Below are 72,089 nucleotides of genomic sequence, written 5' to 3'. Positions count from 1 at the left end.
TTTGATACTGTTGACCATAAAATTTTATTACAGAGATTAGAGCATGCCATAGGTATTAAAGGCACTGCGCTGTGGTGGTTTGAATCATATTTATCTAATAGATTACAATTTGTTCATGTAAATGGGGAATCTTCTTCACAGACTAAGGTTAATTATGGAGTTCCACAAGGTTCTGTGCTAGGACCGATTTTATTCACTTTATACATGTTTCCCTTAGGCAGTATTATTAGACGGCATTGCTTAAATTTTCATTGTTACGCAGATGATACCCAGCTTTATCTATCCATGAAGCCAGAGGACACACGCCAATTAGCTAAACTGCAGGATTATCTTACAGACATAAAGACATGGATGACCTCTAATTTCCTGCTTTTAAACTCAGATAAAACTGAAGTTATTGTACTTGGCCCCACAAATCTTAGAAACATGGTGTCTAACCAGGTCCTTATTCTGGATGGCATTACCCTGACCTCTAGTAATACTGTGAGAAATCTTGGAGTCATTTTTGATCAGGATATGTCATTCAAAGCGCATATTAAACAAATATGTAGGACTGCTTTTTTGCATTTACGCAATATCTCTAAAATTAGAAAGGTCTTGTCTCAGAGTGATGCTGAAAAACTAATTCATGCATTTATTTCCTCTACGCTGGACTATTGTAATTCATTATTATCAGGTTGTCCTAAAAGTTCCCTGAAAAGCCTTCAGTTAATTCAAAATGCTGCAGCTAGAGTACTGACAGGGACTAGAAGGAGAGAGCATATCTCACCCATATTGGCCTCTCTTCATTGGCTTCCTGTTAATTCTAGAATAGAATTTAAAATTCTTCTTCTTACTTATAAGGTTTTGAATAATCAGGTCCCATCTTATCTTAGGGACCTCATAGTACCATATCACCCCAATAGAGTGCTTCGCTCTCAGACTGCAGGCTTACTTGTAGTTCCTAGGGTTTGTAAGAGTAGAATGGGAGGCAGAGCCTTCAGCTTTCAGGCTCCTCTCCTGTGGAACCAGCTCCCAATTCAGATCAGGGAGACAGACACCCTCTCTACTTTTAAGATTAGGCTTAAAACTTTCCTTTTTGCTAAAGCTTATAGTTAGGGCTGGATCAGGTGACCCTGAACCATCCCTTAGTTATGCTGCTATAGACTTAGACTGCTGGGGGTTCCCATGATGCACTGAGTGTTTCTTTCTCTTTTTGCTCTGTATGCACCACTCTGCATTTAATCATTAGTGATTGATCTCTGCTCCCCTCCACAGCATGTCTTTTTCCTGGTTCTCTCCCTCAGCCCCAACCAGTCCCAGCAGAAGACTGCCCCTCCCTGAGCCTGGTTCTGCTGGAGGTTTCTTCCTGTTAAAAGGGAGTTTTTCCTTCCCACTGTTGCCAAGTGCTTGCTCACAGGGGGTCGTTTTGACCGTTGGGGTTTTTCCGTAATTATTGTTTGGCCTTGCCTTACAATATAAAGCGCCTTGGGGCAACTGTTTGTTGTAGAATTGATTTTAAAATTTTGTTTGTTTTTAAAGCTATTCATGGCCTTGCACCTCCCTACTTGTCTGAAATTTTAACTTTGTTCACTTACAGTAGGACATTAAGGGCCTCTGGCCAGCTTTACTTAGATGTTCCAAGGTCAACATATAAACACTGGGGTGATCATGCTTTCGCGGTAGCTGGCCCCAGACTGTGGAACAAGCTACCTCTTGAGTTACGTACTATTCCTGACCTAGCACCTTTTAAATCTAAGTTAAAGACTTATTTATTTAAACTGGCTTTTAACACTTAGTGGGGAGGTGACATGTTCTGTTTTTTTATGTGCTGTTTTAAAATTTTATTCCATATGTGTTTTATTTTTGTGAATTTGTGTTTTTAATGTTAAGCACTTTGGACACCAGTCGGTGCTGTAAAGTGCTTTATAAATAAATGCTGATTGATTGATAGACTGATTGAGAATTAATACTACTACTACTAGTAAAGCGCTCAATAGCCTGTCACTCCCTGTATGTCAAAGTATGTGTGCCCCAGGTTTGGCTCAATTCTGCAGTACAAAATAGTGTCTCCCCTTAAGAACTACTACTACTACTACTACTAGTAAAGTGCTCCATAGCCTGTCACTCCCTGTATATCAAATAGGGTGGGCCATAAAAATGGTCAAAAAATTTTTTTCAAAAAACCTCAAGTCTCACCCTCTAAATTTGTTGTACCTAACATAAAAACACATCATGTACAATTTCATAAAACTAATAATTTTTACTGGTAGCACACAGCCCTTAAAGATTTTGCTCGCAATAACTTTGTCATATAGTATGGTCATTTCCAGATATTTCCAAATTATTTCTGTCAGTTTAATATTGATATATCAGGTCAGAAATTATGGCAATACATTGGAAAATCAAATCTTTTCATATCCCATAAAATAGTTAACACTAAAACATGAATTGTGAGATGCAGTTCTTCTCGTACATGTATCATGCTCCTACAATACCTACATACTGGGGTAGCAAAGATTTTGTAACAATCAAACATTGCATTTTCATTTTATTGATGAAATACTGTTTCATTATTGATAAATTTTAATAAGTCTATGCTTTATATATTTCCACATATATTTTGATGTAGCTCCAAACAATAATATTCTTTATGCCTTGCAGTACTTAATATTCAAAAATGTATGAATCAGCACAAGAACCAATTATACAGCTGTGTAACATAAGAGAACATCCTTTACATGATAATGATATTTAAGTTGCTTGCATCATGACCAAGATTTGCTCCCGTTTCAGTCAGAATATAGGTGGCACTTCTGTCTGTTGTTTTGGTCCGATCCAATGCTGCTGCAAGTCCTGGTGTTACAACAGCTTTAATTTTACTGGCTTTTTGTGGCACTGGCATAACAAATTCTTCATCTGGACTTTCTGTGTTCTCTTCACTCTGGCTGGAGACAGTCAGGTAGTGAGACATTAGATGGTCCAGGCTCCTCCAGTTTCTCTTTGTATTTTGCTTCTGCAGCTTTCCTTTTTTCTGCTCTTTGTTCTTTGGCAGTTTGTATTTTATCTATGCCTGTCATGCATCCCCTTCTACCTTTCTCTCGCTGAGCAAGTAGGAACTGTCTGTCATCTTCAAACTTTATCATTGTTAGGACATCCTGATGTGCCATGTCAAACAAGTCCTCCAAAGATTCACAAAACACTGTTTCATCTTTCTTCTGCTTGTCTGTATTGCGATTCTTGGTCTTTTTCAATGTTTTCCATTTTCAGAACACCTTTTCTAACTTTGTGATCAGATGCTGCTTTGCCCTCAGTGGGATTCTAGCTCTCTCCCAAAAAGGAATTGCCATGTCTATAGAGGTCACAGCAGCATCATGGACAGTTTTCTTCAAATCAGTGTGTTTGAAGAAAAATACCTTGAGTATTTGCCCATTTGAGGGCAATTTGTTTCCCTTTATTTCAGTTGGTGGAACCAATAAGGTATACAAATGTTCTACTTCTAGTAGGTTGACATGTTGTACTGAAGTTTCCAGTTAATGGTTAAGCATGTTAAGTCAGCAAGTGTCTCTTTTTACATTTATCTCATGTTAGATTCACCATCACCAAAGATCTGAAAGAAAAGAAGCTGTGAATTGAAGCAAAATTTTCAGCTTGTAGCCTAAAATAACATTTTTGAAAGTATGTTGTTTGTGAGAAATATTTAAACCCAGGTATAGTTTTAAACTGAATATAAAATTATACTTTAGTTACACTCAGGTGGTTAACTTCTATCCTCTTTATAAGTGATGTGATTAGATACTGGATAATGGATAACCTATTGCATGGGCACTCGGGCAGCGATAATTGATATATTGACAACCTTCAGCTATGATGTGCTACCTCTAAATATTAATGTATGACAACAATATTTGGCAGGCTTTCTTTTTTCCCAAAGCATCATAAAATGAAGGGGTGAGAGTAATGAATTTCCAACTTTTATTTTTTTGAACCACCCTAATGTCAAAGTATGTGTGTACCAGGATACATGAACATTCCCAAGATGCTGATTATGTCTTGGACTTTATTTACATGAATTATGAAGAAATACAAACAGTATGGTACTCTACGACAAATCTGTGTGGAGGTGACAGTTCTCAAAAACTGAGTGACTGTATAAAAAGGAAATTAGTGAGGAAAGCCACCAAGACCCACACACAACCCCGAAAAAGTTATAGGCTTCTGTGGCTGTGACTGAAGAAATTATGCGTAGTGCAAGTTTTGTATTTTGCATCACCACTCATGACTTCATAGTGGAGTTGCACAAGAAGAATTTTCTTTTAACAAAACAGAACAAATCTATGCTTGAATCTCTGATGTGCATTCTGGCAAATTGTAATTGAACTTTAAAGTTTTCTTTTTTTATATATATAAAAACCTTCTCTATACCACTTTATCATGAAGCTGTATAACTGGTGATGCAAAACTCAAAACTTGCACTATGCACAATTTCTTCAATCACAGCCACAGAAGTCTATAATTTCTTCAGGGTTGTCTGGATGTCTTGGGAATGTTCATGTATCCATCCCCTGACTTGTTCAAAGAAAACTGGATGTAAATGTGATGGTTTACATGTGCTATACTAAAGGGGGCACTTACTTATTCACACCATCATTTTGGATTTTAGATTAATATTTATTTTAATTCATGATGTAGACATTACTTTTCACTGAGTTTAAAAGACAGAATTTTAGAAAATTGAATATACAAAGCCTGAAGTTTTTTATTTTTTGATGTCCTAAAAAAATTTCTAACACGTAAAAGCTCAAGGGGGCAAGCACGTTTTCATACCACTGCATTTAGAGGTTTTATATCAAATGTTCATAAAATGCTTAATATTTGGCCTCTTTCCATGGTGGAGAAAAAAAAAAAACTGCTGCAATGGAGATACAACCCCTGGCAAAAAATTATGGAATCACCGGCCTCAGAGGATGTTCATTCGTTTAATTTTGTAGGAAAAAAAGCAGATCACAGACATGACACAAAACTAAAGTCATTTCAAATGGCAACTTTCTGGCTTTAAGAAACACTATAAGAAATCAGGAAAAAAAATTGTGGCAGTCACTAACGGTTACTTTTTTAGACCAACCAGAGGGAAAAAAAATATGGAATCACTCAATTCTGAGGAAAAAATTATGGAATCATGAAAAACAAAAGAATGCTCCAACACATCACTAGTATTTTGTTGCACCACCTCTGGCTTTTATAACAGCTTGCAGTCTCTGAGGCATGGACTTAATGAGTGACAAACAGTACTCTTCATCAACCTGGCTCCAACTTTCTCTGATTGCTGTTGCCAGATCAGCTTTGCAGGTTGGAGCCTTGTCATGGACCATTTTCTTCAACTTCCACCAAAGATTTTCAATTGGATTAAGATCTGGACTATTTGCAGGTCATGACATTGACCCTATGTGTCTTTTTGCAATGAACGTTTTCACAGTTTTTGCTCTATGGCAAGATGCATTATCATCTTGAAAAATGATTTCATCATCCCCAAACATCCTTTCAATTGATGGGATAAGAAAAGTGTCCAAAATATCAATGTAAACTTGTGCATTTATTGATGATGTAATGACAGCCATCTCCCCAGTGCCTTTACCTGACATGCAGCCCCATATCATCAATGACTGTAGAAATTTACATGTTCTCTTCAGGCAGTCATCTTTATAAATCTCATTGGAACGGCACCAAACAAAAGTTCCAGCATCATCACCTTGCCCAATGCAGATTCGAGATTCATCACTGAATGTGACTTTCATCCAGTCATCCACAGTCCACGATTGCTTTTCCTTAGCCCATTGTAACCTTGTTTTTTTCTGTTTAGGTGTTAATGATGGCTTTCGTTTAGCTTTTCTGTATGTAAATCCCATTTCCTTTAGGTGGTTTCTTACAGTTCGGTCACAGACATTGACTCCAGTTTCATCCCATTCGTTCCTCATTTGTTTTGTTGTGCATTTTTGATTTTGAGACATATTGCTTTAAGTTTTCTGTCTTAACGCTTTGATGTCTTCCTTGGTCTACCAGTATGTTTGCCTTTAACAACCTTCCCATGTTGTTTGTATTTGGTCCAGAGTTTAGACACAGCTGACTGTGAACAACCAACATCTTTTTCAACATTGCGTGATGATTTACCCTCTTTAAGAGTTTGATAATCCTCTCCTTTGTTTCAATTGACATCTCTCGTGTTGGAGCCATGATTCATGTCAGTCCACTTGGTGCAACAGCTCTCCAAGGTGTGATCACTCCTTTTTAGATGCAGACTAATGAGCAGATCTGATTTGATGCAGGTGTTAGTTTTGGGGATGAAAATTTACAGGGTGATTCCATAATTTATTCCTCAGAATTGAGTGAGTCCATATTTTTTTCCTCTGCTTGGTCTAAAAAAGTAACCGTTACTGATTGCCACAATTTTTTTTTCCTGATTTCTTATAGTGTTTCTTAAAGCCAGAAAGTTGCCATTTGAAATGACTTTAGTTTTGTGTCATGTCTGTGATCTGCTTTTTTTCTACAAAATTAAACAACTGAATGAACATCCTCCGAGGCCGGTAATTCCATAATTTTTGCCAGGGGTTGTAATCTTGTCTACGCGTCTTTGAGATCATTCAGATCAGTAAATGTGTGCTGCATTGTCTGTGCTGAGTCAAGCACACGCATTTCTTGGTGGATGGGACTCCGAACCTCAGGGGAGGAAAAGAAAGAAAAAAAGAATTTTCTGTATTAAAACTCAGCAGGAGAAAGCTGCTTTGGGCGACGTTGGGGGGGGGGATTTCAGGAGGGTTTTATTAAGTTATGCGTCAAATGCCCGCTGCTATTTTGCCGTAAGTTATCGACAAAAGTACTATAGGTGGTTTTGATGGAAGTGGTTCGAGTGGAACAACCGTTGGTGTTTCTACCATGTAAGTTTTCTGGCTGCTGCAGACTGGGTCGGTTGATGTCGACTTGAACTAACTAAACTTTCTCTTATTTCCACGTCCTTATAATATTGTGAATCCACTTGTTTCTAAGCATTGCATTCTTAGGAAAAACAGAAGCTTACATGTTTAAGCCTGAGACTGTTTTTGAAGTATCCAGGGACACAACAGGTAATCTTTGACATTCTGAGCCTTTTGTTTACTTTCTGACCGTGTCCATGCGTCCACAGCAGGTATACATTTCCCACAATCCCCTGCGTGACCAAAACCCAATATGGTGGGTATGCCAGCCCCCTATTGGTTTGATGTCATTTAGTCAAATCGCTGAAGTGTGTATCGGGAATGTGTTTTGAATTTCAAACAAAGGTCCAACATTAACCTAACTTCTGGGATCTCTGCGTCTTGGCAGCAGGTAAATGGGCAAAGAAGCAAAGAACCATATGCTTCACTCCAGCTGAATAGCGTGCACGCTCTAACTGATGCCAACCACCCATTCAACTTGATGAATTGACGAAAAAGCCACCATCAACAAGCCGGCAGTACGAGACGCACTGAGCAGACTTGCGTCTTTGTCTCCCAACAACTCTTAAATGGCCAACCATCGGCTCGGTGTATACACACGTAGAGCACTATGTCTAACCTCACCTCCCCTCCCCATGCACGGAAGAACCACTTGGCATGGGACAACATGGAAAGAAGTGCCCAATGCAGGTTCAGAGGTTGGGGCCGTCACACCACGAGGTCCACCCAACCACCAAAACTGTGCAACAGGAGAAATGACTGGAAATAATCAGCAGCAACACCCAACCGGGCACAAAACAAGCGCCTCCACCGCTAAACACACACAGCAGAAACTGACCAGACAACCACCAACACAAACCGCCCGACCTCCCGAGTCTGCTGAATGTCATCACTTATCACCATAAAGTCTGCCCTGCAGTCTGCCTACAGGAGGCTGGTCTGACTGCATCACAAACCATCTGCGGCACTCTGGTTGGTAACGAGGCCATTGTAGCTCAGGCCACCACGTTATTCACAGAACAGCAACATGTTTAACACAAACTCAAAAGATTTTGATTAAAAAAAGAAAAAGAAACAGGTGATATTCTTCAGGCAATATTAGCCAAAACAAGAACAGGATGTGAGAGGGAAATGAAACAGAATTTAATCAAACGAGTGTGATCAAAAATGCCATTATCTAAAATAAAAACTACTTTTGAGCAAACTACTGAGTGGCGTAAGCATTGCACTTTAGAGCGTTATGAACTTGCTCAAAACTGTGCAAGTTTCACAAATCAAATTTGCACGCTTCTGGAAGTCCTGCGCTGCCAAAGAATCCTGATTTGACCAAAGTCATTGTCCAGGTCCTATTTTGGAATTGCTCAGATTTGTAAAATGCAAAAACACACACACACACACACACACACACACACACACACACACACACACACACACACACACACACACACACACACACACACACACACACACACACACACACACACACACACACACACACAATTTAAAAAAAAGTCCTTTGGACAAAGAAAGAGCAATAATTTTAATAAATATGGGAATTTAGTAGGTCATTTGTATGTGTTCACCTCAAACTGGGGTAAAACATAACATGACCAGTCAGTCACCCAAGGAATGTCTGTACAAACTTTCCCAAAAAATTCAGTCAATAATTTTTGAAAAAAATCAGCAGACATGGATTTTTTTTACCCTTTAGTGTATGTGTGTGTGTGTGTGGGGGGGGGGGGGGGGGGGGGGGGGCATTGTGGCCTTGAGAATGATTGAAGCTCAAAGAAAATCTTTGTGTAGGTTGACAGTGATTTCAGGAATTTACATGCAGTTTTTCAATAAGTGGGCAAAATGTGATTTGGCCCGATTAGAGGCGTGGGTTTGTATCCCACTTCTGACACCATGTCATGAAGTACCCACACTCAATTTGGTTACTGGTTTTATTAACCTTCTCAAATACCCTCAAACTCCATAACAACACCCTCAGGTATTAGCCTAGACAACTGTACCCAACCCTATTCCTGGAGGGCCACTGCCATACAAGTTTTCCATGTCTACCTACACAAGTGACAACTGATTTTTTTTAAAGTGGTGTCTTCCAGCTCTTGATTGGCTGAGCACACCTGATAGAGTTAATTACCTGTGAGTGCAACAGGGAGAGTCAGAAAACATGCAGGGAAGGGGCCCTCCAGGAAGAAGGTTGTGCACAGCAAGTATAGAAGTTCTTCTAACATGAACAACACTTCCCGAAAGCCTTTTGTGCCATATAACCCTAATCATTGTAAAAGCAACCCCTGGTTGCTAATTTGAGAACTGATACAAATACTTCACAGGGGGTTAATTCGATTCAAGGACAACAACATTTTTCTTGCCTGTAGGCAGCCTCTCAAAGAATCTTTATACAAAATGAGAGAAAAAATTATTGAACAGATTTTCTGCAATAATTTGCCATTCTTGAGGGCCCTCAATCAAAAAGTACAAAATACCATCTACAGACAGTCTACCCCCACCCCCCAAGAATTGTATACACCAAATGAGAAAAAAAAAAAAAATAATAATTATGAACAGGTTTTTAGAAAATCATCAAATGGCGCACTGCTCAGCACTGCACCTGATGGCATTAATCCCATGGTCCTTGGTCCAAAGGATATATACAACCCCTGGCAAAAAATTATGGAATCACCGGCCTCAGAGGATGTTCATTCAGTTGTTTAATTTTGTAGAAAAAAAAGCAGATCACAGACATGACACAAAACTAAAGTCATTTCAAATGGCAACTTTCTGGCTTTAAGAAACACTATAAGAAATCAAGAAAAAAAGATTGTGGCAGTCAGTAACAGTTACTTTTTTAGACCAAGCAGAGGAAAAAAATATGGAATCACTCAATTCTGAGGAAAAAATTATGGAATCACCCTGTAAATTTTCATCCCCCAAATTAACACCTGCATCAAATCAGATCTGCTCATTGACATTGACCCTATGCCATGACATTGACCCTATGTGTCTTTTTGCAAGGAATGTTTTTGCAGTTTTTGCTCTATGGCAAGATGCATTGTCATCTTGAAAAATGATTTCATCATCCCCAAACATCCTTTCAATTGTCCAAAATATCAATATAAACTTGTGCATTTATTGATGATGTAATGACAGCCATCTCCCCAGTGCCTTTACCTGACATGCAGCCCCATATCATCAATGACTGTGGAAATTTACATGTTCTCTTCAGGCAGTCATATTTATAAATCTCATTGGAAAGGCACCAAACAAAAGTTCCAGCATCATCACCTTGCCCAATGCAGATTCGAGATTCATCACTGAATATGACTTTCATCTAGTCATCCACAGTCCACAATTGCTTTTCCTTAGCCCATTGTAACCTTGTTTTTTTCTGTTTAGGTGTTAATGATGCCTTTCGTTTAGCTTTTCTGTATGTAAATCCCATTTCCTTTAGGCGGTTTCTTACAGTTCGGTCACAGACGTTGACTCCAGTTTCCTCCCATTCGTTCCTCATTTGTTTTGTTGTACATTTTTCGATTTTTGAGACATATTGCTTTAAGTTTTCTGTCTTGACGCATTGATGTCTTCCTTGGTCTACCAGTATGTTTGCCTTTAACAACCTTCCCATGTTGTTTGTATTTGGTCCAGAGTTTAGACACAGCTGACTGTGAACAACCAACATCTTTTGCAACATTGCGTGATGATTTACTCTCTTTTAAGAGTTTGATAATCCTCTCCTTTGTTTCAATTGACATCTCTCGTGTTGGAGCCATGATTCATGTCAGTCCACTTGGTGCAACAGCTCTCCAAGGTGTGTTCACTCTTTTTTTAGACGCAGACTAACAAGCAGATCTGATATGATGCAGGTGTTAGTTTTGGGGATGAAAATTTACAGGGTGATTCCATAATTTTTTCCTCAGAATTGAGTGAGTCCATATTTTTTTTCCTCTGCTTGGTCTAAAAAAGTAACCGTTACTGACTGCCACAATCTTTTTTTCTTGATTTCTTAAGTGTTTCTTAAAGTCAGAAAGTTGCCATTTGAAATGACTTTAGTTTTGTGTCATGTCTGTGATCTGCTTTTTTTCTACAAAATTAAACAACTGAATGAACATCCTCCGAGGCCGGTGATTCCATAATTTTTGCCAGGGGTTGTATATATATATATATATATATATATAGTACAAATAATGAATGTTTGTGAGTGCAATGGTGAGACTATTTCATGAGGTGAAAGATGAAATGTTCCATTCAACGAGGCTCGGAGTTTCCAAACAATCAATGCATTTTTTAAAATAGCAGTCAAACTGAATTCAAAATTGTTCTCAGTCAAATTGGAAAAACAGTCAGATAGTTCAAAAACAATCTTGAAGATGTAGTCCGTAGGTGATGCCTTGCATTGGCTTCTTTGTGTGCAGACTGCCGTCTGCTTTTCTAAGTACAGCAAGAAATCGTGACAGAAATTTGTCGAGGTCTTCATCCAACAGCATTTTTACTTTAGCTAGAAATGTGCCAACGAATACTGCAAACGCCTCTAGACGGGTTACAGTGTAGTTAATTCGTTTTTGTGTTAGAAGAATTAGCACCGTCAATAAGCTTGCTCAAATCATCGTCTGTCACCAAAACAAACTCTGCCATGTTTGCTTTTAAGCTAAGCGCTGTCCCAACTGGTGTGAGCGTGCAGTGGTCGGGGCAGAACCTTGGGACTCCGGCGAGGGTGGTCGCATCTCCTCCTCTCTCCTCTATCTCTGCTCCAACCTTCAAAGTCCCTACTTCACCAAGCTGTGAATTCTTCAAACTATATTGGATTAACCATGGAATTGATCAGCTGGTCTCTGAATGCGATTGACACCAATTTTTCTACAAGAAGATCAGGGCCGGGGGACCCTGCGTGCCCAGATGAAACTTACCCTGCGGGCTATGTTCTTGACACATGGGAGACGTGGCGGGTCGCATGCTTTCCGCCTTTCTCTGTGGAGGACGTTGAGGATTTATTCATATTTGTTTTCATAGCAGGAGGGCTGGTACTTATTGGCTTATGTACTGCCCTGACCTACCGGAAGATTGGCAAGACGGCTGCCGCCAAAACCACGACCCCTCGCTTGTCCGTCATGATTAATGAGTTGGGCAAGGCGATGCATTCTCAGGCTGCGTTAACCTTTGAACTCAGACGCAAATTGGATAACATCTCGGAGCAAATGTGTGCCTTGCAGGAGAAGGTGAAGATTTCAGAGGCCGGGGAATTTTTCATAACTGGGATCTGGTTTGTTCATGCGAAGCTGGAAAAGTGTTTTTCACTGCTCAACCACAAACACAAAAGGCTTATCAGCCTCTCAAGGATAAAATGCCCATTGTTTATCCTCCAGAAGAATCTCTATGGCCTTGGGAAGATTGGCTGCCTCCTTATCTCTCTTACTCCAATACACAAGGACAGACAGACTCACATATGGACAAAGACTGAAGCATGCTCCACTTTCCCTCTTACCTCCCCTCCTGCCTTCCATCACACACCCCATCCTGGTCACCGCTTAAACCACCCCTTCTCCCCTCCGGGGGCTGCGCGGTTTAGCTGCGGCAGGTCCCCGTTCCCCCCAAGCTAGCGGCGGCGCGACTCCTGTTGCAGTGGCTACCACACACTCACATCACCTCAATTTGGAAAACGGACTGTTTCAAGTTTAGTGCACATAAACAATGTCAAATGTATATGTGTTGTCTTAATTCTGATGTGTGCCATTATTACAGTAAACAATAATTGTGGATTAATTGCTGTATCTTGTCTGTGGAAATGTGAGTGTGGATGTAATCTCGTTGTTGCACTTGTAATGACAATAAATCTCATCCATCCATGCAATGGGGCAAAATGCATGGAACCAAATTTGCACAGTAAATGGAACACAATGGCAAATGGGACGAATGATTAATATCACGTGACATACAAATAGGGATGTCCCGACCACTGATCTGTACAAATGGTAAATGGACTGCATTTATATGGTGCTTTTCCATCTACATCAGACGCTCAAAGCGCTTTACAATTATGCCTCACATTCACCCTGATGTCAGGGTGCTGCCATACAAGGCGCTCACTACAAACCGGGAGCAATAGGGGATTAAAGACCTTGCCCAAGGGCCCTTAGTGATTTTCCAGTCAGGCTGGGATTTCAACCACAGATCAATGCAGAAACCACGTGTCTGAAGAAAAATCCTTGGAAATGTTTTTTGTTGTTGTTGTTTGTTACCTCAAAATTTCTGATTACTGTTTAAAAAAGTTTAGAACACTTGTAATTAAAATAGCTAAATCAATAAATGGTTCTTTAGAAACCTTTCATCTATAAATTAAACCCACCTGTTATTTCAGATTAGATAATTTCTTGTTTAACAAACGGAACCTTGGACATTTATTTTTAGACAAATAAAATAACGTGGAAATTTGTACATTTTTTAAGACTGGTAGATTATTACTTGATTGTTCAAGCCACCTCAAGGAGAAGTGCACTGTTTAAGTGATAAATAATAAAATAAGGTGATTAAAATGAAATTATATATTTAGCATTTGTTCATTGTTCATTCAGCTTTTTAAAGTATTGGATCGGGACTCGGTATCGGCAGATACTCAAAATCAGATGACTCGGAATCGGATCAGAGCCAAAAAAACCTGATCGGGACATCCCTACATACACTCAACAAAATATAAACGCAACACTTTTGGTGTTGCTCCCATTTCGTATGAGATGAACTCAAAGATCTAAAACTTTTTCCACATACACAATATCACCATTTCCCTCAAATATTGTTCACAAACCAGTCTAAATCTGTGATAGTGAGCACTTCTCCTTTGCTGAGATAATCCATCCCACCTCACAGGTGTGCCATATCAAGATTCTGATTAGACATCATGATTAGTGCACAGGTGTGCCTTAGACTGCCCACAATAAAAGGCCACTCTGAAAGGTGCAGTTTTATCACACAGCACAATGCCACAGATGTCGCAAGATTTGAGGGAGCGTGCAATTGGCATGATGACAGCAGGAATGTCAACCAGAGCTGTTGCTCGTGTATTGAATGTTCATTTCTCTACCATAAGTCGTCTCCAAAGGCATTTCAGAGAATTTGGCAGTACATCCAACCAGCCTCACAACCACAGACCACGTGTAACCACACCAGCCCAGGACCTCCACATCCAGCATGTTCACCTCCAAGATCGTCTGAGACCAGCCACTCGGACAGCTGCTGAAACAATTGGTTTGCATAACCAAAGAATTTCTGCACAAACTGTCAGAAACCATCTCAGGGAAGCTCATCTGCATGCTCATTGTCCTCATCGGGGTCTCGACCTGACTCCAGTTACGACTTGAGTGGGCAAATGCTCACATTCACTGGCATTTGGCACGTTGGAGAGGTGTTCTCTTCACAGATGAATCCCGGTTCACACTGTCCAGGGCAGATGGCAGACAGCGTGTGTGGCGTCGTGTGGGTGAGCGGTTTTCTGATGTCAATGTTGTGGATCGAGTGGCCCATGGTGGCGGTGGGGTTATGGTATGGGCAGGCGTCTGTTATGGACGAAGAACACAGGTGCATTTTATTGATGGCATTTTGAATGCATGGAGATACCGTGACGAGATTCTGAGGCCCATTGTTGTGCCATACATCCAAGAACATCACCTCATGTTGCAGCAGGATAACACACGGCCCCATGTTTCAAGGATCTGTACACAATTCTTGGAAGCTGAAAATGTCCCAGTTCTTGCATGGCCGGCATACTCACCGGACATGTCACCCATTGAGCATGTTTGGGATGCTCTGGACCGGCGTATACGACAGCGTGTACCAGTTCCTGCCAATATCCAGAAACTTCGCACAGCCATTGAAGAGGAGTGGACCAACATTCCACAGGCCACAATTGACAACCTGATCAACTCTATGCGAAGGAGATGTGTTGCACTGCATGAGGCAAATGGTGGTCACACCAGATACTGACTGGTATCCCCCCCCCAATAAAACAAAACTGCACCTCTCAGAGTGGCCTTTTATTGTGGACAGTCTAAGGCACACCTGTGCACTAATCATGGTGTCTAATCAGCATCTTGATATGGCACACCTGTGAGGTGGGATGGATTATCTCAGCAAAGGAGAAGTGCTCACTATCACAGATTTAGACTGGTTTGTGAACAATATTTGAGGGAAATGGTGATATTGTGTATGTGGAAAAAGTTTTAGATCTTTGAGTTCATCTCATACAAAATGGGAGCAAAACCAAAAGTGTTGCCTTTATATTTTTGTTGAGTGTACAAACCACCAATCAAATGACAAGGCTCTATTCAGCCATATATATATATATATATATGTGTGTGTGTGTGTGTACACACACGCACACAAACAGTGACTGTTTTACCAAACATAGAAGTGGCATTTAATAAGTCATTTGTATGTATTCATGTCAAAATTGGGGTAAAACTACTTTTGTGCAAAAGACAGAAAAAAAACCCATACTGGGGACACCATCACATCACCAAGGTCAGTTTGGTGACCCCTGACCTATAGCGTGCAGAATTGTGTCTGTGGCTTCATATGCGCATCTCAGGCGTGCGTGTTGATGTGTCCTCTGGAATCTACCCCTCTTACAGATCTTATTCCTCCTCCCCCCCCTTGTCAAACTACATTTCCCGTCAGCCTGGAGAAAAGGGCAGAGGTCTCCTGAAATGATGCGGCTCACTTACAGGAGCATAAACAAGGACAAAACGCCACACTCCGTTCTTTACCTTCAGAGGTTACACGCTCTCTTTCTGTCTTCAGCCACAGCTCAGAAAATACGTTAAAACACACAAACACTCAGGTTAAACCTCGTGTTTCTTTGACGCTCTTCTGCGGAAGCGAATTCTTCCTCCTCGGTGCAGTCAGGCGTTTCAGCTGACGACAAGCTGGACAACAGCGACACCTACCGGTGGCAGCGAACCAGGCATTCCCTCATCGGAGCGGTTGCAGAGAATACATGAGATAAATAACCGGTGATATTGAGTGCATCCATCATCCACTGACGCTAAATTCACACAAGAAAATTGACACAAGCTCATAAACATCAATCACAGGTCTGTGTGCTCAGCAACGCACATTCGAGTGGAACGCACAGTGGATGAATCAGACGCAACCGAGCAGAAGAAAGTGTGACAGGGACACTACAATATTTTCTCTTTTCAGCAGCACTCCTCTGTGACTCCTATTTCTCCCCATTTACTCCAATTTCCCACAGCTCGCCCTCAGTTGTTTATAAGTCCAGTTAAGCGATTCCCCTTCGCTAATTGGTTAATAGCGGTAGAAAGGAGTTGGGTGGAAAAGAAACCCTCAGGAGCCGCCGAGGCCTGTTTCAAGCCCACTGGACTGGAAGAGAGGAAGGATGAAAGTCTGTCCACCAAAGCATCAAGTCCACCACCCCAAAGGACTGGACAAGATCCAAGTTGAACACCTCCAGGGACTGAAAATGACACAAAACTGCCAATTTTAAATATCAAACCAGGCAAATATTGCCTCCTGTGCCTCACCCAGTTAGTGACAAGCTGTCGATAAAATGTCAAAGCAGGAATTTGGGGTCATTTTATGAACTCCAGCCTCACTAATTAATGATATACAAAGATAAGTCACTTCATCTGGGTAATATATATATATATATATATATATATATATATATATATATATATATATACGAGGTCTATTAGAAAAGAAACCAACCTTTTTATTTTTTCAAAAACTATATGGATTTGAATCACGTGTGATTGCATCAGACAAGCTTGAACCCTCGTGCGCATGCGTGAGTTTTTTCATGCCTGTCGGTTGCGTCATTCGCCTGTGGGCAGGCTTTGAGTGAGCACTGGTCCACCCCCCTCGTCGGAATTCCTTTGTCTGACTGCTTCCTGAGAGACTGGCGTTTTGCTTGATCAAAGTTTTTTCTGAAACTTTAAGGCACATCCAAGTGGACACCATTCGAGAAATTCAGAGGGTTTTCGGTGAAAATTTTAATGGCTTATGAGAGATTATGGAGTGTTACTGTCGCTTTAAGGACTGCCCACGGAGCCGGACGGCACGCCGCGCCCCGAGCCACCGTCGTCAGCCTGTTTCGAGCTGAAAACTTCCAAATTTAAGCCTCTGTTGACCCAAGACGTCATGAGATAACAGAGAAGTTTCAGAAGAGGTCGGGATCAGCAGTTTATCCGGACATTCCACTGTTAAAGGAGATTTTGTAATGAAAGATGTGCGGACGGATTCACGCGTCTGCACCCAGCTGCTCATGGCGCGGCGCCACAGCAAAACACCTCCGTTGGAAGCATTACAGGACAAGTTTGAACATGCCCAGCTGTTAAACAATTTCTCGGATACTCACTCGACTGAAAGCCATCGAAAACCGCCTGAATCTTACGAATGGTTATCAACACGGAGGTGTTTTTCTGTGGCGCCGCGCGATGAGCGGCTGGATCCCGACGCGCGAATCCGTCCGCACGTCTTTCATTACAAAATCTCCTTTAACAGTGGAATGTCTGGATAAACTGCTGATCCCGACCGCTTCTGAAACTTCTCTGTTATCTCACGACGTCCTAGGTCAACAGAGGCTTAAATTTGGAAGTTTTCAGCTCGAAACAGGCTGAGGACGGCGGCTCGGGGCGCGGCGCACCGTCCGGCTCCTTGGGCAGTCCTTAAAGCGACAGTAACACTCCATAATCTCTCATCAGCCGTTAAAATTTTCACCGAAAACCGTCTGAATTTCTTGAATGGCGTCCACTTGGATGTGCCTTACAGTTTCAGCAAAAACTTTGATCAAGCAAAGCGTCAGTCTCTCAGGAGGAGACAGACAAAGGAATTCCAACGAGGGGGAGGACCAGTGCTCACTCAAAGCCTGCCCACAGGCGAATGACGCAACCGACAGGTGTGAAAAAACTCATGCATGCGCATGAGGGTTCAAACTTGTCTGACGTAATCGCACATGATTCAAATCCATATAGTTTTTTAAAAAATAAAAAGGTGGGTTTCTTTTCTAATAGACCTCATATATATATATATATATATATATATATATATATATATATATATATATATATATATATATATATATATATATATATATATATATATATATATGCTGCAGCCATACTTTTGACACAAAGCAGAAAGTACAACCACATTACACCCATTTTGGCGTCTCTTCACTGGCTTCCTGTCCCAGTGAGATCAAATTTTAAGGCTCTGCTACTAACCTATAAAATTGTTCACGGACTGGCACCTCCCTACCTAGCTGACCTAATTAAACCTTATGTACCGGCCCAGGCTTTACGTTCTCAGGGTGCAGGACTACTTTGTGTCCCTAAGGTGAATAAGAAGTCTGCGGGTCACAGAGTTTTCTCTTATCGTGCTCCTGTTCTGTGGAATGATCTCCCTGCTTCAATAAAACAGTCAGATTCTGTGGAGATTTTCAAGTCCAGACTTAAGATGCACTTATTTTCCCTTTCATATGGCTAGCATACTGGTACAGTTTTGTTTTACGCTTTTTATTCTTTTAATTCATTTATTAGTAATTGGAGCGGGCTGCGGCCTCAGCTTTATCTAAATTCTGGGTCTTTTAGTGAAGTTTAGGGCTAGTGGCTGGCGATCACCTTAGTATTTCTGTTTTTCTTGTTGTTTAATGCTGGCAAATTATACAGTATTTTTTGTCTTTCTGATGCCTGATTCTGTTTTTTCTCTCTGTTTAAGGTGCAGCTCCATCCAGAAAAGGGAGTTGTGTTTGTGTAGCATTTCTTGTATATTCGTCCATGAATTGTTCTGTAATTTATGTTTGTAGCATGGCCCAAGCAGAGGGTCACCCCTTTGAGTCTGGTCTGCTTGAGGTTTCTTCCTCAGAGGGAGTTTTTCCTTACCACTGTTGCGCTGGGGGTTAGTAAGGTTAGACCTTACCTGTGTGAAGTGCTTTGAGGCAACTCTGTTGTGATTTGGCGCTATATAAATGAAAATAAATTGAAATAAATTGAAATTGATATATATATCTATATATATCTATATATAATCTATATATGTGTGTGTGTGTGTGTGTGTGTGTGTGTGTGTGTGTGTGTGTGTGTGTGTGTGTGTGTGTGTGTGTGTGTGTGTGTGTGTGTGTGTGTGTGTGTGTGTGTGTGTGTCAAAGTACAGTCTGCGATTTGGTAGAATTGGAGATTCTACCAGTAGACACTGCGATCAGAGTCTCTACTAGTAGAATCCTCCAATCGGAGAATCTACTGGCAGAATCCGATCTCTAGTAGAGATTACAAATTCTTACTTTCTTACTGTGATCACGTCAGCATGTGTGGTTCTAATGTGAAGTTGATATGACAGATATTTTTCTAATTTCCACAGTAAGGTATTGCTGTCATTCTATGTCTAGATATCATCTTGTCATGACAATGAATGGCTTGGTAGAATTGGAGTCTCTACTAGTAGAGTCTCCAATTCTCAAAAATTCTCAAAATCAAGAAGAACCAAGGGCTGAAGGAGCAAGTGGAGCACATATGGAAGAAAAAGTCCACAGTGGTCCCAGTGGTAATAGGAGCACAAATAGCTGTAACCCCCAAATTGGAAGAGTGGCTCCAGCAGATTGCCGGAACAGATCAGATCAGATATGTATATGTATATAGATATCTTGATATACTGAAATATAGCTTATCATTTATTGAAGAAGAATTTATATTAAAGTGAAAGCTTTCCTTCTGTCACACTCTCCAATTCTGAGGGCATCCATCTGGTTTCTCCTTCAACATTTCCTCAGTTATGTGCCCATCCACCTGTGTTTCCTATCGACTTCTTCAAAAAGTTGCAGCGCTAAAACAAAGATCGTGTGCCAGTTAAGTGTCATCTGTGTGAACTCAGCGGCACTACGCTGAGGTAGTTCAAAGAGCGACAACCACAAATGTCAAATGACTTGACCCCTGCTGTGATGTGGGGGAGTCTCACTAGAAAACGTGGTATAATGGAATAGGGCATAATGTGGTTACCGTTCAAGAGCATGTCACTCGCTGATGCACATCAGTAAACAGTGTGCTGGTGAGCAGGCACATGCAGAAAGATCAAGACACCTTATGGTTCTGTCTCTGAGCAGAAGATCCCGGAGTGACGGAAGCAGACAGCCAATGGGGTGTGGGTGCAGGAAGAAAAGGTGTGTGTGATGGGGAGAGCTGGGTCGGTGCTGGTATTTCTACTCTGTCACATCGCGTTAGTGTGCAGCCGAGCAGGACTGCTGAGCACGCCGCTGTGGACGGGTCTCCACACAAACAGGTCTGAACCCACAAGGCCACACAGCGTCCACACTCCAGTGCACGCACGCTGTAATCTCCCATGAGGACTGACAAGGACACGTGAAACAAGTGAGCACCGATGGAGGTTTGACAGGAACCAGGGCAGAGTGCCAATATTCATTCAACCTCCCAGGTTTACTTTCATCCATCCTGAGAGCCTTCAGTCTATCCCATCAGTCATCTGTGGTCATTGAGGAATATCAGTCTCACACGAACACCTGAAGGAAAAAGATAAACAACCCTCCATGTTTTACAGATTAGTATCTATAGCTTAATTAGTGAACATTTTATTATTATTATTAAATTATTTTTATTGTTTCAAAATTTAAACAGCATACAAGAACAAGAGAACAGTAGAAACAAACATTTTATTATAAGTTTGGAGAGAGCCGTTCATGGTGTGCCTTAAATGCTCCAGTTTTAAATGAGACATAACATCTTCCAGCAGGAGTTTGTGAGAGGGCGGAGCTGCTTTTTTTCCAATTGAGCAGAATCAGGCGTCTTGCGAGTAAAGTTATAAAAGCAATCGCACTAGTCTGCTGGGCTGTCACAGTTACATTCGGTGGAGCAACCCCAAACAGAGCCATCATGCAATTCAGACCGATAGGCTTATTACATAGAGAGGAGAATGTTCCAAATAGTTCTTGCCAGAAATTCTGAAGTTTAGGACACAACCAAAACATATGACTAAGACTTGCCGGGCCATAGCCACACCTTACACAGGATGAGTCAGAACCTGGATATAATTTGGAGAGTTTACTTGGAGATATGAATTAGTGAACATTTTAAATAGTAAACACGCATGCACATTTATATTCCACATTTAAAATCAAAAACAACACGGGACCTATGATTGAGCCTTGAGGTACTCCACAGAAAGTGAAGGTAAGAGAGGATGAAAAATTTATTTACAGTGATAACGAACAAACAATATATAATTATGCAGACCAATTTAAAGGCATTTTGAAGATTCATTCGTACACAATTTTTTTTAGCTTTTCATTTGTTTATAAACGTTTTCATTTTTATATTGCTTACCTCTCAAAACCACTTTGTAAAACAATTTAAACATGCGCTATGTAAATAAAGCTTATTATTATTATGATTAATAGTAGTAGTAATACATTGTCAAGGAGGGTCTGATTTCACTGCATGTGTTTATTTATTTTAGTCTTAAGAATATCATTAAAACAAGCAAATAAATAGATAAACAAAACAGATTTTACTGAAACTTAGTGGTGGCATAGGGAATGGGCTGAGGACAAACAAATTAAAATTACGTGTGTCTTTGGATTCAGGAGTAAATTTAAACCAAAAAAAAAAAAATTAACATTCCAAGATAGGGCCTAAAGTCCACTGATTATGATCAATGATCAGGATCAAAGTTCAATTACTGCGATCGAAGTGATCCCAGTATGTGATTAGGAATCGGAGACTAATCTGTCATCTGTCATTCGTAACAAAGGCCATCAAACAAGACTAAAAGTTAGAAAACAGGATCAGAGATTATTAAGCGCCGTCCTCATCAGACAAAGTCGGTGCATCAGGGAGACGGAACCCTGGCGATATGACCGCTGCAGTGTCACAGCGTTTCCTGGAGAAACTAAGCGAGGGATGACGAGAATGTGAACTGGATGAAGAAAGAGAGGCAGTAAGATGAGATGGATGAGATGAGATGAAGTGCGACGTGCACTGATTCAAGGTCTTCAGTGATGATGCGCACTTAGAGCCGCGCTTCGCCGACTCTGAGGGTGGACAGAAGCTGTCCTTGTCCAGTGGGTTCTGTGTGAAACTGAGTGACAGGGCAGAGGTCAGTGAGGACACGCTGAGAGCACAGAGTATCGTCAGCTCTGCAAAGGGTCGTAAAGGTCACGGTTATGTAACCGGGCCTGACAATACGCACATGCAGTTTTTATCCAGAAAAACAAACATTCAGCAGCTCCACAATGCTTATTTGTAGCTCCCATCACCAAGGTGTGAAAGCTGTAGAAATGAGCTCCATACATGTTTTCACCAAGTGATTACTCAACACCGACTCTTCACAGACTCAAGGTACTTAGACTTAAGTTCATTTTGAAACAAACATTCAGCAGCTCCACAATGCTTATTTTTAGCTCCCATCACCAAGGTGTGAAAGCTGTAGAAATGAGGTCCTTACATGTTTTCACCAAGTGATTACTCAACACCGACTATTCACAGACTCAAGGTACTTGGACTTAAGTTCATTTTGAAACAAACATTCAGCAGCTCCACAATGCTTATTTTTAGCTCCCATCACCAAGGTGTGAAAGCTGTAGAAATGAGCTCCTTACATGTTTTCACCAAGTGATTACTCAACATCGACTCTTCACAGACTCAGGGTACTTGGACTTAAGTTCATTTTGAAACAAACATTCAGCAGTGCCACAGTGCTTATTTTTAGCTCCCATCACCAAGGTGTGAAAGCTGTAGAAATGAGCTCCGTACATGTTTTCACCAAGTGATGACTCAACACTGACTCTTCACAGACTCAAGGTACTTGGACTTAAGTTCATTTTGCGACCCTCTTGGTGGGACCTCAGAGGACGCCAAGGTTGGCATACATTTTTCTTGGTCAAATATGAGAATATTCAAATGCCAGTGAATATCTGAATCTCTGGTACATGTTATGATACATCATCAAAATGATGAACATCCTTGAACGCATTCCCAGGATTATGTGCTTACATCATTGCATGGACAGAAAGACACTGATGGACAGGAGGATGGACATAAAGTTTGACATTTAATGGTTTCATTGTGTTGAGAAGATTATTTCATTGCATTGTTTTGTGTAAATCAGCTGTTGGTGTAATCCAGTGAACAAACATACAAAAACTGATGATCATTGAACTCCTTGATGAAGATAAAAATCTTATCAGTTTCTCTATTTTACAGAGTATAAGTCACACCGGACTATTAGTCTTGCTGGAGTAAAAGTAACACTTTTTTTCTGTATGTGGAACTCAGTTTTTAACACAGGGATTCCCTGAGGGAGAGCTTAACAACAGACAGGAACTCAGCACATTTGGTACTTTAACATTTCCCATAATGCCCCTGGTGGCCCCCTGAGCTTCCCAGAATGCATCACGGTGCCAGCAGAGTTCTAACAGAGTTCTGATTAACAAGGGTGTGGATGGCGTTGATCCAGCGATTATGATAATGACACATTCCCTCAAGTTGAGAGGGTTATCTAGAGGAGGTGTAGCACCTGTGATGGACTTCTGCCGTGCCCCGATGTTGTCTAGTTGTCTATACTTCACAATGTTTGTTTACAATGTGCCCTGGACTGGAACTCTGCGGAAACTGATCTCTCGCGTGAGTCACACACCATGAGACAGCGCAAGATTCACAACTGCGAAACACCAAATGTGCACACCACAGTGTGCACTGTTACTTACCATAAGAACTTTTAGATTCCAAAAAGTAAACAAGATGGACAAATAAACACATGATGTGCAACATATGCGATATGATACGATACAAAAACTTTATTGTCCACAATGTGGAAATTTGCCTTTGGTTTCACCATAAAAATGTAATAAAAATGCCTTACATCATCACATATTATAACATATTCAATGTTATTTGAAGCAGATCGAACAACAGAAAACATCAGATGGAGCACTGAACAGGGGATTTCTGCAGGAAGCTCTCAGATTGTGGTGTGTGCCAAAAAAGGACGTTTAAATTTCAAAAATAAGTGAGATGGACTAATAAATGTGCGATGGAACACATGTTGGATGTTATTTGATGCAGTTGAACATAGATTGTTGGCCCACAGTATTGCAATTACTACAATAAAAATGTGTTCCCATTTGATTTTCATCAGCTCTTTAATTTGGGATTTTTGTGCATTGTTGTGTTGTATTTTTATTACTGGCATTTATTGTTTTATTATTGGAGTTTACTTTGTTCAGTGCTTTGATTCCTGGGAAAGCCCAATATAAATGCGTTATTAATAACAAGCATATGATTTTTCATTATGTAATTTGCAGGACCTCCAAAACTAGAAAACTGTGACCTATATCCCAGAAAATATGGTAATAATTAACATATATCAATAAAAGCAAGCGATCACAGGAGAGGACTAAGTGTGGCGGCTGCACTCTGCAATGTGTTGTTCTGGCTCCGTTCATTCACTCCCCTCGGGATTCAAACTCACGATCCTTGGCATGGGAGGCGGACTCTTTAACCAGAAGGCTAAAACCAAGGTCTCTGGCCTTGTGACCAGAGAATCCTTTAGAGCTGTTGGGGAGTGAGGTCTACTAACTACATATGCACAGCAACGCCTGCTGGCCTCTGTTACACTCACCCCCTTAAGCTCACTCCCATCCGGGTCACGACACCATTGTAGCAGCTGCACTCTGCATTGTGTTGCTTTGACTCCACCATTTCGCTCCCCTCGGGATGCAAACTCACGATCCTTGACATAGGTGGCAGACTCTCTAAACAGAAGGCTGAAACCCAGCGCTCTGTCCTTGTGACTGCAGAATCCTTTTGAGGTGTTGGGGAGTGAGGTTTACTAATTACATACTCGTATGCACAGCGATTCACGTTAGACAAGGAGCTCGGAGGAGACTCTTGCTGCACGTGAAGCAAAAATGCAGGTGCAGCAAACTGTGTAATGACTTCTGGTTTTGAAATGCAAACATGGTATGAAGGAGTGTCCCATGTTTTGGAAGGATGTGGAGATGTGGCAAGAAAATTCATATGCAGTATGCAGAGAGTCCCCTTAGAGGGGACACAGGTGGAGCAGAGGGACTCCCTGAAGTGTCTCCTTCAAAGTGGAAAAAGTCTAAAGGAAAGATGTTTGCACTCCCATCTCCTCCTCCTCCTCCTCCTCCTCCATGCTGGAGTGAAGGGAGTCGATGAAAACAGATGACCTACATTTTCAGATACAGGCTCCAACATCGAGGCCTCCTGATTCAAAAAAGACACTCGGAGAGGTCGACTGAGGAGTTTGATGAGACAGACATGAAAAGGTGAAAATGCAGGGAGACAAAAGCAAACGGGAAAAGTTTTGACAGTAGTCTTCTCCGAGTGTTCCTCCCCTCTGCAACGTGTGACCGACTGCTTATATAAAACACATCTCCAGTTCTGTTGTGTGCACATCAAAGACTCAGCGGTGCTTTGCAAATCTGCATTTATGATGCATCCAGGGAACAGCGGGGAGTAATGCAAGAGTCAAAAATAAGCTTCTTTGCAGAGACTTTGGATCCCTCTGTGCTCAGACGAGCGCCACTGTGTGTGTGTGTGTGTATTTTCTGTCTGTCTGTCTGCAGCATTAAAAACAAATAATCACTTAATGAAGTATTAAAAGGTTTTCGGTTTGAAGTGATCCTAAAGAAGAGACGCGTCATTAGCACTATGTCAAGAACAAGTCTGCCCCTGTGATAGTGTGAGTGGAATCATGAGGCCTCAAATGAAATCATTTCACTGATGACAGATTAATCATTCAAGCCTTGTTGTTGCACTGCTGCCACCTACTGGTAGAAAAATGCACCGTGCAGGATGATTAGAGCTTGTCCTCTAAACTGCAGATCAGATTTTGCAGTAAAAACTCAAAATTGGTTCAAATGGCATTTTGTGCACAACAGCAGTGAATGTCTGCACATGCATGCTTCATTTCATTCATTTTATATATATTAATAAATCTTGCACATGAATTTTTAACTTATTGAAAAAAGAGAATGTCGCCTTTCAAAATTTCATTATATTCTCATGTTTAGAATTATTTATCACATTTTAAACAAATTCCCACAAGTGCAGTTTGCACAATATTTACAGTACGTCTTTTTTTTTTGGATTTGATGCAGCTTCAACTGCAGTTTGCTATATATTAGATTAACTGATGACATTTTGTTTGCACATTAAAAAAAAACATGAAACTCTACAGCTGCTGCATAAATAAAAATACATTCTGGACAGATAAAACAAACCATAAAATTCATGTTCTGTATTCAAAGAAATGTTATTCAAGCATGATTTCATGACATTAGGTCTGAGTGCATTCACTATTATTGCATATTTGTGCATTAAAATAAGGGATTTTGTCATATTTGTGAGTGAAGATTTATAGGTCAAGTCAACAATCGCATGATGGCAAAATAGCAACTAAAGTGCTTCAAGGGCATGGGTTACTTCCACAAAGTTAATAATTTCAGTCAAATTCTGTTTGCTTGTTTTGTTGGGGGGGGGGGGGGGGGGTCTTTTTCTTGTCATTCTAACTGCAATGTTTCAACAAAATTTGGCATAGTGACTGATTCAAGTTGATTCCTATATTCTGTGTGTAATTACAAAAATAAAAACATAACTCATAAAATTACAAATTATCGCTCATTGGTTCTGTTTGTAATATAGCAAAATTGTGCCCCCAATTGGCATGTCAGCATAATTAAGAATAGACAACCAGTTGGGCCGAAGACTTCTGTGTGCTCCTTACAGCCACGACAGAATATAACATACATACATCTTCAACCGTTTATCCACTTTTTAAAATGCCTTCAATTTTTGCTTTAGGATGACCCTATGGAATTCTCACTTTATGGCATCACAAAGAGCTCACCCTCTTCTGGACAGAGTGGAGGAATGTACTCTCTGACTGCACATATCAAAGGGACACTTCAATGAAAAACAAAACAAAAAAACCCAAACATACATAATTTTCAGCTCTGTCCGTCAAAATTAGTCATTAGCTTGGTACAAATAACACAATGTTATTCTAAATTTTTTCATGCTAGATTTTCAGTCTGTGCTAATTGTACCAATCAACATCAGACATTTTCCTAATTTAGTCTGTAATTATTTATCAGAGCACTTAAGTTCCCGTTTCCTTGAGCTTATCGAACAGCAATGTTTGCTCACTTCCTGATTTGATGCTTCTTTTTCATTCACAAACATGAACATGAAGCAGTTCTGACGACATTATCAATTCAGTGATGAAACTTTTGCAGAAATTATTGGATAATTGTACCAGAAATTATGTTTTATAACTGACAGGCCACCAAACCGCGAGCCCTCTTTAGCGTTAGCATGGTGGTGTGTCACTAGACGCTAGCATGAACTGTGGTTAGTGATTTCTTCAGTACGGCCCGTAAAGACTCAAATGAAACAGTGTCATAAATAGCAGATTTCAGAGCGAGAAATCCAGTCATTTCCACAATATTTTCATCACGGTCAGTTATAAATATTCTAATATAAAACAAAGATATCGTTAACATAATGTTCTTCAGAATTATTTCACACCATGAGGGTCCCCTTGCTGGTTCTTGGTTTGCGGCCAAAGCTGGAGACTTTGCTGCTCCTGCTACTCCTCGATGATCCACCCTTTAGTTTTGTGCTGCTGTTCAAATTCTCAGATCGAGTCCTTTCTCGTGGTTTCTCCTCAGTCTCGTCCTGCTCTTTGTTGTGGAGGTTCTGGCAGAGGCATGAATGCTTTGGGGAAGAATACTCCGGTCTTGTGCAAAACCACTTCTTGGAGCTGTAGCAAAGCTCGACGATGCTGGAAATGGCAGAAACCATGCCCACAACGAAGTAGAAACAGAGAAAGACAGTTTTTTCCATGGGGCGTGAAGTGAAGCAGTCCACCGTGTATGGGCAAGGAAAGCGGCTACAAGGGAACTGGGCTTCCACCTTGAAGCCGTACAAATACCACTGTCCCACAAGGCAGCCGATTTCTGACACGATACGGAAAGCAACATTAATGATATAGAACCTCCTCAACTGAAGAACTTCACAGTTCTCCTGCCTAAACTTGGAGCTGCTTTCCCTCTTGTTGTGGTGATGCATGGCGTACATGAGGAAGAGCAGTGCAGGTGTAGCAATGAGGACAATATGAAACACCCAAAACCTGTACTGGGAAATGGGAAACGCCATGTCGTAACACACCTGTTTACAACCCGGTTGGAGGGTATTACAAGTAAACTCCTCTTGCTCATCCTCAAACAAGTCACTGGCCACAGTTCCCAAGATAACTATCCTAAAAACCAGCATGAGTAAGATCCAAAAGCGACCAAGCAGCGGCGAGTGAGCGCTGAGACTATCGAAGAGCCCACCGAGGAAGCCCCACTCACCCATGATGGCAACAGTGTGTTGGAAGTGTCTTCTTGGTTCTCAAGTACACCAGTCTAGTCTCAGATCAACTCTTGTATCTGGTTAGAAAAAGAAACTAAAATACTTCTCGTTGGTCACCTTAAGTCTCATAATCAACAAGATAGAAGAGCAAAGGTTGGTCATAAGTGCTGATTCCATTCTACTGCCAAAAGCCATCGACCTGCAACTAAAAACGAAACTTAATTACACCACCTGTAGTTGAAGTGTAACATACATGGAATAAAACAGTAAGTCTAGATTCAAGGTGAGTTAAATGCCACCTAGCCTGGGCAATAATGACAATGTAAACTCAGGCAAAGGCATCGTACAGTATATATACCTTATTTAAGGGTCTATTTCAAGAAATTCCTCAGTGCTCCAAAGATCTTGTTCTTCTCTGTCTCCTCAAATGCTATGTGCTTCTTTAGGCGAAGGTTTATGACTGTCGGCGGTATCCAGATTAGGAAATTCCTGCTGTTTCCTAATCTGTCCAACATGTTTTTCAATATGGGGCCAAACTCTTGAGCATTTCAAAGCACTTCCTTAATGGCAGGAAGGTCATTTTTATGCAACAAGACCAGTTTTGTCTAACACATGGATTTGAGAACACGTAATGTGCACCACAATATCAGTACCTGGTTGACTGCTTAAAAAAAAAACTAACAACTGCACTTCAGGCTGTTAGTCTTAATGACACTGTTATAGTACCAAAACTGCAAGTAACTAATTGCTGGATTGACGCTGTCATTTCTCCCGTCTCTTTATGTAATTTACTGCCCCTTAGCAAGAACCAAATTATTATATTTCTCATTTTGAGTTTATTAAAGGTCACGTTAGAAACCAGACCTGGGACCCTCAGTGTCCATCTTGTAAAAGGCCCCTAAAATGAGTCATACTTTTTATACCATGTGGACATGACAGTGGGTGTGGTTTAGTCTCACGTTTCTGTTACTAGCTCTCACCAACAGGGGGAGGACTCCCTGTATCTGGAACTTGCACATATGATAAAAGTTAAACTTAACTCGTATATTTCTCATAAACTCCCAACAAATAACACAAACACTTGATAACACATAAAATAAGGCATTAGCAGATATTATCCAACCCTAAGTAGGTTCTGCGCTGCCCAGTTAGTCACCACAGATCAGCAAGCAGGACTGGCTCAAATTTTACAACAGATGCACTTCCTGACAACTCCAGTTCTACACAGAGAAACGTACTCACAGCTCCAGGCATCCCAAAGTGGTCTCCCTGACAAGTACTAACCAGGACCTACTCTGCTTCACTAGAGAGATCTGGCATGAACCAGGTGTCACATGGAGTGGCACAACTGCATTAACAGCAACTTAACAAAAAAATTTCCTGATTCCTGTTCAGGAGTGAAGTAGCAACCGCATGTTGATCTGCTGCCATTACACACCAGCTGTTACGCCAAAAACATTTGATGAAACACAGATACACTGTGTAGACATAAACAACTTTATTCCACAAACTAGTACAAAAGGAACAACCACAGACATATATACAAGACAAATATACGGACAAAAACATTTAGAAAAAATTCGTTTTGACATCAGCTGTGACAGAACAAGTTTCACAGTCAAATCTTATTTTTGAAGCCTTTCACTGGCTACAGTTTGATCAAGTGCAAATATGAGGAAAACATTTAAAATTTTGTTTGTCAAAACTATACAGAATATAGTATAATAAAGAACCTGCCATTCATAAAAAAGCTAAAATAATGTGGACACAAGAATGGCTACTAAAAACTCAAAAGTCTTAATCCGAGTCAGAATCGAAGTTGTAGGTTATGGGTTTCCTGGCACGTGAAGGTTTGTCCCGTGGTGGAGCCACTGCTTCAGGAGCTTCCTGATCTAAAACCTGGAAGCTGTCGTCCTCCTCATCCCATCTCTTAGTTTTCTATATCAGGGAGAAATATATTTTTTTAACAAGGAGATTAAGGGCATTACACGAAGCATTGTATCCATGAAATTGCAAAATGTGTTTGTAATTTCAGCAGTATTACTCTGCTACAGTGCCTGAATTCACGTAATACGTGTGGATCTTTTGCAGTGACTTAAACTTTGGCAAACCATTACATACAAACAAGTATGCTATCAAAATGGTCAAATTGAAGGTAGCTGCAGTTTTTGCTAGCGACGTCACATAACTGTTCAATGTGGTCGACTGGTTCTCAAAGTGTTCCTAAACGGTAATTATGTACTCTGTTTGCCGTAAAACAAGAATGGATAGTACAAAAACATTCACTCCATGTCAGTAGCTAAGGCTACTTAGCATGTAGCTGTAACTGTGTGCAATTACGTATTGAGGCAGCTGTAGTCGCATGCTAACAGTGATCTTGAATCTGGGATAGGTGTGAGGGGATTAGCTCAGTGCTAACCACCAAGCCTAGGTCACACAATCAAAAGTTGCTTTTTGCACTGATCCGATACATCAGCATTAGCCATATTTTACTCACCATTATACTTCTTTTTAATCTGGTGAGTTGAAAGAGGATAGCAGTGATTTTTGTTACAATAAACTGGAGGTGACCTCGTCTTTTCCTCATTGTACATGTCTCAGACTGAACAACTCCTCACTCAGTGGAAGGAGGAGTAACAAGAAGGAGAGGAACAGTATGAGCCAGTTGCCTTTTTCTTTTTTTACTTTTGATACACGGTGTGCTTCTTAACCTTTAGCAGTAATGGTACTTGTAATAAGTGTAGATTATTCGTAGCTTTGGAGGCCAGGCTGGGCGAATTGGAGACTCGGCTCCGCACCGTGGAAAATTCTACAGCTAGCCAGGCCCCTGTAGTTGGTGCGGACCAAGGTAGCTTAGCCGCCGTTAGCTGTCCCCCAGCAGATCCCGAGCAGCCGGGAGAGCAGGCCGGCTGGGTGACTGAGGAGGAAACGTAGTCCTAAATAGAAGCCCTCTGTACACCACCAACCCGTTCACATCTCTAACCGTTTTTCCCCACTCGGTGACACACCTGCCGAGGAACAAACTCTGGTTATTGGTGACTCTGTTTTGAGAAATGTGAAGTTAGCGACACCAGCAACCATAGTCAATTGTCTTCTGGGGGCCAGAGCAGGCGACATTGAAGGAATCGGTGTGTAACTTTGCAAAAACAATGTCGGACTCTGTAGTTTTCTCTGGGCCCCTCCCCAATCGGACCAGGAGTGACATGTTTAGCCGCATGTTCTCCTTGAATTGCTGGCTGTCTGAGTGGTGTCCAAAAAATGAGGTGGGCTTCATAGAGCTTCTATAAAGCTTCAATAAAGCTTCTGGGGAAAACGTGGTCTTGTTAGGAGAGACGGCATCCATCCCACTTTGGATGGAGCAGCTCTCATCTCTAGAAATCTGGCCAATTTTCTTAAATCCTCCAAATCGTGACTATCCAGGGTTGGGACCAGGAAGCAGAGTTGTAGTCTTACACACCTCTCTGCAGCTTCTCTCCGCCTGCCATCCCCCCAATACCCCATCCCCGTAGAGACAGTGCCTGCTCCCAGACCACCAACAACCAGTAAAAATCTATTTAAGCATAAAAATTCAAAAAGAAAAAATAATATAGCACCTTCAGCTGCACCACAGACTAAAACAGTTAAATGTGGTCTATTAAACATTAGGTCTCTCTCTTAAGTCCCTGTTAGTAAATGATATAATAATTGATCAACATATTGATTTATTCTGCCTTACAGAAACCTGGTTACAGCAGGATAAATATGTTAGTTTAAATGAGTCAACACCACCGAGTCACACTAACTGTCAGAATGCTCATAGCACAGGTCGAGGGGGAGGATTAGCAGCAATCTTCCACTCCAGCTTATTAATTAATCAAAAACCCAGACAGAGCTTTAATTCATTTGAAAGCTTGACTCTTAGTCTTGTCCATCCAAATTGGAAGTCCCAAAAACCAGTTTTATTTGTTGTTATCTATAGTCCACCTGGTCGTTACTGAGTTTCTCTGTGAATTTTCAGACCTTTTGTCTGACTTAGTGCTTAGCTCAGATAAGATAATTATAGTGGGCGATTTTAACATCCACATAGATGCTGAGAATGACAGCCTCAACACTGCATTTAATCTATTATTAGACTCAACTGGCTTCACTCAAAATGTAAATGAGTCCACCCACCACTTTAACCATACTTTAGATCTTGTTCTGACTTATGGTATGGAAATTGAAGACTTAACAGTATTCCCTGAAAACCGCCTTCTGTCTGATCATTTCTTAATAACATTTACATTTACTTTAATGGACTACCCAGCAGTGGGGAATAAGTTTCATTACAGTAGAAGTCTTTTGGAAAGCGCTGTAACTAGGTTTAAGGATATGATTCCTTCTTTGTTATGTTCTCCAATGCCATATACCAACACAGTGCAGAGTAGCTACCTAAACTCTGAGTGAGATAGATTATCTCGTCAATAGTTTTACATCCTCATTGAGCACAACTTTGGATGCTGTAGCTCCTCTGAAAAAGAGAGCCTTAAATCAGAAGTGCCTGACTCTGTGGTATAACTCACAAACTCGCAGCTTAAAGCAGATAACCCATAAGTTGGAGAGGAAATGGCGTCTCACTAATTTAGAAGATCTTCACTTAGCCTGGAAAAAGAGTCTGTTGCTCTATAAAAAAGCCCTCCGTAAAGCTAGGACATCTTACTACTCATCACTAATTGAAGAAAATAAGAACAACCCCAGGTTTCTTTTCAGCACTGTAGCCAGGCTGACAAAGAGTCAGAGCTCTATTGAGCTGAGTATTCCTTTAACTAGTAATGACTTCATGACTTTCTTTGCTAATAAAATTTTAACTATTAGAGAAAAATTACTCATAACCATCCCAAAGACACATCGTTATCTTTGGCTGCTTTCAGTAATGCTGGTATTTCGTTAGACTCTTTCTCTCTGATTGCTCTGTCTGAGTTATTTTCATTAGTTACTTCCTCCAAACCATCAACATGTCTATTAGACCCCATTCCTACCAGACTGCTCAAGGAAGCCCTACCATTAATTAATGCTTCGATCTTAAATATGATCAATCTATCTTTATTAGTTGGCTATGTACCACAGGCTTTTAAGGTGGCAGTAATTAAACCATTCCTTAAAAAGCCATCACTTGACCCAGCTATCTTAGCTAATTATAGGCCAATCTCCAACCTTCCTTTTCTCTCAAAAATTCTTGAAAGGGTAGTTGTAAAACAGCTAACTGATCATCTGCAGAGGAATGGTCTATTTGAAGAGGTTCAGTCAGGTTTTAGAATTAATCATAGTACAGAAACAGCATTAGTGAAGGTTACAAATGATCTTATGGCCTCAGACAGTGGACTCATCTCTGTGCTTGTCCTGTTAGACCTCAGTGCTGCTTTTGATACTGTTGACCATAAAATTTCATTACAGAGATTAGAGCATGCCATAGGTATTAAAGGCTCTGTGCTGCGGTGGTTTGAATCATATTTATCTAATAGATTACAATTTGTTCATATAAACAGGGAATCTTCTTCACAGACTAAGGTTAATTATGGAGTTCCACAAGGTTCTGTGCTAGGACCAATTTTATTCACTTTATACATGCTTCCCTTAGGCAGTATTATTAGACAGCATTGCTTAAATTTTCATTGTTACGCAGATGATACCCAGCTTTATCTATCCATGAAGCCAGAGGACACACACCAATTAGTTAAACTGCAGGAATGTCTTACAGACATAAAGACATGGATGACGTCTAATTTCCTGCTTTTAAATTCAGATAAAACTGAAGTTATTGTACTTGGCCCCACAAATCTTAGAAACATGGTGTCTAACCAGATCCTTACGCTGGATGGCATTACCCTGAACTCTAGCAATACTATGAGAAATCTTGGAGTCATTTTTGATCAGGATATGTCCTTCAATGCGCATATTAAGCAAATATGTAGGACTACTTTTTTTGCATTTGCGCAATATCTCTAAAATTAGAAAGGTCTTGTCTCAGAGTGATGCTGAAAAACTAATTCATGCATTTATTTCCTCTAGGCTGGACTATTGTAATTCATTATTATCAGGTTGTCCTAAAAGTTCTCTGAAAAGCCTTCAGTTAATTCAAAATGCTGCAGCTAGAGTACTGACGGGGACTAGAAGGAGAGAGCATATCTCACCCATATTGGCCTCTCTTCATTGGCTTCCTGTTAATTCTAGAATAGAATTTAAAATTCTTCTTACTTATAAGGTTTTGAATATTCAGGTCCCATCTTATCTTAGGGACCTCACAGACTGCAGGCTTACCTGTAGTTCCTAGGGTTTTTAAGAGTAGAATGGGAGGCAGAGCCTTCAGCTTTCAGGCTCCTCTCCTCTGGAACCAGCTCCTAATTCGGATCAGGGAGACAGACACCCTCTCTACTTTTAAGATTAGGCTTAAAACTTTCCATTTTGCTAAAGCTTATAGTTAGGGCTGGATCAGGTGACCCTGAACCATCCCTTAGTTATGCTGCTATAGACTTAGACTGCTGGGGGGTTCCCATGATGCACTGAGTGTTTCTTTCTCTTTTTGCTCTGTATGCACCACTCTGCATTTAATCATTAGTGATTGATCTCTGCTGTCTTCCACAGCATGTCTTTTTCCTGGTTCTCTCCCTCAGCCCCAACCAGTCCCAGCAGAAGAGTGCCCCTCCCTGAGCCTGGTTCTGCTGGAAGTTTCTTCCTGTTAAAAGGGAGATTTTCCTTCCCACTGTCGCCAAGTGCTTGCTCACAGGGGGTCGTTTTGACCGTTGGGGTTTTTCTGTAATTATTGTATGGCTTTTGACTTACAATATAAAGCGCCTTGGGGCAATTGTTTGTTGTGATTTGGCGCTATATAAATAAAATTGATTTAATTCCAAAGAGTCTAATAAACTAAACTTAAATCCTGAACACATTTACAATTAAATGCAATAAATTGTTAGCTTTTGTATTCCTGCACTGGTCAACAGCTAAACCCGTAGTTCAGTTTCACAAACCTTGCTGACGGTGGGCTTTCTGACTTTGAGGCGGGACATGAGGTCATCTGAGCTGCTGTCAGAGTCGTCGCTGACTGCGACTTGTTTCCGCTTGAGAGCTGGTTTCACTTTTGCTGCTGGAGCTTCAACTTCATCGCTGACTGCGGCTTGTTTCTGCTTGGGAGGTGGTTTCACCTTTGCTGCTGGAGCTTCAGCTTCAACATCCGAGTCGCTGGAGTCAAACGAAGGAATTTTCTTGCTGGTAGTTGTAAGCGAGGGTTTAGATTTGGACAAAGAGTCCATGATGGAGGGCTGCTTCGCATCTGGAGGAGACATTTTCAGTGGAAGAAAGTAAGACACACTGATCCAGATGCTGACCCCCCTCCAGTCAGTCCGTGAGAAATAAAGGTACTATTTTGCGACTGCTGTGTCATCTGATTACACCTCACACTTCTCTGAATACCTGCGGCCTTCTTCTTGGGGGCAGTCTTCTTGGCAGTGGTAGCTTTCTTGAGCGCTGCCTCTTTTGGTTTACGCTGAACCGGAGGTTTGGACGTCGGCGCCTGATCATCTGACTGAGCTGCAAAGTTCCACGCAGAGCAGACAACCAAACATCAAACACACTTCCAAATCCACAATCGAGCACGTCATGCGACACACTTACAGCTCGACTTGCTTCCAGTTTGTCTCACTGACGTTTTGGCCTTTGGCACTTTCTTCCTGCGGAATTCAGTTTAACGCAAAGTTAAAAAACAAATAAATATTTGTCAGTGACTTTCACTTTAGGCGGTGTCTACTGCGTCGTCGCGCTCAGACTCACGTGGGCCCTTTAGCTTTAGGAGGTGGAGCTGGAGAGTCTACATCGCTGGAGCACTCAGGGTTGAAACTGGCATCATCATCACTGATATCACCTTTTGTTTTTGAGGTGCTCTTTTTCGTCCAGTCGTCAAACTCATCTTCGCTATCAGACAAACTGTATTTCACCGTAGCTTTATTGAAAGAGGGAAGAAATAAAAAAAAAAATAAAAAAAACTTTCACTGGCACAATGTGATCCAAGCAAACGTAAGGTATATGAAACGTAGAAGAGAAACAATTTTAACTGGCTCACAATAGCTGTCAAAATTGTTTTAACATAAAACAGCAATTACAGCGCGAGTCAGTACCAAGCATCAAAGCTATGAAGCAGCTTCACCTTTTGTTTTACGTTCAACCTTCTCCCTGGGGACAACCACTTCCTCCATCTCCACATTCTCATCTGACAGATGGCCGGACTCATCGCCCAACCACAGGTTCTTCTTGGGTTTCTTTGTGACAGGCTTGAACTGGAGTGTGGTCTGCTTGCCCGTCTTTGATTTTGATGCAGCTGCAGAACAGATGAGCTTCAGCTTTCCAGCATCACCAAGAGTGCTCTCAGAGCACAAGATCCCCAGCTGGCAAGTGCTGCTATGGTACAAGTGCTTGCTACATTCTGATAACATTTCAAAGACTTGTACCAATTTTCAAGAAGTTCATCCTAAATATGTGAAGAGTTGAAACCAGCAGTGTCTAGGTTTGTTCATCAAGAGCCATAACTCTGTCAAAATGTGTCAGTCTTGTACAATATTACAATATGCACATTATTAACCTATAACAAGGATTTGTACCAAGGTATGTGAAATTCCATCTAAACGTATGAGAGAAGTTGATTTCAGAATGCAAGCACCAAAGCATGAAACTGACAGTTTAGATTTGTTAATCAAGGGCCATAACTTTGGTAAAATCTGTCTAACTTGAATGATATTATAATATGCGTATTACCAACCTATACAAGGACTTGTACCAAATTTCACAAAATTCCTCCTAAAAGTGTGAGAGAAGTTGATTTTAGAACACTTTTGGGACAGATGGACGGACCTCACCATGACATAATACACCTTCAGCCCTTTGGCCAGCGGGGGATAAAAAGCAAAGAAACATCATTACAGTGTGTGCACTGAAGGGTCCACCTTAGATTTTGTCCTCACCTTTGTCCTTGGACTGCGATTTAGTTTTCTTGTCGACTCGTGCAGCTAGCCCCATCTCCTCCTTTGGCTCTATATTCTCTTCGTCTCCTTCAAAGCTTATCTTCACCACAACTTCTTCACTCTGAGATTCACATTTCATTATTGTAACACTCTGCTCAAGACAGTGCAGCAAGCATTCTAATTACTCTACAAACTCAGCAGCAGTCGTAATGAGAGCAATATTCATCTGGAAGCATACCTTGACCTTTCTGCCTCTCCTGCCTTCGCCTTTCTTCAGATCGGCCTTGCGGTTAGCTTCAGCCTTCATAGCGCTGGTTATGCGCGGGATGACACGGAGACCTTGCGGTGTGGGCAGAGTCTCCTGCTTCACCTTTACCCCTTTTCTTTTCCCCTTTGCAACTGGCATGGCTGCGTTTTCCTTTTCTTTTGCCTCCACACACTGTGCACAAAAACAAAGTGATGGCTGAACATGTCATTTTAAATTTAACCATTTATCTTTTTATCTATAGTCTTCTTTGCTCGATATACAGTTCCTACTTCTGGGAAATTAGCAATGTGATTGTTAGCTAGACTACTGCAGAAAAGCTCAAATTGACATGTAAAATGACAAAGTGTGTCTTAATATTTAGCCGGGGTTGAACGTGCACCCAAACACAAAACCTTAGATGCCTGGAAACAAAATTTTGGCTAAGTTTAAGAGTGTTGGCTGGATCTGAATGTGAACACATTGTCCACCACCTCATAAATCTGTTCCATCAAAGCTTTTGTAGCAAGGTGAAGTCCGGATTGAAAAGATGTGCATGCTAGCTTGACTAATGGGGAATTCCCATTTGGCTGACCTGGTAGAGTGCTGGTCTTTGGTTCAAGTAGTGTGGGGTTCAACCCCACCACCACCCCGGGCCACAAAGGTCCTATGGTCACACATTCATAAAAATCTAACTTTTGCTTTTGTTTCATTTTATATTTTATTAGTATCACCAAAACAGATGGTCACTCCACCAAGTCTGGTCTGCTTAAGGATTCTTCCTATAATAATAATAATAATAATAACGATAAAAAAAGACTTGAAGGAGTTGTTCTTTACGGCTGGTGCCAGTGTGCTTGCTCATGGGGTGGGTAAGGTTCTACTAAAGTGGGTAAGGTCTTGCTTGTGTTTCACACCTTGGGGTGACTTATGTTGCAATTTGGTGTTGCTTAAAAATGTTGAACCCAAAAAGCTCTCAATAGTAACTTGACAGTTCTGTTCACAATGACAAGGTGCCCCCACTGAAATCAACCCACTGTTTAAAATGCTGATCACTGACAGTCAGGACACTACGAGTGGGCACGTTACTAAGTGGGATAATGTTAGTTCTGTTAAAGAAACAGAACTAACATTATCCCACTGACACATACGTAATGCATTTTCATGAATACTGTGCCCTGAATGTATCTCAACCACATACACGGGCATTCCTACCATCTTATGCTGCCAAAGACTGTTAAACATAACTTCAGTTCACACAGCATTATGAAGGATGTAGCAAAAGATGATCGATGAGTAGCATGAAATAAAACTCCACACATACTCAAGTTGACATACTAAAGAAACCGTTACCTCCAGCTCCTCTGTAAAAGCAACAAGGTCTTCCCTCCACAGGTCCGATGGAACCTTCTCCTTGAGGGTGTTCAGTTCTGTCAGCTAGACAACAATGACGGGATTAATCTCATTCAACTTCAAAATTAAAATTTAAGATGACCGCAAAGACTGAACGTCACACCTTAGCATCCCTCTGTTTGCACAGCTCTTCTTTCTTCTCTTTGGTCAAAAACCACATGGGCATGCTCAGCAGGTAGTTGTAGTCTGGCCCATCCTGGTCCTCTTTCTCCTTGCCTTCCTCCACTTCATCCTCATCTTCTTCCTCATTCTGAGCGTGTCGACACAAAACACAAGGTTATTTGGTGACGCGCAAACAGATTCTGGCTCATTTATGCAGCCGACAGCTGTTTGAAATCAGTGTGTCGCACCTTTTCTTGAGCTTGTTTCCAAGCTTTCACTGGATCAGAATCATAGCCCATCTCCTGCAGCATGCTGATCAGTTCCTTCTTTGGCTTGTTCTCTACAGTCAGACAGATATCATATATTGTGTTTACCAGCACAAAAAACAACAACAACAACAAAAAAAAACCAAACAAACAACAAGTATCTGAGACCCTGATATGTCATGCTAAAGGAAGGGCACAAATTAGCAATGTTAAGCAATTAGTACTTAAAAAGTGTAGTTCCGTTTTACCATTTAAGTTAAAAAAAAACTTTGATTTTCCCAGCACCATGATAATGTTTCTTAGTATTCAAACAATTAATTTTCTATAACCAATATGACCAAATTTCACCTTGCCTGGACAGTTTAGGATTTTGAGCCACATGGATTAAAAACACAGCAACAGCATACCGTAATACCCTGGGAAACTCAGTTTCCCAGCATGCCATTCAGGAGTCCCAACAGCTGTGTGTCCTATATATGTGTACGTCTGCAATATGGAGATGAAGAAATGTGGTAGACCTTCTTGAAAGTGCCCCATTCCCTCAGTTCCAATGCTTGGTCAGCTGTTGATTAGCTGAACACATGAGAATTCAGTAAGGTATATCTTATATATTATACTCCAATTCTAAGGTGGAACTATGCTAGTATACTAAGGTATATCTAAATATCTAAAAAGGAAGAGTAAAATAGAAGAGTAGAAAAGAGTAGAGTAGAGCCACTTAGGTACCTCATCTTGAGAACCAGGGATGGTTCTCAAGACATGACAAAGTTGATCTGCTCTGATTCGTTGAAGGACAAACAGAAAATGTGCAGGGGTTTGGGACCCGAGGACAATGATTAGGAAACACTGGTGTACACCTTTAATAATTAGTCCACCAGGTAGCCATAAAACATTACTAACCAATGACTAGGGTGCCCTGGATTTTCTCCAGAATGAAACGGGCCTGGTTGGTGAGCTTGCAACTCTCTGCCCCCAACATGCCAGTCAGCCAGTCCTTTCTCAGCACATAGTACTTCATCCTCAACTCAAAGAAGTCCTTCAGAATGTCCTCCACCAACTCATACTTCTTCAAGCTGCCCACATGGTCAAAAAGAACCTAGGGAGGGGAAACCAAACAGAACTTAGAAAAAAATAACATCATGAGAATGCCAACTACAAAAACGCATCTTCAACCAGTTTGAAAAATACACCATTTCAACACCTTAATTAGACTTAGAGATTAAATACATCACAAATGATAGAAACAAAAACTTGAAGGTAATCAAACCAAAAGGAAAAAACACCCTCACTGCCAGGGAAGATGTTAAAAAAGAAACACACAAGAGCTTAAAAATGACTTGACAACAGGAACGCTGAAAACAAGACTTGATTTCTCTTCAGTACTAGAAACATAGCAGATGAGTGTGTGTGTGTTGATGTGGTGGCCATTACCATAGAGTTGCACGTGAGGGGATTCTGAAGTTTGAAGACTTTATGGAGTCCAGCAGCCTCAGCCTCTCTCAGCTTCTCTGGAGTCATCTTGACCAGGAAGCGCACAGTTGTGTCGGTGTGGTATTCCTTGTAATCTGTGATGAGAGAAGGGACCTTCTCTGTGCCGTTCAGCATTGGCTCAAGCACATTCTCCTTGTAGGTCTACACAGGAGGAGGAGGTGTAGTGCAAACAGAAATACTGCTTAGATATTTAGAGAAAAAGAAAAAGAAAAAAAAAAAGTAGCTTTGACACCTAACCTGTGTCCATGTTTTGATAGGCAATTCAGAGATCTCAATGGTGGTGGAATCGATAATGGCCACTTCTCCACTGTTGATGTACTGGTTTGCCAACACCTGTTCAATTGTCCCCTTGAAGCCTTTGAAGCTTGGAAGCTGTGTGATTAAACAAAGTGTTTTTATTGTGCCTTTAGCATCATCTTCAAGGTAGAAGATAATAATAATGTCCCCTTCTCACTAGAGTGCCTTGATTAGAGAGAGTGGCGTCAACTCAGAACATGGCACCATTTTGGTTCCAACTGCGCTGAAATACTGAATGAATCTAATGTTTTCAGCATTTTTTTAAAAATCATTTAACCACATAAAGCAACACATCCAGGTACAAGTGCTATCAAAATTACTTTTGTGATTCATTTGTAATCGCATTGTAAAAACTGTTACATGACTGGAGACGAAGGACTGAAGGCAGAAATGTGTCAAAACACAGCCGTTTGTGTCTGATTTAACAGGTGCACGCCAGGCTTCAGGTCCCAGTCTGAATACGGTTTGAAAAAACAGTCGGACTTTTAATCTGGGAAATGACTCCGATCCCACTTCCCTGAAATTGCTGAGTGTCAGGCTGAACTTTAATTTGTACCCCTGCACGTCTAGACTGCTCAGGTTTTTTTTTTTTTTAATGGAAATACACTGCGATCGGATGGACAGGGGACACCGAACATCTACGGTCAATCCTGAACCGGGATGTGTGCCTCATTTAATGACCGGTGTTCTGTCGAGATGAGGTGCATCGTTGAGATGAGGGCCCTAGTGTAATTGCACGTGTGCACTGAAAAAATTACTTGACGAAGTTCGCTTATTTTGATGGGCACGTAAATGTATAAATGATTCATCTGAACGTAGTAATGTATGAAATCTACTCAATATAAAACAATAAGTATTTTTAACCTGGAGTTAGCTTATTTTGACAGGCAAAATATACGAGGTCTGTTAGAAAAGTTTCCGACCTTTTTATTTTTTGCAAAAACTATATGGATTTGAATCGTGCGCTTGCATCAGCCAAGCTTGAACCTTCATGCGCATGCATGAGTTTTTTCACGCCTGTCGGTTGCGTCATTCGCCTGTGAGCACGCCTTGTGGGAGGAGTGGTCCAGCCTCCTCGTCGGATTTTCATTGTCAGGAAAATGGCTGAGCGACTGCCGCTTTGCTGCATGAAATTTTTTTTTTCCAGAAACTGTGACAGCCATGTGGAAACCATTCGGAAAATTCAGATGGCTTTCGGTGAAGATTCAATGGCCATCACACAGATTAAGGAGCATTACAACCGGATTAAAGACAGCCCACAGCGGCTGAGGGCGCGCCGCGGGACATCGGGTCTGCCCAGGTCTTCCACCATTCAGAAGGCTTTCTGTGGCTTTTTAGTCGAGTGAGTATCCGAGAAATTGTGGAGACCTGAGCATGTCACAACATGTCCTGTGAGACTTCCAACACGGACTTGCTTTTGTTCTCCGCCATTGCGGCTTCATCCCGACGCGCGAATGCCTCCGCACGTCTTTTCATTACAAAATCTCCTGTAACAGTGGAATCTGACAAAAAATGGCTGATGTCCACCTTTTCTGCCATTTCTCTGGCAGTCACACGATGTCCCGGATCAACACAGCCTTCACTTTGGAAATGATCTGGTCGTTTCAGCCTGTCGATGGCCACTCGAAGAGCAGCGCGCCCTCAGCCGCTGTGGGTCGTCTTTAATCCGGTTGTAATGCTCCTTAATCTGTGTGATACCCATAAGATCTTCACCGAAAGCCATCTGAATTTTCCGAACGGTTTCCACCTGACTGTCTCTCACAGTTTCTGAAAAAATTTTGATGCAGCAAAGCGGCAGTCACTCGGCCATTTTCCTGACAATGAAAATCCGCCGAGGGGGCTGGACCACTCCTCCCACAAAGAGTGCTCACAGGCGAATGATGCAACCGACAGGCGTGAAAAAACTTATGCATGCGCACGAAGGTTCAAGCTTGGCTGATGCAAGCGCACGATTCAAATCCATATAATTTTTGAAAAAAATAAAGAGGTCAGATACTTTTCTAACAGACCCTGTACATATACATACATTTATGCACCTAATGTAAAATACAGAAAATGTTGTACTTACTGGGCTATAAATACAGTGAATACAATTAATAATAATAATAAAAAAAAGCACATGTGCAATTGCACGTCGAGCGAGTTACATCATCTCCACATGTGCAGCTGCGCAAGGCACCTCATCTCGACGGGTGACATCTTCAAGTCCGGGGTAGAGCGATGTGCGCATGCGCAGCAGCACAACGCACCTCATCTCGAAGTTCACCTCATCTCGATGGGACACCGGGTCAAAATTTCCTCTGAAAATGTTTTGCTCAAGCCTGCAGCAGCCTGACGTGCAAGTCAGGCTGCGGGTCTGAGTCTGAGCACAGTGTGAAAAAAATAAAGTCTGAATTTTAATCACAGACATGACTCTGGTCCCATATGCAAAGGGTTTAATGGGCATACACTGCGATAGGACAGGATATTTTATACAATGTGAGCGAAAATCTGTTGTACAAAATCCGTTATATACGGTGTTTATTACATGGAAAACAATACAGACTTTTTTGTCCAGTGATTGCGAATATCTGGTTTATATTATGACAGTTTAGGTGAGTTTTACTGTAGATGGGACTGAACAATAAATTTACCTCTCAAAGCTTCGACAGTGATGTCAGCTTCCATCCCACATGGCTGATAACGTTCCCAATTTTTTCTTCTGTTCGGATCTGAAGGGAATCTGTGCAACTTGAAACCCTTGCTGTGTATTTGTGCCTCCAAATGCACAACAACCCGGCATTTTCAGCAAATAAATAAACAAAATAGCTGGATTTACATGCAGACGGATTAACAGCGAACGCTATTTTGAACCCAAGATGGCACCATGAGTCATGTGACTGATTTTTTTAGACTCGTCATGTCGCCAGTCTCTCTATCAAGGCACACTACTTCTCACCATGGGCAGCGGCTCCTCCCCATTGAGCATACGATGGAGGTTGGTGACGATCTCTCGTACGTCGTAGTTGGGGATTTTGCTGGCCCAGCCCGTGCCGATGCCCTCTGCGCCGTTTACCAGCACAGTGGGGATGATGGGCATGTACCACTCAGGCTCAACACGCTGATTATCATCATAGTTGTACTTGAGCAAATTGTCATCATCACTTGGGAAAATGAGACGGGCCAGAGGGCTGCACAAGAATAACATTATTAGTTCATCATTGACAAGAAGCCACAGTATAAATCAAGGCCAATTTATATACAGAAAATGAAACCGTCAACTGTCAAAGAATCAAATACTGTAATTGTCAAATTAAACTGCAGTGCAATACAATATTGCAAGGCCTTCATATCCACAGCAAATAATATACATGGAATTTTATTACTGCTCAGTTGAGTCATTTCACTCTTAATAAGGACTATGAAATGAAAATTATGAAATCCGAGGAAAATTTGCAGGGGGGGGGGGGGGGGGGGGTGTTACAGCTACCCCAGGAGCTGGGGTCTAGGGCCCTGTGGGGCCCCAGAATTAAATTTTTATCTAATGATACTTTTTCAGCATCTCCTGGAAGAACAAATCTCAAAATTAGTGCATATTTAAATGATCCTACATTCAACCTTTAATTTGACCTGTCAGTAATGATGTTGAAATAACAGAATATGACGTGGAAGTAGGACCTGGAATGATTTTCCTTTTAAATGTAAACCAAATTATGCATTAACTCAGAACAATTAAACTACATGAAATTTATGAAGACTGAAAAGACTGTTACAGCATTTCAAAAACCACAGCTAAAGCTTGTAGAATATTTGGAAAATCAGGGTAAAATATCAATAACATACCTTATAGAGGGTTTTCATGTGACGTATCGGTCACGTCATTTTGTGTCCCGCGGCCATTCTGGATTACGACGCGGTGGCCACTGTGATACGCTACGTGCATCTGGCGAACAATTCTAGAAGCTTCAGCATCGGTGTGAAGAAGCCTCACGGCACCGTGGCGCTGAGAGAGATCCGCCACTTCCAGAAATCCACTGCTCCCAGAATTTTATTGGGCAATAAAATTATATAAGAATACATAAAAATACTGCTGAGGATAACACAAGAACGCTTCCAATACGGATGCTTATTTACACTGTCGTCCTCGAGCACCAAGCTGCTGATCCGCAAGCTGCCCTTCTAGCGCCTGGTGAGAGAAATCGCTCAGGACTTCAAGACGACCTCCGCTTTCAGAGCTCCGCTGTGATGCTCTGCAGGAGGCCGGCGAGGCTGACCTGATCGGCAGCTTCCTAGTTCACAATATCGCAGTGTGACACTGTTGGCCAGTTTGTTACATCAACACTAAATTCACTATCTGGTACAAGATACGGATCCACTAAACCAACTGCTACACATCTATCACGATAAATAGCTTTATCTCGAGGATTTAACGCATCGTAATAACTGGACATTCTCTCCATTTTTCTATCACGCGCCAGCCTCCTTGTAATCCAGAATGGAGACGGCACCTGTCCTGCAGCAAATCAGTCATGTGATTGAAAACCCTCTATAGTAAAAAGTCACATATTCTTGTGTAAATTCATGCAGCCTAAATCCATTCAAAGCCACAGTGAATGTCTTTTTCACAATGTCTTTATTACAATGAAAGACAGTCTAGATTAGTGAAAAAAAGTCACATAATCTTGTCTAAAATCCTGTTTGAACAGCAGAATGTTTATTTTCCAGGGAGAGAAAAATTCTTACCGTGTTTCCTGAGAGGGCACAGTTCACTTTTCCCATTTCTTTTATCTTTCAGGCGTGTTCATGAAGCCAGCGACAATTCCACGGATCTTTCTCGCCATCTTCTTTTTGTGCGACGTCGGGCCGTGACACAGACATGCTGCACAAATCTTTTAAAAACTTGAAAGCTCTAAAAGTTTGGGATGTCCACATGCTACATTTAGCTTAAGCGCCGCACAGGAGCCACACAGCGTTGCCGCAGCAACCAACCAGTCCTGCTTTACGACAACTGTTGTAACAGCTACACTTTGAGTGGCATTTTTCCTCCGCGAAACTCCGCGGAAACTGATATGTATCTGTAACACACAGATCAGTGTCCATAGACTTATAAAACTTACACAATGTCGTAAAAAAAGAGAACGCTTTGCGATAAGCATTTTAAAAACTCAGTGATGTTCACGATTAAAGAGTACATCAATAACACCCCACACCCCTCCCCATGATGAAATCCGCGGAGTTTTCACAGCCCTGCTTAATTATTCTTCTGTACATATTAAAACCAAGTCTGTAAATCTACCAAATATTTGCACTGACTGAAGAATTACACACAGCACCATTTAAAAAAATAAGTTTAAACAAGAACAAATTCCTCAATTCCACCTTTTACAGCTAATGAGAACAGGGGTGGGCATGAATGATGAAGACTGTGCAGACTTTCCTTACTGCTGATCACACCAGCAGATGTTTTGACGGATGATCAAGACTTTATGATAAAGTGAGGAGCACCACAGCACCCTGCATAGCCTGCCCCATCTACACCCTTCATGACACACCGTTTCCCCCTGCTGACGCAGCAGGTCGCAGATCAGCTGGAAGTCAAAAGTCTGCTGACCTGAGCATGGTGAAAATGTATCGAGGGCTGGCAGAGTCTTTGCCACCATGCAACCTGGTTCCAAACTGACCCAGAGGCTGCAACAAGTTCAAGTTGTTGCTTCCCACAAAGTTCTGGGCCAAACCAATGATGGTCATCATCAGGGACATCTGAAAAATAAAAACAAAGGAGATAATAGTATTAAGAGCACAACTAAATTTAGTTGGCAGTGTTCAAGATAACAGATGGCCTCTGACCAAGAACATGGTCAAACCCAAATCAACAAACTTCTGGCTTTTCCCCCCGATGGAGAAGATACTGCTACAGTGTTCCAACAAGACTCACAAATGGCATTCTATCGCCCTAGTGCACAGGGAAGAGGGATAGCTAAAGGGAAGCCAGTGTTTTGGTCTGAGATCTTAGTGCTTCAGTGCAACAGCAAGTTTCACAAAATAGTCTTCAAGCTATATGGAAATTGAAGGAGGTAATGTGAACTCAGCCAACTGCTAGGAAGCCATCATGGTAGCAACTGAACTAGCTGTTGCGGTAGAAAAGGTCAAATAACATTTAACAAGTGAGGTCAGCTTACAAATACAGTCAGGATTCACAGACATTTAACAAAATAAACAAATAGGTCCCTGAGAATGCTGATAATAGAGTCCTATTGACTAAGTTAACGCACCTCTCCATGGTGGTAGGCCGACATTTCAGCCACTGAGCCAGCTAGTTGAGCCACCTTCACTTCCCGCTTATCGTTCCTCTTGAAGCAACAGAACAGGACCTTCCTCTGGCCTGGTTTCAAACCTGTGATACAGGTTGCACAGTTGACAAATCTTAGTCCATTCTAGACTTCCTCTAGGATCTAAAGAATCTTATATATAGTCTGGGTTATTGTATCAGTTTTACACACCATCTACCAGACAGGGGATGGACCGCTCATTGTCAGAGTTGGAGAAAAGTACCAGCTCCTTATTCACAAAGTCATTGTAGGAGAGAGACTTGGTGGCCTGGCCATATAGGTAGTCCTGTATGGAGGCAACAAAATGCACATTAAATCATGAGATAATGATTTAAAAATAAATAAATAAGCCACTGAAAATTAATACATTTGGACATCACAGCCATGAAACGCTTACTTCAGGCAGGTTGTGCTCCCTACGCTGCCGCCTGTTAATCATGAAGGCGGTCAGCCACTCTTTTCGCTCTTCAATCTTCTTCTTGCTAAAGGCCTGGAAAAATGGTAAACGATTAAGTATGAACACTCACTACCAACAGTAGATAGACCAGTAACGTTGTCTTATAGGGTGTCCCAAAAAATATACAACATTTAAAACACTCAGTTTGACCCTTAAATGCTACAAACTTAATCACTTATGTTTCTTTTTTACTTGCAGAGACCCTGAAGTTTATGTTGATGCCAAGCAAGACTCAGGAAAATGCCAAGATTAACCATACTACAGCAAACAAAAACTATTGAGTTTTGGCACCAGACCAAGAGTGTCAAACAGGTGCAGCGACTTTATGCTAGACTGACAAAATGCAGGACCAATATCGACATTTGTATGAAAAACTTCAACCTTTCAGCTTTCTATTCAGCCATAAATTTATTTCATAGACATATGCTTTGACCATTTTCTTTGCTGATAAAATGCTGCATATTTTGTTGGGACACCCGATATATGTTTGTGGTCTCCAAAAGGTTTACAAAGTCACTTTAACCAGACATTGAGCTGAATGTAGGGATGTCTTACTAGGGTGATTGCTTCATCGTCTTCAGGTCCAGAGTACTTGAATGGAATACGGTGTCTCTGCATATCAGAGAAATACTCCTTTGCTTCTTGTGATGTGCTGGTTCCCAAACCTGGATGAACAAAGGTCAAAGCAAACCCCATTACAAACAACAACACAACACTCCGGACTACAGCCGCTGACATTCAATGGAATGAAGTTCTCGCTTACTTGTCTGATTTACTACCACACAGGGGTTTGCAACAAACCTTTGTAGTATTTGATTTTCCAAGATTTGTGATTTGGCTGGCTTTCCTTCCATGCATCAAATTCAGGAATACTGTAGAATGACAGCTGATTTTTCTTGTAAGATGCCTGAAGAGAAGAATGGAAGATAAATTTAAAAATCATTCTATCCCCTCACTGTATTGTTTCTGTAAAAAAATAAATAAATAAAAAAAAAAATATATATATATATATATATATATATGGAAAGAACAGAAAAAAGGGAGGATTGTGAGAAGCGTAAAGTTTGTTTTAATACAAATTATAGGACTGAAACAGCAGCTTCCCCTAGGAATCATTTTTGTTTAGTGTTTCGTCACCAGATGGCAGTTTTGTCCCACACAAAGAGACCCAGCGTTAGGTTACTTTAGGTTCACCAGGGGTTCCCATTAAATTATACCAGAGATTGTCTCATTACTGGAGTCTTTCCATAGTACTGAAATGATACATTCATCCAAGCAGAATATCAATAATCCATCTGAACTACATGCAGAGAACAATTTGTGCCTCAGTTCCAGTGGAAAACTTTAGATGAGTTCACTTTGAACCAAATTGGACTAAAACTTGTGAACATGACAAGACTTCTGAAAAGTCTGAACTGCTCTGTCCTTTTGGCAATGTTGTCTTTGACTACAAACATGGAGCATTAACAGAATGTCTCAATAGTTACTGTTGTCACAAGTCCTCACACCAGATTTGATAAGTAAATGCCGTCTGTGGATTGTAACAATAAATACATAATAATGGTCATATTAACTAGCTCAGACACACGGTTTATAAAAAGGATATACGGAAATTACATAATAATAGACTCAAACATTGTACCTGTTTACAATTTTTTTTTTTACCTTTTATTGCATTTTCAGGACAAAAATAAATAAAAGAAAATAAAGAAAATAAAGGAGTAAAGAATGGCTGCTAAAGGACCTTACATCAGTACAAAAATAGAAGTATCTATACAAAGAAACGGTTACATCTGGCAAGATATGTATTCCATTTTTCCCTAGTCTTTAAAGCATTGTTCATCTCAAGGTGTAAGTTAATTTTTCCATACAACATATTTCACCCATAACTGCAATCCAGCCATCATTTGATGGTGAGTTTACCTGCAGTCACTTCCGTGTGATGGCTTTCCTGCTTGTAGCCAAGATTACTTTGTAAAAGTATTTGTGTTGAGATTTCAGTCCATCTTGCATTTTGCCCAGGAATATGGTGGAATAACAATAACCAACTTCGATACCAAAAACTGCCCTTATTTCTCCAGTCAACTCTTGCCAATATGAATTAATTTGAATTCCAAAAATATATGAAAGTGGTCAGCCTTGGGAGATCCATACTTTCTCCAACAGTCCATCTGTCCCTGAAAGGCTCACCAATGAAATATCAGTTGTTTTACAATTGTCATGTAATTTTTTTATCATTCTGCAGAAGTATCTCCAAAGCCTTAAAACACAGCTACAAATCTACATCATGAAATCCTCTTATTTGTCTCTGACATTTAGTTTCTATTCCAGTCATTAATATGCCATTTTAAAGTAAAGGCACTTTTAAAAGAAATAACTTAAATGGCTCTATTAGGAGTACCTTGATGATCGGGGTGATGAACTCTTCCAGGAAGTTATGACGCAGCAGCGACGGCCAGTTATGATGGATAAAGTTGATCAACAAGCCCTTAATATGGGAGCCATCTTGATCCTATAAGAGTAAAACAGTCACCAATAAAATGACTAATAAAGACAAAATATCATGACACTTACAAACAAAACCATAGACACTCTTAAAATTCAGTACTGATAAAATGTTCTACAAAAACCAAGTGAATGTAACTCAGATAGTCCAACACATAGAAACAGTGATGTCTACATGATGAGTGAGGTTGTCAGCAGACCTGATCTGTCATAATCATGATCTTGCCATAACGCAGACTCTTGAGGGATTCTGGGTCACTGTAGTTTTTCTTGTACTGGAGACCCAGGATCTTAATGATGTTGTTAATTTCTGCGTTCTCCATAATCTGAGAAAAGATGAAACAATTTCTACACTCAGATGCTTGCTGAACGTTTTGGTAACCAGAGAGATAGAGAGGCTACCTCAACATATTTAATCTAACTAATTATAGTAAAATATATATTACATAGAAAGATGCAAATTTAATTTCAGCCATTTTACAAGGTTAGCCTCATGTTACAAGAACACTTATCTGTCTGACTCCCCCTTCTAAGATCAATAAGGCAGCTATCTGTCCAAATCCATCTAACCCACTTTGCGCTTCCTGCTTGAAAATATGCATCAGGAAAACTGAAGCAGCTTCCAGCTAACCACCGTGTAAAAAGCTGTGTGGGCCAAACCTGTTTGTATGTAGCCTCCCGAACATTGAGCATTTTTCCCCTGAGAGGAAAGACGCCATAGCGGTCCCTGCCGACCACGCCCAGCCCAGACACAGCCAGGGTCTTGGCTGAGTCTCCCTCGGTAAGAATCAGCGTGCACCCATCGGAATTCTTCCCACCTGCAAAAAGAATTTGTTGTCACTAGATGACGGTAAAAAAAAAAAAAAAAATCACTAGTCATCCAATAAAGCCAGACTAACGACTGTAAAAACATGCTGAACACGCTCTCTATTGAATACCTGCATCATTGGCATCATCGAGCTTGGGTACTCCTTTGATTTTTGTGTGTTTGACAGCTGAGCATTTCTTGTTAAGCTGCGACATAGCCTTAAACTTTACCCAGTTCATGATGCTTTCCACAATACCACAGGTGCTGGCCTGAAATGGATAATGAAGAGGAAGAAGGAACTCATTTACAGCTCCATGGTAATCGCTGGGGATTTATTTTTTTATCTGTATTAGCACCTGTTTAAAGAACTTGTCGCTGAGAACACAAGAAGACCCGAAGTTCTTGTGCTGCAATGTCATGTTCTCTTTGGTCTGAGAGTCAAAAGTGGGGTTCTCAATCAGGCAACTGACAAACAGCCACATGTGGTTCTTCACCTGGATGGAGAGGAATATAAAAATACAAATAAAAAAAGCTAAACCTTATACTCTATTCAGTACTGATCCAGCAAAGATTACAGCAAAGCAATCACAGCATTGCAATTTTGACAAAAATAAATAAATCTGCATTCCCAATAAGGTGACTGCACCTGGAAAGGCTTGACAGCCACCCCGGCTTTGTTCTTCTTCTTCACCACTTCAATCAACTTGCTAGCCACCTGGTCAGCCACGTAGTCAATATGTCTTCCTCCCTGGAGTCCAAAGAGCAAATTTAAGATACCATTTACATAATAAATGTCATGCATCTTAATTAATGTGACACAAATTGGCTGGGAGAGCAGCCAAATTTGTATTTAGCTGCCAAAGCAATATGGCTGCTTCAGTCAATGCTAAAAGGCTTAAAAGCTGGTCACAGATGTAAATTTAAACAAAACGTGAGAAAATGGTGTCCATATGACATTACAGAATACACAAGTGCTGTTTTATTAGTGTTGCCTGGAGGCCACAATCACGTCATGTCATTACCTTGGTCGTGGCGATACCGTTGACAAAGCTGACCTGCTGGAATCCTTTCTCACTCATACCGAGGCAGACCTCCCAGCGCTCGTTGACAACCTCATGGACCACAGTGATTTTATCACCCTGTTCATTCACTTTGTCGTTCACATACAGATCCACGTAACTACGGAAATCCGTAACCTGGAATGCAAGAACAGGGTGACTTAGTCTTAATGAGAGGATTAAAAGCCCAACACATATGTGCAATAAAAGTGTGAAGTCAGCTCAGTGCAATAAGTAGCTCAATCTAATATTAAATATCATCTAATGTGTCATTATTATTAACCTGTGCAGCCAAATAAAAGCTATTTCTGGGTTATTAGCCTGTTATCTTACGGGCAGCCTCTTGCTGTTGAAGAAAACACGGACACCCTTTGTGGACCCGGCGATGTCATAGGCCCTCCTCGTCATCAAAGCCACAGTGTCTTTGTCCAGGACACTCATCTTGAATTTGCTCAGGTCAGGCTGGAAAGTGATGCAGGTGTATTCATCTCCGTCAAAGCGTTTGATGACGGCATCTCCTGTTCTGGCCATGTTGTCATACCAGGTCTGTGAAAATGTTTTGTTGCAAAAAAAAAAAAAATTGTTCTCCCCTTGCACAAAAGGTGACACAAAGCAATAAGGTTTAATCTCATTTTCACCTGTTTGAAGATCTTTTTCGAGTCTCTGCAGGCGGTTTCTACGGTGAACTTTGTACTGAAGATATTGCAAAGCTTTGCACCATACCCATTACGTCCACCTAAACAACAAGCATTTTCAGATATGGATTAAGATTCTAGTCTCCTGTTATTTTACTGGCTGTGATAACATAAAAATCAGCTTCAGTGTTGAGACATCAGGATGCAACACTTCCACAGGGCACAAGACCTCAGTTTATATCAATCTTAATACTATAAAGTGCACATTTTGACACAATTAAACTACTCTCTGCAATGCCCCAAACATTTGTCCCAAGATAGATTCAGATTCAATTTATTATTATACCCTTGGGTAAAATTAGTTTACAGTGAGTGAGTCATCTCGTTTGGTAAACACACAGCAAAACACCGAACAAGACAAAGCGACAACAGTGCTAAAAAGCTAAAAGAACCACAAGGACGGCCCCAAAATAGAATAAAAGCAAGATGAGATAAAACATCAGTAGATAAAAAGTTTAAAAACATATACCGAGCCAAAAGGATAACAAACTAAATAAATAAATAAAAATGTGCTGTTCATAAAAACAAGGTAAAAGAGACTATACAAAAAATAAATACAAAAGTTATATTTAAGTTTCTGTTACTGATGGCTGCTGGTACAAAACTGTTTTTGTAGCGTTTAGTTTTACAAGCTGGTACCCTGAACCTCCGACCTGAGGGGAGCAGCTGAAACTCACTATGAAGAGGGTGGGAGTCGTCTCTCAAAATTGAACCAGCTATCCTCTGTACCTGTTTGATATACAGGGATTCTGGCTGAAGCTGAGCCTCTCCAATCAGCTTGCTCGACCATTTCACAGTTTGGTTTAGACAATTTTTGTTTTTGAGGGACACGCTTCCAAACCATGAAACAAGACAGGATAAAACTGATTCTATAAAAGCACGATAAAACAAGGTCAGCATGGTTCTGTCAATGTTAAAAGTGGACAGTTTCCTCAAACAACAGAGGCGCTGGCGTCCCTTTTTGTACACAGCGTCACAGTTTGCCTCAAAGTTCAGTTTGTCATCAATGACAGTTCCAAGATATTTATATGTGCTGACACACTCCACTGTCTGACCTTTTAAAACTGTTGCCTCTTGACTGGGAGCACTATTTTTACAAAAGTCAATAATCATGTCTTTTGTTTTAGAGATGTTCATCTCAAGAAAAGACTTACTGCACCAGTCAAGAAAATCAGTGACAACTGGGCCGAGACTCCTATCATTGTCTTTCAGCAGGCTGACAATAACTGTGTCACCTGCGTACTTTAAAATCATTCTATCCTCTCTGCTGCTACAGAACGTTTGTATAGAGGATGAACAAAAGTGGAGAGAGCACACATCCTTGTGGGGAACCAGTGGAGGATATAACCTGATCCGAAACAGTTCCGTTCACTCTCACTCTGTGTCCTGCCAGTTAAAAAAAATTCAAAATCCAGCCCACAAGATTGTTACTTACTTTAATACACTCAACAAAAATATAAACGCAACACTTTTGGTTTTGCTCCCATTTTGTATGAGATGAACTCAAAGATCTAAAACTTTTTCCACATACACAATATCACCATTTCCCTTAAATATTGTTCACAAACCAGTCTAAATCCATGATAGTGAGCACTTCTCCTTTGCTGAGATAATCCATCCCACCTCACAGATGTGCCATATCAAGATGCTGATTAGACACCATGATTAGTGCACAGGTGTGCCTTAGACTGCCCACAATAAAAGGCAGTTTTGTTTTACTGGGGGGGGGGATACCAGTCAGTATCTGGTGTGACCACCATTTTCCTCATGCAGTGCAACACATCTCCCTCACATAGAGTTGATCAGGTTGTCAATTGTGGCCTCTAGAATGTTGGTCCACTCCTCTTCAATGGCTGTGCGAAGTTGCTGGATATTGGCAGGAACTGGTACACGCTGTCGTATACGCCGGTCCAGAGCATCCCAAACATGCTCAATGGGTGACATGTCCGGTGAGTATGCCGGCCATGCAAGAACTGGGACATTTTCAGCTTCCAAGAATTGTGTACAGATCCTTGCAACATGGGGCCGTGCATTATCCTGCTGCAACATGAGGTGATGTTCTTGGATGTATGGCACAACAATGGGCCTCAGGATCTCGTCACGGTATCTCTGTGCATTCAAAATGCCATCAATAAAATGCACCTGTGTTCTTCGTCCATAACAGATGCCTGCCCATACCATAACCCCACCGCCACCACGGGCCACTCCATCCACAACACTGACATCAGAAAACCACTCACCCACACAACTCCACACACGCTGTCTGCCATCTGCCCTGGACAGTGTGAACCGGGATTCATCCGTGAAGAGAACACCTCTTCAACGTGCCAAACGCCAGCGAATGTGAGCATTTGCCCACTCAAGTCGGTTACGACGACGAACTGGAGTCAGGTAGAGACCCCGATGCGGACGACGAGCTTCCCTGAGACGGTTTCTGACAGTTTGTGCAGAAATTCTTTGGTTATGCAAACCGACTGTTTCAGCAGCTGTCCGAGTGGCTGGTCTCAGACGATCTTGGAGGTGAACATGCTGGATGTGGAGGTCCTGGGCTGGTGTGGTTACACGTGGTCTGCGGTTGTGAGGCTGGTTGGATGTACTGCCAAATTCTCTGAAACGCCTTTGGAGACAGCTTATGGTAGAGAAATGAACATTCAATACACGAGCAACAGCTCTGGTTGACATTCCTGCTGTCACCATGCCAACTGCACGCTGCCTCAAATCTTGCGACATCTGTGGCATTGTGCTGAGTGATAAAACTGCACCTTTCAGAGTGGCCTTTTATTGTGGGCAGTCTTAGGCACACCTGTGCACTAATCATGGTGTCTAATCAGCATCTTGATATGGCACACCTGTGAGGTGGGATGGATTATCTCAGCAAAGGAGAAGTGCTCACTATCACAGATTTAGACTGGTTTGTGAACAATATTTGAGGGAAATGGTGATATTGTGTATGTTGAAAAAGTTTTAGATCTTTGACTTCATCTCATACAAAATGGGAGCAAAACCAAAACTGTTGCGTTTATATTTTTGTTGAGTGTATGATCTAAAAGCCTCAAGGCTAACACATGGGGCTGGATTGTGTTAAAAGCAGATGAAAAGTCAATAAATAAAAGTCTTGCATGTGTTCCTTTCCCCCCCAGATGTTAAAAAAGCAAATTTAATAAAGTGACTGTAGCATCTTCTACTCCTCTGTTGGGCCTATAAGTGAATTGCATGGGATCAAGGTCATGTTCCGTTGTCTTCAAGATTTCAGATCTTACAAGTTTCTCAAAATATTTCATGACAATCGATGTTAGTGCGATTGGTCTGAAATCATTGAGGGTCTTGGGAGAACAGATTTTTGGCACAGGGATAATAACAGCATCCTTCCAGACTCTTGGGACGTGCTGCATCTTTAAAGACTGACTAAAAATGTACTGAAAAATAGAGCTCAGCTCTTTCCCACATGATTTCAGCAAATGGCCACAAATATTATCAGAACCACAGCTTTTGCTTGGTTTGAGGGAACAGAAGGATTTTTCAACATCCTTCTAGGAAATAAAAAAGTGCTGATTGTCACACACTTTATGACTCACTTCCTGTATTTCCTGACTAAATTCAAAAACATCAAAACGTGTATAAAAACAGTTAAGAGCATTTGCAAATTCAAAATTAGACTGGAAGCAATCAAAAGAGATGGTCCTGCTGGCTTTAGTGTTGGAAGCCTGCAATGGCGTTCATGCTTGACCAAGCAGATCCAAGATTATTCATCGCCATCTTATTCTCCAGCTTCATTTTATAGTCCTGTTTTGCTTTTAAAATCCCAATTTTCACCTCCTTAGTGGCTGTATGCCGCTCAGAGGCTGATCCATGTTTAAAAGCAAGTCTCTTGGCCTGTATACAAGCCTTAACTGACCTCGTGACCCATGGCTTATTATTGGGAAATATTTTCACACGCCTACAGGGAATGATCATATCCCTGCAAAAAGTGGAATACGAAGAAACTACGCCAGCAAGTTCATCAAGATTGTCACTGCAAGCTTCTTTGAACATGACCCAATCAGTGCAGTAGTAGCAGTCCTTAGGCAAAGCACAGCCTCCTCTGTCCAGTCCTTAATGTCTCGCATATGTAACAGTTCTATATGTAAGAAGGAGATGGACACAGTTGTGATTCCCCGAACCCAGGGGGGGCATTGGGAGAGATTTATATGCCTCCTTGATGGACCCATAACAAATATCAATAATTTTATCCCTTCTGGTTGGGCAGGTTGCATATTGATAAAAGTCAGGTAGTGTCTTTTTAAGGGAGACATGGTTGAAATTGCCCAGTAAAAAGATCGGTACATCAGGTGAGACAGACTGCAGTTTCTGCACCACGTCATGGATGACACTGCAGGCAGAAGAGGCGTTTGCTTTTGGGTGTAAGTAAACTGTTGATGTAAACAGATAGAATATTTTACTGCAAAAACATATATATATATATTTTCCTGCATTGCACAGCATACTCACTAGCCCCATTAAAATCACAGTTCAGGAATTTAATTTATTTTCAGATCAATGAAAAACATTAAATGGACAACTATCTTCATGGCTTGCTTTAGAGATGCATCTTTACAGCTTTATAACCAGCTGTAAAGATACTGTAAAGCTTAGCTTCACATGCTTCTTGAAGAACTTTAGTGATAAACTGGCAATCATGCAGGACTGTTGTATTTTATATAAACAAATCTGTTACATGTATTAATGTCTGTAAGCAGAGATTCATCAACAAGAGAGAAGATAATCGGTATTCCACAGTTCATCTTACCGGTGACTTTCTTCTCATCATCGTCATAGTTACTGGAGGTGAGGAGCTGTCCAAAGATGAGAGCTGGCACGTAGACCTTCTCCACCTTGTGCTCCACAACAGGAATACCCTTCCCATTATTCCAGATACTGATGGTGTTGTTTTCACTACAATAAGGGGGAAAAATATGATGGTTTACATGTAAAAGCAAACAGTGGTAGGACGAAATGATAATTTGAGGTGTCAATTGGCTTTGTAATACTGTACTCACACATCAATGGTGACTTTGATGCAGGACATGTTCTTATCTCTCTGTTTGTTGTCTGCTGCATTCACTGTGAAAACAACAGTAAACTGGTTATTTCAGTGTTTCAAACACACTATGTGATGGCACGCATTTTTTTACACATTGATTTTAAGGATTTTTTAAGACAAACAGCAGCTGCTCACTCACCAAGGATCTCATCAAAGATCTTGTAAAGCCCTGGCACAAAGGTGACATCACGGCAGTTCATTCCAACATCTTCATCATACACCCACATTTGCTGTGGAAAGAAAATCAAATATTTATCAAACCACTGGCACAAACGTGACATCATGACAGTTTAATCTGCAATCTTCATTATACACCCACACTTGCTGCGGACAGACAACAAGCAATGATTTATCTGTAATGAATTAAATTAGGCTACACTGTGTAGGCAAAAATTTCAGCAAAGCAATCATTGCTGTAAGAGGTCTTACTTGGGTGACAGGCTCCACGGAGCCGATGTAGGTGTCCGGCCGGAGCAAGATGTGCTCCAGCTGTGTCTTCTTCTGATAGATCCTCTCCACAGACAGTCGCTTTGGATCCTTCTTCGTCTTCTCCAGCATTTTATTCTCAAAGAAGTTCTGTCAAAGACAAACAAGTATATTTTATGTGGACACATGGCAACAGCACCCCTCCCCAAATTACAAATAACATATGAAAACATGACTAACATGTCAATGCTCTCACTCCTCATTGCTAGTCTAAGTGCATCCAGACTCTCTTGGAGACAAAACCCCAGACAATGGAATAACCCTGTGCAATCCAAAAAGTGATTCAATCCAACATGAAGTTGTGACTGGTGATGCACCAGACAAAAAACTTGCACTCCAGACTGGAAAGCTTGTTGTTGGTAGAGAAGCGTCATACATTTCCCCACAAAATCTGCATCAGTGCAAAATAACAGCTCAATAAATAAATAAAAAAAAAAAAAAAAAATTAAAAATCGCCAGCTGCATGATTTAATAATAATTTCCTTTATTGTCATTGTACTCGTTTCTGCTTAAAACTGATTTTAGAATTATTTAAGAGGTTTTACTTTGTCATCTGATGGTTAATAATAACATTATTCCCTTTTGTAGCGGGATGAAGGTCCCGGGTCCCAATTGAAAAGACGTTCCCGCTAGCTTGGCTAAAGGGGAGTTCCCCTTTGGCTGACCTGGTAGAGGAACGGTCTTTTGTGCGAGCCGCATGGGTTCGATCCCCACCGTCGTCCCGGCCACGAAGGTCCTCCTGCTTCAATCTGGCGTCATGAACAGGTAAGTTCACTTTGATAAGTAGTCAGACTCGGATGCACCGGTGTTGCACTCTGATCAGTCCCCCATCTTTTATTATGAAATAATGCTGAATTTATGTGGAAATGATAGTTTCAGACGTTTCATAGATCTGTCGCTGAGATAGATGACTGGAGTGCAGTTTTAAGCAGAAACAAGGTGATAATCGGTGAATTCCTGCTGATGCTCCAAAATGGCGCATGAGCAGTGAAGGCAGGGGGACCGATCAGACAGGGAACAGCTCTGACTGTGACACAAGCACTCGTGGACCAACTCCAGATGTAGAGATACTGCCTTGGTCAGGGGCAGAGAAAGTAGCAGACCCTAAATAATAGGACTGCAACAAAAAATTATTTGGATCATCGATGAATCTGATGGGGTTTCGACACAATTAATCAGATTACCGGGGAATTTTTTAAAAATGTGCCAGTGAAACAATTTTTCTCTCCTTCCATCACTTTATTTAACAACAGAACATTATTTGAAAACTTAAAATACTTGAAAATCAACAAATCATCAAATGTCCCTTGGGTGTTGAAATATAAAATAATAAAGAATAAAACAGTTTATAATAAAGAACAAAAATAATTATTTCAAATGACACTGCTTTATCAAAGTGCTGAGTTGCCATAAAACAACACTGAAACATATAAATGTTATAAAATATATGGTGAAAAAATAGGTATTTTTGTTGCTGCAAATGAGCAATTAGCATAACTAGTTAACCATAAAACCTAAATCAAAAACTGTAGCCTGACTCATTATATGTGCAACATTCTCTGTATAACTTGTAAACTATGTGGTCATTTCACAATGACACATGTGACTCATGTCTCTATCTCTAAAATTGTATTGTAGCATTATTAGTTATTATTACTATTATTATTGTTGCTATTATTATTAATATATAAATAAAAATAAATAAAAAATAAAATAATTTGTAATACATTTGACTTTTTTACGACAATAAACGCTGAGCCATTAATTATTATACAGAAAACAAATGCACAAACATGCTGAAATGCCAGCAGCTTAATGCTAACTTTAACACTGAAAACGCCATAGACATGCTAACATGTTAGCATCAGCGTTAGCATAAAATACATCTATCAACTGTTTCAGAGGACTATAACAGGTCAGTTTAACATAAAAAAGGTAAACATTCCTCAGACATATGCTCTTTAGGGTTTTAGTGGAGAAAAATTAAGATAAAGTGAAATAAAACAAATGAAACCAACGAAGCAGCAGCTCGAAGCACTCCTTCATTGGTTCAAGATTCAAAGCAAAGCTCGGTTGATTATATGGAAGAAACGAAACATTTGCGGTAAAACAAAGTTATTTAGCAACTAATCGATGACTAAATTAGTTGACAACTATTTTAATAATCGATTTTAATCGATTAACTCCATTAGTTGTTTCAGCTCTACTAAATAAGCATGTTTTTGATTGTGGGAGGAAACCGGAGTGCCGAGGAAACCCACTCAGACAGAGGGAGAACATGCAAACTCCATACACAAAGGGCAGGAAATGATCCCACAAACTTCTTGCCGAGAGGCAGCAGTGCTAAACACTAATCCACCATGCAATACCTCAAAAAGCCAGTCTCTACCTGTACATCTGCAAGTTTATTTCTGAGGATCTGTGCAAAATATTACCTATATGCTACTTACTACAATTCATCCACAGTCAAAACATCTTCCCCGCAAACTTAAACTTTCCACTCTGTCTTGCACTACGTAGTTTCTCCAGTCATAGGTACAATAGGTAGTCATGGGTGACTTGGTGGCTTCCCTCATTAGTCAGTCACCAAGTTAAGAAATGTCTACTACAATAAGGGTTTTTTCAGCTACTCTTAAAATGAAGGGAAGAATGCAAATGGCCGCAATTATGAAATGGTCAATTATTTTTTTGAACCGCTTGAAAATAGCCACTTCCTTGAATAAAAGCAGACAGTCTATGCTGCAGGATCATGATGTTTGATTCCAATTCCATTGTGGTGGTGTACAAAGGTAAAACCACACAAACTGTTACTAAATACTTATGGACCTGACTAAAACCAGTAGTAAGCAGTGGGGGGGAAACAACAAACTTTTAAAGAAAACATTAAGCGAAAATGTACATTTCAGAATCAGAATCACTTTATTGTCGTTATACAGTGTATAATGAAATTGCAATTGACTCCTTATAAAAAATATAATATGCAGATAAAAACGGTATGCACAATGCTAAATGTGCAGTGCAGCTGTATAACACTTCGCTGTGCAAAATTTCATCTGAGGAAGAGAAGTGTAATTTGCACATTATCTAATCAATCTACTGCAGGACACTGAATAAATAAATAAACTATGACTTTGTAACCTTCTGTTTTTCGCCATAACGGTCGTTAACTTAGTTATGATGCTAACACCAGTTAGCTGCGGCGCCTTAAGTTTATCGCAGCAACGAAAACTGTACTTTACCTTCAGCGGTTCCGCCATTTTTGTTGTATTTATTAATAACTATCAAGGACTTGAGTTTGTAACCAACTCGCCAACTTAACGTCTAAGAATCGTATGCGTCGGGTGTCCAAGGTAAAATTTAAAAATTCGGAGGTCTTCACGCGGCAATGATATGGACCAATCAAAAGGAAGCTTCTCTGCACTCCTCGAATGAGAAATTTAATCCCGCCCATTTCAAGAAAGACAGCCAATCTGTGATTTTACAAGAGGCGCGCTTTGGGCCGTAGCCAGCCAACCAGATTCCAAAACAGAATACAATAGAAGCAAGTTTTTTAAAAATAAATAAATGTTTTTGTTGTTGTTGTTTTTTTTAATTTTCATAAAAGAGACCGTTCACATAGATTTTGTAATGATGTGCCAGTACTGCAATCACCATTATATTCTTCACACATATTTTTTTTTTTCCAGCAGATGTTACACTTCTCAAATGTAGGACAGGAAATAAATGTTAGAAAACAGGGACAAAAATTTTTTTTTAATCCCATGACGTTCCTTGGGCCAAAGACACCACCATATTCAATGATAGATATTCAGTAGGGATCCATCGATACCACTTTTTTCCAGACCAAATACATTTTGGTACTCACCGATACCGAATACCGATATGAATACTTAATGATAGCATTACAGTTTTATGATGACTTTGAAAATATTTTTTATTCATCAGTTGTTCCTTACTTTTTGACTGTAAATGCTACAATATCATTAGCTTTGTTATTATTTACAAACTAATTTAAATCATGTAACTTCACTTTTTACAGCAAATTGTCTTTTAACATTAACTGTGTATTTCTTAAGAAACATGACACTGCCAGACATCTCACTGAAATGTAACCTGTGGACCTCAGCACTACAAAATAACTGAAATTGTCCATCAATAACTTTATTTATGTCTGTTAGGACTAAAAGCCTTTTTGAAAATGTGAGGGGCAGATTCTTTTTGATGAAAAGCAGCTTCTCTGCTTACTTAGCTGTGAGACTGTTTCTGTTTTTAATCTAGCTAAACAGCCCTGATTGGAGTTCTGACAGAGGAACTGTGGCGCAAAGTGCCAAAGTCACAGAGGAACTTTTTTTTCAGCCACACGAGGAATTAAAGTGTTTTGAGATGTTATGTTCCAAACTCTGGAGGCTTTATGTGGATTATTTTTCTTCGTATGATCGTATGATTATGAATTCCACTGACGCAAACAGGTACTTTTGCAAACAGGACTTTTTATTTACTGTGTGTGTGAATTTATTCCGCATGATGGACAGCGACTTTCAGCCAATCTGTGGACAGCACTGACGGCCGTATTTGACTTATGAGTAAATTAGACGAAAGCCTGTAATAATCCATAAATTAGCTGCATCATTGTTAAAGCTGCAGTGTTCAAAACGTATGAAAAAAGTAGTGGTTATATTCTAGAAATTTCGGAGCGTGCGCTTGAAAATCCCACATTGAGAGGTTGACATCAAGCTGCTGTAAAGGGGTATTGGGTCGGCGTATCAGATACATTTTCTGATTACAAGTATGAGTAAATGAATACAGGATTGAGCTGATACCCAATACTGGTATTGGCATCGGTGCATCCCTAATGTTCAGGTGTTTCAGTGGCGTTAACTGCTTTTGCATCCCTTTTTACATTCCTATTGCATCCTGTTTTTGAGAATACCCTACTGAATGTAGTACCATACTGTATGCATCCATCCATTTTCTAAACCCGCTTATTCCATTTAAGGGTCAAGGGGGTCCTGGAGCCTATTCTGGTGCTTATTGAGCAAGAGCCAGGATCCACCCTGGACATGTCCATCACAGTTCCACATTGTATTTACGAGGTAGCTCTGTCTGTGGGCATGAAGGTAATGGTAATCTGACAATTGACCCCATTGACCTTGGCATTCACCCAAATGGTTGGCCTCTGGCCGACCTTGCAAAGGCAATTCTCAAATCCACTTCAATGTGACCTTTTCCAAAATTAATTTTTTAAGGGCAATTTCAGAGTCAACATTCATTGACTTACCAAGTTTGACCAGAATCAGCAAAATGACCTCAGATGAGGCAAATAAACAGACAGGCAGACATGATCTTGGTCCCAATGATTGATCTTTGGCAAATTTGTTCTGCTGTGTGCCTAGGTGGTTGCCATTCAGAATCCAAGGCAGTTCCATGGTGTTGTGGATGCGGCGAAACATGGTGCCAGCCTGCTCTTGCCTGGACATTTCAGGAATCCAACTACTTAAGTGAACCATGTTTGTACACATTGTGGGAGCTCTAAATTTTGACCTTTGACCCTAATGACCTTGATGTTCAACTGAATCCACCTGCAGAAATGTGCCACAGTTGTTGCAAATCAGAGAGAAAATTTTAAATTTTGACATTCAACCCCAAAGACCATAAACTTTGCTAAAAACAAACCATTTAAGGGAAACTACCAGGCATGACCTTCACCTACAGTAGTGTTCAGAATAATAGTAGTGCTATGTGACTAAAAAGATTAATCCAGGTTTTGAGTATATTTCTTATTGTTACATGGGAAACAAGGTACCAGTAGATTCAGTAGATTCTCACAAATCCAACAAGACCAAGCATTCATGATATGCACATTCTTAAGGCTATGAAATTGGGCTATTAGTAAAAAAAAAGTAGAAAAGGGGGTGTTCACAATAATAGTAGTGTGGCATTCAGTCAGTGAGTTCATCAATTATGTGGAACAAACAGGTGTGAATCAGGTGTTCCTTATTTAAGGATGAAGCCAGCACCTATTGAACATGCTTTTCTTTTTGAAAGCCTGAGGAAAATGGGACGTTCAAGACACTGTTCAGAAGAACAGCGTAGTTTGATTAAAAAGTTGATTGGAGAGGGGAAAACTTATACGCAGGTGCAAAAACTATAGGCTGTTCATCTACAACGATCTCCAATGTTTTAAAATGGACAAAAAAAAAAGAGAGACGCGTGGAAGAAAATGGAAAACAACCATCAAAATGGATAGAAGAACAACCAGAATGGCAAAGGCTCACCCACTGATCAGCTCCAGGATGATCAAAGACAGTCTGGAGTTACCTGTAAGTGCTGTCACAGTTAGAAGACGCCTGTGTGAAGCTAATTTATTTGCAAGAATCCCCCGCAAAGTCCCTCTGTTAAATAAAAGACATGTGCAGAAGAGGTTACAATTTGCCAAAGAACACATCAACTGGCCTAAAGAGAAATGGAGGAATATTTTGTGGACTGATGAGAGTAAAATTGTTCTTTTTGGGTCCAAGGGCCACAGACAGTTTGTGAGACGACCCCCAAACTCTGAATTCAAGCCACAGTTCACAGTGAAGACAGTGAAGCATGGTGGTGCAAGCATCATGATATGGGCATGTTTCTCCTACTATGGTGTTGGGCCTATATATCGCATACCAGGTATCATGGATCAGTTTGGATATGTCAGAATACTTGAAGAGGTCATGTTGCCTTATGCTGAAGAGGACATGCCCTTGAAATGGGTGTTTCAACAAGACAATGACCCCAAGCACACTAGTAAACGAGCAAAATCTTGGTTCCAAACCAACAAAATTAATTCCTCGCAGATGTGAAGAAATCATGAAAAACTGTGGTTATACAACTAAATACTAGTTTAGTGATTCACAGGATTGCTAAAAAGCAGTTTGAACATAATAGTTTTGAGTTTGTAGCGTTAACAGCAGATGCTACTATTATTGCGAACACCCCCTTTTCTACTTTTTTTACTAATAGCCCAATTTCATAGCCTTAAGAGTGTGCATATCATGAATGCTTGGTCTTGTTGGATTTGTGAGAATCTACTGAATCTACTGGTACCTTGTTTCCCATGTAACTAATCTTTTTAGTCACATATCACTACTATTATTCTGAACACTACTGTATGTTTTGAGAGGAAATAAACACACAAATATGATACAAGACTCTAACGTGTCAAACACTACCTACAATATTTACTAATGGTGAGCAAAATGTGAAAATGTGTAAAAATTATCTCATGGCATGACCAAGGTTCTTACCATGACTTCACAATTATGGACAGGAACAGACCATGAGAGGTGAGCTAATGCTAACAGCTTCAAATATTTATTAGAACAACAACAGTTTTAAACAGTAATTTACAAAAAAAAAAGGATATGTACAGAAAATATGCTTTTTCCAGAACAATTTAAGCTACAACCTTTTATCATGCTGCAATCCATTGGCAGCATGATGGCTTAGTGGTTAGCATTGTTGCCTGACAGCAAGAAGATCATGGGTTTAAATCCCACCTGTGGCATTTCTGTGTGGAGTTTGCATGTCCTCCCTGTGTTTGTGTGGGTTTCCTCCCACATTTAAAGACATGTAGGTTAGGTGGATTGGAAATTTTATAACTGTCCAGGTATCCCTTGCAAAAGAGGTCTCGATCTCAATGGGACTAACCTGGTTTAAGGGCCCCTTCACACATAGTACAAATGTGGCTGAATTGCACACAAAGCAGGAATCATATGAAATACATGTAAAATTGGAGCTGCCTCCAACACCTTGTACACCTGTTGCTACAACTATTTGCACACACCAGCGGCTGAAAGACAGAGTGTGCCCTGTGAGAGTCCATTTGATCCCTCTTGCGGCAGGTGTCGGCCAAATTCCAGGTGAAACACACAAACATCTAAAATCACTCGCTTTGGCACTTACAAAATGTGTGGCCATTCGCACTATTAGCATGAAAACAGTGAGCAGTGAAGACAGTGAAGCATGGTGGTGCAAGCATCACAATATGGGCATGTTTCTCCTACTATGGTGTTGGGCCTATATATCGCATACCAGGTATCATGGATCAGTTTGGATATGTCAAAATACTTGAAGAGGTCATGTTGCCTTATGCTGAAGAGGACATGCCCTTGAAATGGGTGTTTCAACAAGACAATGACCCCAAGCACACTAATAAACCAGCAAAATCTTGGTTCCAAACCAACAAAATGAATGCCTCGCAGATGTGAAGAAATCATGAAAAACTGTGGTTATACAACTAAATACTAGTTTAGTGATTCACAGGATTGCTAAAAAAGCAGTTTGAACATTACAGTTTTGAGTTTGTAGCGTGAACAGCAGATGCTACTACAGTATTATTGTGAACACCCCCTTTTCTACTTTTTTTTTACTAATAGCCCAATTTCATAGCCTTAAGAGTGTGCATATCATGAATGCTTGGTCTTGATGGATTTGTGAGAATCTACTGAATCTACTGGTACCTTGTTTCCCATGTAACAATAAGAAATATACTCAAAACCTGGATTAATCTTTTTAGTCACATAGCACTACTATTATTCTGAATACTACTGTACCTACTCAGTTTGGTGTAAATTGTAAAGAAAACCTGGGAAGAGTAGAGAGGCAGGCAGACAGACAGACAAATGTTAGATCATGGTGCAGGCATTTTACCCCCATTTTGAGAACAGATTACATTTGGTACAAAGGAGCCCAAATCTTTTTAGATAATCTGTATTATAATAGCCAAGTGACCTCTGTGTGCACGTGTGTGTGCGTGTGTATGGCTTTGATCACGCAAAAACTGGGTAGAGCTGACATTTGCCGTTTGGTATGCTTATGTATTTTTGGTCAAGGATGAACTCTGTGAAAACAGAAAGTTGATAGGACTAATATTTTTGGTGAAATTTGCAATTTTAGCTAACCAGTAAACAATGGACGTTGTGCTGCAATGCATCAGGGTAGTTCAGGGTTTTGGGGTTTTAAATGTTGTTATTGTAGTTCATGTTAGTTTAATAGTGTTGTTTTTGTTGTGTTTTTGTAGCTGAATTTGTTTAGTCAGTTTAGTTAAGTCTCATGTTGCCGTTACCACGAGTGAGTTAAGTTAAATGTTGCCAGTACCATGGCTGAAAACTGTAGTCTGGCTGATGTTTTCTGTCTCTTTTTCTGCCTTTCTAAAATTAGAAGCACCTGTGCAGACTGTGGAAAAGACAGTGCGTGTGTGTAACTTCAGTCACAGAGAAACTGTGGAGAACTGACATTTGTCGTTTGATATGCTTATGTATTTTGAGTCAAGGATGAACAACGCCAAAATGGACCATTGATAGGACAAATATTTTTGGAGAAGCTACGGATATTAGCTAACAACACTCAACAGTGGATGTTGCTAACTACATTATGGACTCACACACCATTCCAGCAGGGGAAGTAAGTCATCTTTATATTAAAAGCATGAGTGCAGTAAGTGATTTTATTTAGTAAGTTAAATGTAAGTACATAATACAGTATAATTGTAAATATGTTAAAAATACATGGATGACACAAGAAAGTGAAAACACTTATTTCCATTGTGGTCCATTTAAAAAAATCTAATGACAAAATAGAAGCAAAAATAAACAAAACTAAAATAATAATAATAATAATAATAATAATAATAATAATAATAATAATAATAATTATTATTATTATTATTATTATTATTATTATTATTATTATTATCATAGTGTGTATATGATAACAAGAACCTAAACCATTTATAAACGGTACATTAAGATGATAACATTTAAAAAATCCCTAATTAACGGTAAATAAAAGGATTGAGTTCCTCTTCTAAAAATTGTTGAGGTCTGTTCTAAAAACATTCTGGACTCACACACCATTACAACTCATCTGCCTATTTTATAAACAGTCCCAATCTAGAGTCCGTGGATCCCCACAGGCAACGCAGTAGTGTGTAATAAAACATTAAAAACATCATATTATAGGCAGCATAAATGAAATGATGGAAAAACAGCAAAGGAGAAACATCAGTCTTTAGATTTCTGCTGTGGCGGTTAGGTGCAAATGGAAATGCAATAACCTGCTTAGACTTCCACTGCTTCTGTTCCATTGCTCTTCTGTGCTTCCCACTCATCTGACCTTGGCATGATAATAATAGGGCTGCGCGCTGCAGCCCATCAGACATATCGGAGTGTACAGTATGTACATTTACACCCACCAAGCGCAAACAGCTGCATGTGCAAGCTTACACCACAGCTGCACTCGGAAAGAAAAAAAAAATCTCATTCAAGAGCTCACTCACTGTTTATTCACCAAAACTGCAAGCAGAAACCTTCAGTGCATCCAGAAAGTATTCACAGCACTTCACTGTTTCCATATTTGTTTATGTTACAGCCTTATTCCAAAATGGAGTAAATTCATTTTTCCCTCCAAATTCTACTCACAACACCCCATAATGACGTGAAAAATGTTTTTTTTATTAATTTTTGCAAATTTATTAAAAATAAAAAACTAAGAAATCACATGTACACAATTATTCACACCCTTTGCTCAATATTTTGTTGATGCACCTTTGACAGCAGTTACACCTCAAGTATTCTTAAAAATTATGTCACAAGCTTGGTCCACCTATCTTTGGGCAGTTTTGTCCATTCCTCTTTGCAGCACCTCTCAAGTTCCATCAGGTTGGATGGGGAGCGTCGGTGCACAGACATTTTCAGATCTCTCCAGAGAATGTGCTGTGTGTTTGCTCTAGGGGTTGGTAAGTTTAGACCTTACTTGTGTGAAGCTCTTTGAGGCAGCTTTGTTGTAATTTGACGCTATATAAATAAATTAAAATGAAATGAAAATGAGATGTTCAATCAGATTCAGGTCTGGGCTCTGGCTGGGCCACTCATGGACATTCACAGAGTTGTCCTGAAGCCACTCCTTTGATATCTTGGCTGTGTGTTTAGGATCACTGTCCTGCTGAAAGATGAACCATCACCCAGTCTGAGGTCAAGAGCGCTCTGGAGCAGGTTTTCATCCAGGATGTCTCTGTACATTGCTGCATTCATCTTTCCCTCAATCCTGACTTGTCTCCCAGTTTCTGAAAATCATCCCCACAGCACAATGCTGCCACCACCATGCTTCACTGTGTGGATGGAGCCTGGTTTCCTGCAAACATGATGCCTGACATTCACACCAAAGAATTCATTTTTTGTCTCATCAGACCAGAGAATTTTGTTCCTCATGGTTTGAGAGTCCTTCAGGTGCCTTTTGACAAACTCCAGGTGGGCTGCCATGTGCCTTTTACTAAGGAGTGGCTTCTGTCTGTCCACTCTACCGTACAGGCCTGATTGGTGGATTGCTGCAGAGATGGCTGTCCTTCTGGAAGGTTCTCCTCTCTCCACAGAGGGATACTGGAGCTCTGACAGACGGACCATCGGGTTCTTGGTCACCTCCCTGACTAAGAGTCCTGGTAGAGCCAAACTTCTTCCATTTACGGATGATGGAGGCCACTGGGACCTTCAAAGCAGCAGAAATGTTTCTGTACCCTTCCCCAAATTTGTACCTCGAGACAATCCTATCTCAGAGGTCTACAGACAATTCCTTTGACTGCACGCTTGGTTTGTGCTGTGACATGCACTGTCAAATGTGGAACCTTATATATAAACAGCCGTGTCTTTCCAAATTATGTCCAACCAACTGAATTTACCCCAGGTGGCCTTCAATTAAGCTGTAGAATCACCTCAAGGATGATCAGTGGAAACAGGATGCACCTGAGCTCAGTTTTGAGTTTCTTGGAAAAGGCTGTAAATACTTACGTGCACGTGATTTCTTAGTTTTTTATTATTATTATTTTTTTTTTTAATAATAAATTTACAAAAGTCTCACATTTTTTTCCTATCGTTATTATGGGGTATTGTGTGTAGATTTTTGAGGAAAGACATGAATTTCATCCATTTTGGAATAAGGCTGTAAGGTAACAAAATGTGGAGTAAGTGAAGCGCTGTGAATACTTTCCAGCTTTCTGGATGCACCGTAATACAGATGCAAAATCAGCATGACAGTCAGACGGTTTCTTCTGCCACATTTAATAACACATTTTTTAAAATGACAATGCCACCAGTAGAAAACCTTCCGGGTTTTTTGTTTTTTTGTATGAATGCATGCATGCATGTTGCTACACAGTAAAATCACAGTAAAGTGTAAAACTTACACTGACAGTGGTAAATTAACACTGCCAGTATTAATTTAACACTGTTGATTTTACTGTGTATAAAAAAAATATAGTTTGTTAAACATTCCTGAATAACCTTTTCATGCAGGCACTAACGGACAGTCTCTCTTATCTGGTACTAGTGGGCAGTATGAAACAGGAGGACTTAGTACTTGATATCCAAATATAGTCACCATCTAAAGTTTAGTGAGCCATCGGCCTCCATATTCTCTGGACCACCGGGCTCCCTGTTCATTTATTAATGCACATGCATTTCCTGGAGTCAGCTGCAAGTCCACTTTCGAAAATGCAGTGGTGAGGAAACTGTAGTGAGTAACACAAACCTAAAATTATAAAATGACTCTTTTTTATTATTGTCATTTTCAGCACAATTTTGTCATGGCACTATAAATGAGATTTTCCACATGAATACAGCAGCCAAAACAGTTTTTTCATGTAAGGATTTAGTGGTATAATGGAGATTTATGCAGACTGAAGCAACATTCCCACTGTGTGTTTTGTTATATGAGCATCTGTGCCCTATTTTCAGTCTGGTTGTGCTTGCACGGTTAGTGCGTGTGAATCCTGCCCTCTATAACGCTTGCCCTTTCCTATGCTGATAGACATACCAGTACCCAGTACTCTCTACCTAGCTGTTTTTCAAATGTGTCAAGATGGTGAACAGCACCTAATTTTGAGAAATTCCTCCAAAAACAAAATTCAGATATGGAGCCATTCGACCTGTTTAAGGGCTCTAACTGGTGTTCCTTCTTCTCAACGCAGAGGAGGGATGACGGATGAGGGAGGATTGGAAAAGAGTGGCCAAGGAGAGAAGCTTTGGTTTGGCCATGAAAAGAGCAACTACTGCGACATCTAGTGGCATCATTCATTCCAATTGTAATTAATACTGGAGATCACACAAAGAAGTTATAGTTCACCAAGAATTACTGGATTTCCTGATTTGGCAATAATCGTTTTATCATAATCTTGACATGTAATCTTGACTGCTGAGGGCCATATTAAAAAAACGCCAACTAGCATTAGCATGTGCAGTCACACATTAGCAGTCAGAGATGTGGTCATATTACTTGCAGGTGATATTAATGATTAGTAGTTGATGCTTACTGCAGCTGATGCTAACGGCAATCCATGCTATCTGCTATCAGTTAACAGTTAAATAAATGGGCATGTGACAACATATGCTAAGCTACCTGCTAATATGTGAGCACATACTACTAATACCATTTGTTCATTAATATAAATAAATGTAGTATACTGGAGTTACGTTAGGAAGGACATTCGGCGTAAAACTTGTGCCAAATAGCAATGCGGATCTGGCTGTATCCGCTGTGGC

The 72,089-nt window shown here is 40.6% G+C and overlaps 2 protein-coding genes across 2 annotated transcripts; both read right to left on the bottom strand.

The window, feature by feature from the left end:
- Positions 1-27,511: 27,511 nt before the first annotated feature.
- LOC117530613 (gap junction delta-3 protein-like) lies at positions 27,512-28,348 on the bottom strand. The gene has a single exon (XM_034193498.1). The coding sequence runs from the start codon at positions 28,346-28,348 to the stop codon at positions 27,512-27,514; it is 837 nt and encodes a 278-aa protein (XP_034049389.1).
- Positions 28,349-30,142: 1,794 nt separating this feature from the next.
- top2a (DNA topoisomerase II alpha) lies at positions 30,143-61,855 on the bottom strand. Its single transcript, XM_034193913.1, has 35 exons — positions 61,764-61,855; positions 58,468-58,614; positions 58,178-58,268; positions 57,995-58,058; positions 57,745-57,890; positions 52,902-52,999; positions 52,597-52,809; positions 52,228-52,401; positions 51,852-51,953; positions 51,562-51,699; positions 51,336-51,474; positions 51,058-51,215; positions 50,598-50,723; positions 50,294-50,404; positions 48,694-48,799; positions 48,448-48,557; positions 47,833-47,925; positions 47,607-47,721; positions 47,379-47,500; positions 46,718-46,866; positions 44,066-44,297; positions 41,068-41,202; positions 40,771-40,971; positions 40,240-40,435; positions 39,322-39,413; positions 39,075-39,221; positions 38,912-38,995; positions 37,553-37,753; positions 37,315-37,435; positions 36,504-36,674; positions 36,131-36,299; positions 35,975-36,030; positions 35,774-35,890; positions 35,332-35,633; positions 30,143-30,283 (listed from the first exon to the last, which is right to left on the bottom strand). The coding sequence occupies exons 1-35, from the start codon at positions 61,779-61,781 to the stop codon at positions 30,143-30,145; spliced, it is 4,785 nt and encodes a 1,594-aa protein (XP_034049804.1). The 5' UTR covers positions 61,782-61,855.
- Between the last annotated feature and the right edge of the window lie 10,234 nt (positions 61,856-72,089).

The sequence above is a fragment of the Thalassophryne amazonica genome, chromosome 18, assembly GCF_902500255.1.
Source record: "Thalassophryne amazonica chromosome 18, fThaAma1.1, whole genome shotgun sequence".
NCBI lineage: Eukaryota > Metazoa > Chordata > Actinopteri > Batrachoidiformes > Batrachoididae > Thalassophryne > Thalassophryne amazonica.
Note: the sequence above shows the minus strand (reverse complement) of the source record. Positions and strands in the feature narration are given on the sequence as shown.

Bases quoted from the DNA above. Each gene is read 5' to 3' on its own strand.
- LOC117530613 (XM_034193498.1), bottom strand. From the start codon at position 28,348: ATGGGTGAGTGGGGCTTCCTCGGTGGGCTCTTCGATAGTCTCAGCGCT.
- top2a (XM_034193913.1), bottom strand. The intron at 47,926-48,447 runs GTAAGACATCCC...CCATTTTTCCAG, and splicing joins ACGATGAAGCAATCACCCTA to GCCTTTAGCAAGAAGAAGAT. The intron at 36,675-37,314 runs GTGAGGACAAAA...TCTGTTCTGCAG, and splicing joins ATCGCAGTCCAAGGACAAAG to CTGCATCAAAATCAAAGACG.